General features: G+C 43.3%; 2 protein-coding genes across 2 annotated transcripts; both read left to right on the forward strand.

Annotated features, from left to right (window-relative positions):
- Nucleotides 1-4,435: 4,435 nt before the first annotated feature.
- Bcl2a1 (BCL2 related protein A1) lies at nt 4,436-13,396 on the forward strand. The gene is made up of 2 exons (XM_051140545.1): nt 4,436-5,040; nt 13,158-13,396. The coding sequence occupies exons 1-2, from the start codon at nt 4,492-4,494 to the stop codon at nt 13,263-13,265; spliced, it is 657 nt and encodes a 218-aa protein (XP_050996502.1). The 5' UTR covers nt 4,436-4,491; the 3' UTR covers nt 13,266-13,396.
- A 3,573-nt stretch (nt 13,397-16,969) lies between these two features.
- Mthfs (methenyltetrahydrofolate synthetase) lies at nt 16,970-45,399 on the forward strand. Its single transcript, XM_051140273.1, has 3 exons — nt 16,970-17,128; nt 22,644-22,905; nt 44,926-45,399. Exons 1-3 carry the CDS (start codon nt 17,012-17,014, stop codon nt 45,156-45,158), a joined length of 612 nt encoding a protein of 203 aa, XP_050996230.1. The 5' UTR covers nt 16,970-17,011; the 3' UTR covers nt 45,159-45,399.
- Nucleotides 45,400-71,729: the final 26,330 nt, after the last annotated feature.

The following is a 71,729-nucleotide window of genomic DNA, read 5'->3' on the forward strand; positions in this document are numbered from 1 at the left end:
AAAAAGAATCAGGGACAAATACTTCTTAGCATTCCAAAGAGCATGCTGGCCTCCAGGCTCTCTCAATATTGCAACTGTGTGTTAATAGAATCCATGGCTCCTCTCCATTCGTCTCACCCCACCCCTTACCCTAAATTCCTCCAGTACATGGGCTTCCATTTCCCCAGCATCTCACTTTTCCATACCTGCCATTTCAGCCATGTACCCTCTTTTTTGCTCTCTCGATTCTTGGTCCCCTCTCTTGGCCTTCTCTTCTCTTTGTTCTCTCTTCTCTTCCTCTCTTACTCTTCTCACGCCCCTTCCCCTGCACAGTTCAGTTCTGTCTACCAGTCCTGTTTAGTCTACTACTTTCTCTCCCTGCTCTGGACTCTTCCAGGTACCTCTGACTGTACTCTCTCTTATATCTACACTAAAAACAAAAAACAAAACAAACAAACAAACAAACAAAAAACTTCTCAACCATGCCTTGGAGTGGCCATGTTCTCATTTTATATTAAGTAAATACCATTCTCAGCAGAGAATTTGCCTTGGTCAAGACTTCAGAATAGGGAAGTAGTTATGCTAAAATCAGAAGGGCGAAAGAGCCAAGCAGAGTGAGAACACCCCTATGACACTCAGAGGAAGCAGCAAAAAGCCCAGCAAAATTTCAGGTTCCTCCTTTGGGGAAAAGAGAAGTTGACCTCGGTAGTTTCTCCTGAAAGTTACTTACCTTGTCCTGCAGCTTGCAGCATTCTGGACACGCATCATCGGGGATGGAGCTCTGCCTTGGAGTTCTTTTCTCTTGAATCTTATCCCATCCATTGCTTCTTCTTGGTCAAAATACAAATGAGCGCCAGATGTTTGGAGTCCTTTCAGCCAAATCCTAGATACAAAGGAACAAATAGCAGTTAGCCCTACTGAGTCCTGTCAAATGTCAGGGTCATGAGAAACACACACACACACACACACACACACACACACACACACACACACACACACACACACCCAACTATGTGATTACTATTTTAAATCTTGAGTGTTGAGAGGGTGGCTTATTTTAAGTACAGATAGCTGGACATGGAAGTACTTTTGCAAGGGCAATGAAAATGCATAAGGACGTATACACTAATAATCAAAATATTGGCAGCAGTTTTGTATGAAAGGATGAAGTGGTTAACTCAGCATCAAGACGACACACACTCTTCTTGCTGTTTACATGGCAATTTCTTCAGTCTTGCCTGGGCTATCGTGCCTCTGCAATAGAAGGCTCTGGATAAAATAAATACATAGAAAGGCTTGGTCAGGCCACAGTTGCTTTTCTTTTCTATTTGTCTTGCTGGGGACTGAACCCAGACAAGCATGCTGGCCAGCTGCCTGATTGCTATGATAAATACCAGACCCTAGGCCAAAGGACTTTTTAAATATGGAAACATTGGCAAACAATTTTCCATTGCCGCTATGTCCCGAATCAGACTGCCCCACTTAACTCACCAAGATATAGTTCGGAGCTTCAGAACGGTTGCATGGCCTCAGAGTAGGACCACCTTGTTTGTAATTCAGGAAATCTCTCTCTATTTGAATGCAATAGAGTGACCTCTTCTAATTATTCCATTCAGTAGATCCTTTGGCTATGTATAATATACTATAGTTTGTTTTTTATGGACTGAAAACTGTTTGTAGGTTGAATTTTTTTAATGTGGGAGTGGTTTTTGTGGGTTTGTGTGTGTGTGTGTGTGTGTGTGTGTGTGTGTGTGTGTGTGTGTGTGTGTTTTATTTTAATATGCAGTATACAACACTGTCCTGGTACATTTTTTTCAGTTACATTTATGGAGTGATAGAATAAATATTTGGTTTTCAGTTTCTACCTATTATGGTTGACCTGCTCAGAGTGTATTAGTATAGATTCTATTTAATTCAAAATTCTACATATAGGCCTAGGAGGGAATGAGGACCCATGGCCACAGACTGCAGTGGTAGTGCATGGCATTTTCCTTGTCTTCAGGTGTGCTTCTGGGTCAGCTCCTTTCCTCTTACCCACAATTCCTCCTGGGTGCTACTCTGCCCTGCCCTAGACCTTTTGTACTGTATCGATAAATAAACTTCCTTTTCTCCCTTCTTTCCTTCCTTTCTTTTCTTTCTTTCTTTCTTCTGTTTTTTTGTGGTGGTGGTGGTGAGGAGTTTTCATTTTCTCTTTCACCTAGGCTTAAAATGTAGTTGTTTAGAAATGCTCCAAAATAAATTAACTGAAGCCATAAAAATTTTAAAAAGTTTTAAGTGCATCTCCTTTTTGGACAAATATTTTAGAAATATAAAATCTAAATATAAATGGACCTAGCTTTGAAGGAAGTATATTTCAGTTACTCAACAGAGATCAACCATGATTGAGGAAATAGATGGATTGAGAAGAAGATATAGGAAAGGTACCCTTGACCATGGAAGACTATTGATTTGTTTTGTTTTGTTTGATATAGGGTTTCTCTGTGTAGCTTTGGCTGCTCTGGACTCACTTTGTCGACCAGGCTAGCCTCGAACTCACAGAGATCTGCCTGTCTCTGCCTCCCTGGGTACTGGGATGTGTGCTGCCACATTCTTCGATTATTTTGTCTGAAATTCTGATCATCATCGGATTGTGAGAGAGGAGAAAACAATCCTCCTATCATTTTGGTGGTCTTTAGGATGCTCAAATCTGATTAGAGGCCAGAAAGGAGTTTTCCCATAGCCTTGTGGTTCTGTGAGCTAACAGAAATAGTCATAGAGGACTTTTGCATGGAAAATTTTAGAGAACAGTTGTGGCCCTATATGTGTGAACTGTCTTCTCTAAATGGATACTCAAAACAGAAGATTCTCTGTTAAGTAGATGTGAGGAGATTAGCTGAGAGAGGTGCTGTGAGAGGAGATGGGGAGGGAGCCAGAAGAAACCGGCAAGCTGCAAGAGAGTAAGTGAGGACCGACCCTTGTGAAGAAGAAAGAAAAGCATGAGATGTAGGGTTGGACAGCTCTCCGGAAGTAGGTTAATACACTCTGCATGTTGTGGAAAGTTGTATAACCAGTTTCCTGCCTAAGTACACTGGCTTTCTAGGAGTGTGGCTTCACAGTCCTGCCTGGCTGTCACTGGATAGAAACAACATGTTGAACCTGTGGATCTGGTTTTAAACCTACCACCAACTTTGCACTAGAGATCAGCTGGGGGTTTGAATCAATGACCCTTGTGTGTTTTCATGACTACTGCAAGCCTGTACTTCCTAGCACTCTATGCAGCCTCCCTGCCTTCTTTCTCAGCTCTATAGTAGTGAATCATAAATACAAGTCACAATGACTGTCTCTTCTGTGTTTGTAGTTGCTCTTAAGATGCTGATTCAAGAATCAAAATTTCTGCATGTATGAAGGAGGGGAAACACGTACTTGATGTTTCCAAGGATATGAATTGTTCTATTTCTCCACCACTGGCTCTTCAGTGTGAAGGCGTCCCCATCTCCATGCATTCAACAGCCACCTTCACTGTTATATACTCAGGTGAGGAGATTTAAGCTCCAAGCCAAAGTCTGCAATGTGGCCTTAGCCACTAATTTCACCATCTCTACCAAGTTTCTCTCAGAGCTGCTATCAAAGCTCAACAAAATGATAGGTTTGCTCTTAACTCCTGAAGTTCTGCACCCGCTAGAGCAGGGGCTGACGTAGAAACCAAAGCATCACTTGTCCATTTATGAAAATGAAGAGGGGTATCACAAAGCACCTACATCTCACCAGATGCGGAGACAGGCACAGTATTTAGGTCATCACTTTTAGCTCCACCTCAGCCCTCTAAAGTCAGTCTAGATGGCTTCCTTTTACAGCTCAGGCCACAGCCACAGTAAACAGGAAGAAGGATTTGTCTAAAACTGAGACCCAGCATTGTGACTCTAAGGTCAGTACTCCTAATTACTCCCCTCATTTCTGACCCAGATACAGGATAATGTATGTGATTTAAGGGTATGTATTAAGGACTGGAGAGGTGGCTCAGAAGTTAAGAGCACTTGCTGCTGTAGCTGCAGGGGATCCCCGGTTCAGGTCCCAGCACCCACACCAGGCTGGCTGTCACTCACATTCTTAGGGATCCAATACCCACTTCTGGCTTCATGCATGTGGTATATACACATAAACTCCAGCACAGACATAAAAATAAATAAATACTTAAAGAAGAATATGTACTAAGTTGGGCTTAAAGCCAAATTGTTTTCTATCAGAAATTGTAAATATGAAAGGAGCTAATTTTTTCTCCTTTCAGCTTAGTGTATCTGTATCTCAAGTGTAGTATTGCTGGAGGGACTTTGAAGGACCTCCAGTTCCAAGCAACTGAAGAAGACCTTATTTCTCCACATCTTCTCATTTTTTTTTTTTTTTTACTTTTAAACTGAATTATAAGAGGAAGAGGAAGTGGTGTTGCTATGAAATATTTTCCTCCTTCACGGTTTGAACTTTGGCTTTCACACGCAGCCCACACACAGAAGTGACGAGAAGGAAGGACACTGTGACATGATGCAAACAGAAATTCCAGCAGCCTCCAGATATGATTATGGGTCCCTCCCCTGCCGAGCCCCGTCTTTGTATCATTTGCCTGCTCAGCCTCCAGGTGGAGAGCTCCAGTCAGCTATGCCAGAGAAGATGACTGACTGTGAGTTCACGTATATCCATGCTTTGGCGGAGGACTATCTGCAGTATATCCTGCAGCTACCCACCTTGGAACCAGCTCCAAGCAGAACATCCAGAGTGCTACAAAGAGTTGCTCTCTCAGTTCAAAAAGAAGTCGAAACGAATCTGAAGCCATACTTGGATGGTTTTCATGTGGGGTCCATAGATGCCGCCAGAGCAATATTCAATCAAGTGATGGAAAAAGAATTTGAAGATGGCATCATTAACTGGGGAAGGATTGTAACTATATTTGCCTTTGGGGGTGTTCTCCTCAAAAAACTTCCACAAGAGCAGATTGGCCTGGATGTGAATGCCTACAAGCAAGTTTCCAGTTTTGTGGCTGAATTCATAATGAATAACACAGGAGAATGGATACGTCAGAACGGAGGCTGGGTACGTGTGATGGCATTCTTTCTGTGTTTCTCTACTGCAAAACAGGAATGGAGAGTAATTAGTAATAATTAAAACAAACAAGAATATACCAGCTAAAGGGCTTCAGTTTATTTGTAGATCTTATTTTTAGATGCTTTTATTTAAAAGTAAATAAAGCAACCCCCCCCACCCCTACTGGGTCATTCCAGTAGACCCTACAAGTTTATAGTTGGCGAGCATTTGCTTCTCCAGCTTTTACTCCAGCTGTGTGAATTACAGTTGCAGTCTGGGTCCAAGAGCAGCAACTTTTTTTTTTAACTGCATCTTCAGAATCAGTCTCAAGTGCCTGCCTTTTGCTATGATTCTCAGGGCAATGGAGAACTAGCACAGAAAGATCTGGAATTAGATGTTGTGATATGTACCTCATTGTGCTGTAATAGCCAACAGTCAGCTGCATAGTTTTGTGCAACCATTACTTACACATTGACTCTTCCCACTTTCTAATACTGTTCAAATTTCAGGATAAAAATAAACAATATACTGCATCATGGAAAGGAACCATTTTAAAGCGTATTCAAATATAAAAATTCACTTTTTAATCAGTATCTCAAAACACCTGGACTGCACAGAGAACTGTCGGAGCTTGGAAGCCCTCCCCAGCTTGATTTAAATGCTTCACTTTGTGTCCAAATGTGCTTAATACTAAGTTAAAAACCATTTATATCTTCAGGTAGTCTCTCTCCGGTTTCCATCCCCAGATTTTATCTCTCCCAAGCAATGCCCACTGTTATCATTTTATAGAGAGAGCATGTCTGTTGAACATCCCCAAAGAAAATACTTGTAGCATCCCGGCCCCCATTTGGATATGAGACTCATTATTTTGCCCTGGCTAGACTCCAATTCCCAGAGTATAATGGTTTTAGCATCCTGAGCCTTCCACATATCTGGGGCTCTGGATACACACTATCACGTGTTGTTAACTAGACTCCCCAGCAACCCTCTGTCAGCAGGGATCAAACGTAGCGGCTAATGCATCTGAGCACATCTTCTACCACTGTACTATACCCTCAGCCTCATGATAGTCTTTTTGAAAAATATTTTACAAATTAGTATCTGGGCTAGACATGGAAGTGCACATTTATAATTGTAGAACTGAGGAAACAAAGTTAAGAGGACCAAAATTTAAGGAGGTCATCTTCAAGTATATAGCAAATCAGTAGAAGGCCAGCACTGGTCACATGAAGGCTTGTTTCATCCCCTCACCCGACATAGTACATAGACTTATTCTGTAACTGTTTTTCCAACCCAGAATACTTAAGGTAACATTTTAAAGAATTCTTCATGGCTTGCAGAAGTAGATCAATTGTGGCGCCTGTGCTGTATGAACAAGACCCCAATTCAATCCCTAGCACCATAAATAAATAAAAACTAAAAGAGTTCATAGTATGTTTTGCTGTGTATACATGCTGCTGCAGAGTGGATCTCTCCCAGCTGGTGTATAGTTATTGGTTTATTTCCAGAGCTCTCTGTCACAAGCAATGAGTCATTGAGTGCATTGTGTAGGTATGTTTTCTCCTGCGTGTAATAGCTACATTTTCTAGGGTCGATATTTGCTTGTAGAGTTATTTGCTCATGGTATATATCCCATTTGAAACATTATATAATCCTGCCAGATGCGTGTTAGAGTACCCAGGACTCTCTTGGTACAAGTAGACTAACATGTACTAACTAGTACTCTATTACAGTCTCTCCACTTACTTCATCTTTCCCTTGGTTACTAGTACCAATTGAGTCCTCCTCATACAGAGCACATGCTCATGTTTACTGACTAATTCTTACTAGAAGAATTGCCTGCTTTTATTTTTTGCCCAGTTTTCAACTGTTTTACTAGTTTGCAGAAATTCTTTGACGAATCTGAATATGAAGTATGTTTGAAGGTGGCAGATTTCTTTTAGTTGGCTTATCATCTTCTAAGACTCCAGATGCCCTTACCAATTACAAGTGTTTAAAGGCTTGACGCCATCTTGAACACTGACTTCGTTCCATTTCTGTTTTGTTGAAAGTCTACTTGTTTAGTGTTGTCTTGCTGTAAGACAGTTCCCCCCTTTTCAACTGCTTTCAGCTACCTGTCGCTCTTCTTTCTTCCTTGGCCTGGTTTGGGTCTAGGTGAAGCATGTAAGATGTTAGTTATGTTTCTTGTGGTTGGCTGTGGAAAGGACTCAGGAAAATCTCTGCTGTACTGTCTACACTTTAAGTGAAGGCAAGACTCTTCTAGCATAGAGGCCACAAATTAGTCTGTAGAGAATAGCCTTACACACTCTATCTACAGGGTTACACTACATTCCCATGTCTAGCACAGCATGAGGAAAACACAGAATATATATTACTAAAGAATCTAACTCCTTCACAACACATTCTGTGAAATTTTGAATTCCATGAATGAAGGGTGTGGAATGGTTTCTTAGAATTTCTAGAAATATGTTTACCATCTGGGAGTCATAGAGATATTAGCATGTATACAGTAGGAAAAATCAGCCTTAATCAACATTTCATCTCTTTGTCTCTGTCTCTCTGTGTCTCGTCTCTCTCTCTCTCTCTCTCTCTCTCTCTCTCTCTCTCTCTCTCTCTCTCTCACACACACACACACACACACACACACACACGCGCGCGCGCGCGCACGCACACACATACACACACCCTTCATAAAGCTCTTATGTAGGTTTTCAGCTCTTTTACACCTGGGAGCCTGTGTTATGGGCATTATAGAAGCACTCTTTAAGATTTTTTTAAAACAATCTCAATACTGTATTCCAGCTAACAGAAACTACTAATGGCAAATAATGCTATAGTGAGCCAGTACACACAGGCATAGCAAACTGATAGCTTTTCTTCCCACAGTGCCTTTGACAAATCTGTTCCTATGAATGAATTTACTTTGAATGGTTCATTTTGTAGAAAACAAACAGGCCACATGTCTGTGTGGTCAGGTGGCTCAGTAAGAAGGGGAAATGAGTCTTTTACAACTTTTGCCTTTTTACTTTTCTGAAAGGGAAGCCTCTAAAATGAGCATAAAACATGCAATCCATGGTCTTGTTATACTTGAAATATGCCTGGACACTCTACAAGGACATTGAGATCAAGATGTGAACAGAGCACAGCTTAGATTTGAGGAGCACCAACTCCAACTCAAACAAGGCTGGGTTTATTCCAGGGCTCCGTGTTTACCATCCGTGTGAGTGGAACAACTTACACAACTTCTGTACTTTGTTTCCTCATCTGTGAAAATAGGCCTTATCGCAACCTGTCTGCTGGGGCTGGCATGAGGGTCACATGAGTTACTTACACACAAAGCATCCAGAGCGATTCCTACAAATAAGCAGTCAGTACAAAATCAAGACTATTGTTATTTCTATTAAATAATATCAGGAATACTGCCTAGCTTCCACTTAGTAAATATATTTCAACTCCAAGAGTTGTATGGTCCACTTCAGTTAAGATTTTAGTCATCATGGACCTCAGGTGAGCTAAATGGAAAACCATGAGATTGGTGCATAAATAATAGGATGCATAATCTCATTCCTTCTTCTTTTTCAAAATCAGTTTGAACCCTTCCTCCTTCCCTCCCCATCCCTCTCCTCCTTATTCTTCCATTCCTTCCCTTTCCTCCCTCTCCTCTTTCCTCTATTCTCTCCTTCTTTTCCATACCCCCTTTAGTATTAAACCTGTCATCTCTGGGTTTTTTTTTTTCATCTTCTACATCTACTATTATTTTCTCCAGTCTCCTCTACCAGTTTGAAGGGCCTGGTTGGACTCAAACTGTATGGAGGAGATTTAATGTGATTTTGAAGGGGGTTATCAGCAGCATTTGGGAAGAAAACATAGTCCATAAGGCCACTAGAGTACACTTTAGTTGCAAAGGCTAGAGGAGCAATGCTTGAGCACAGGAGAATTTCAAGGCCAAGTGTGGATAATATAATAAGCCCCATCTCTAAAACAAAGACTGTGCTAAAGATGAAACTCAATGCCTCATCCCCTTGGGCACTATGCTTTAGTTTGATTCAAGTGACTTTCCTACTTTCCTACTCTTTAAGGAAGCACTTTCCTGTGTCCAAGTTTGTGGAATAAAGAAGAATTCTTGGTGATTAGCTATATCTACTATACACATCATTGCATTTTTCATGCTTAGTATAGGGCCTATTGCACGTACATGACATGTAGATATTGCTCTCAGGAATTACATTGAAATATGAGGTTTGAATTCTGAATTTTCCTGCTTATTTGAGACATGACATAGGAGTTACCCCAAGATTCAGATTTTCTATGTAATATGTATAACAGCATAATATAGCATAATGTAATAATATAGAATACACATAATAAAATGAAGACAGTAATACCTATACTCAGAGAACTAGAAAGCTTTCTCATAAAAGTACTTTGTAAACATGTAAATGGAATTATGTAAAAATGGGGATTACATGGGAAGTTCCAAAATGTTTAAATATATAGTTTTAAGAACTACTCTTAATATAAAAAAAAGAAATTCCCTTTAGAAGTAAAGATACATCAATTTGGTCCCTTCCAAGTAACCAGAACAGGAAAAGCTGTAAGAGTTAAGCAAAGAGGTTCTTTCTTCTTGTTTTTCTTCCTTCCCACCTTCTACCTCTAAATAATGGTATGGCTAGTTGGATGACAAAGTGCATGGGCAAAGTGGATACACAGAGATGTACAGATGACGGATTGACCATCCATCTCAGTAAAGGCGTTGCTAAAGGTATAAATAGCCAGGGCATGTGAATGCTAAGCAAAGGATCCACCACTGAACTATAGCCCCAGACTACAAAAACCAACTCTTGAATGAATAATTGAACAAATAATCTCTAAGGAGGTGTCTGTGTATCTGCTTATATCTTTTTAAAAAATTCAGAGGTTTTAATTTTGTTTGGATTAGTGTCACAGTAGGTGTCAGTCTGCTTTGTAAGGCTATAATAGCAAATCACACTGTAAATTATAAGAAGAAGTAAGCTGCTTAGGGAGTGTGTGAAAGCCACCAGTATCCAAGGGTACCAGCACTGAAGGGCTGCATCCGGTAAGAGCCTTCTTGCTGAAATATGGTAGAAGGACCCAGGAAGTGAGGTAGGAAGGCATAGCTAGAGGAAAGAAAGTGCTTTATTTGCTGTTAATTTAAAGTGTTTCCTCATATACTTATCAGTGATTTTTTTTTTATTTCTCTCTTTTTGAAGATTTACTCATTTAGTATTTGTACCATGTTCTGTCTACATGTGTGCCTACATGCCAGAAGAGGGCACCAGATCTCATTATAGATGGTTGTGAGCCTCCATGTGGATACTGGGAATTGAACTCAGGACCTTTGGAAGAACAGCCAGTGCTCTTAACCGCTGAGCCATCTCTCCAGCCCACTTACTAGTGGTTTCAATGAACTTCTCTTTTCAAGTATTAAGGACTGATTTTATATGTGTGTGTGTGTGTGTGTGTGTGTGTGTGTGTGTGTATCAACTATTTTTATCTTCATTTAGCTTTTTCTTTTACTTTATTTTAGAAGTTGGACATATATAGAATCTTAGCATGTTAACTGCCCAGACAATGAGCAGCTCTCCTGGTAACAAAAGATCGTTTTAGAGGCTCTCACTGTATATATCTGGTAGAAGATTATAACTGTTCTTCAAAGGGGAACAAGAAATGTCTACATAGTCTGGGACTGTGGGAAATCCATGAGAATGTAAGGCTAGGAGAAGAGGAAGCAGGGCAGTTAGCAATGCCTTCTCTGTGCCAGGACATAATGTCACCTGCCTCACAGCTGGCCCTGCACACAGCTCGCAGACACATTCTTGGTCAATTATTCACATGGGAAATTCCCCTGAGTGGTGGCTGCCTGGTTTGCTGATTTCACAGTTAATTCATTTCAAGACCTGCTGAGATTTCCAGGGTCCTCTGACTCTCAAGGAGCTACACCTGATACACTTTTTCTGTATTAGTACCATTATGGATTATGGTCTAAACATTTGGAGACACTGTAACCCTGGAACTTGGCAAAAAGCAGAGCAAATGTTTGCTAGCCAAACATAAAAAACATCAGCGGTGATGATGCTGAGAACGTGCAAGCACAGTCCAGGGATACAGCTCAGTGGTAGAGTCCTTGCTTAGCATGCTTTGGGTCTTGGGGTCTATCCTTAGCACTGCCTGAACCAGGCATGATGAGACATGGCTGTAATCCCAGGGCCAGGAGGTAGAGACGAAGACCCAAGGGTTCAAGGTCAGCTCTGGCTACTTGGTGAGTGCTAGGCTGGCTGGCCTGGGCTACATTTGTTTCTGTCTCAAAACAACAAAAGTAAATAAAATAAATGTTTTAAACAATTTTATAGTCTTTTTTGTGTTTGTTTTAAAATATATGGAATGAAGAGGAGTGTAATGTTTCATCCCAATCCAGGTCCAGGCAAAGAATTATGTTATCTTTTATTAATTTTTGGCAGAGTGTCTTGCTGTGTAGCCCAGATTGGCTTGGAACTCACTGTAGGTCAGTCAAAGATTGCTTACCGTAATTCCCCTGTATCTAACTAACAAGTGCCAAGAACACAGTGTGTGCCACCACATACAGTGAGTTCTGATGTCTTAGCTAACTTTGCCCCTCTTGAGCCTCAGTGTACTCATTAGATAAAATAAAGAGAGCATGAGGGTGAAAGTAATTTCCAATGGAGATGTAATATAATATAGATTTCAAGTTTTAAGAAATATTGTTACAGTGTCTTACAGTTCACTGGATTGTGTGTATGTGTGTGCGTGCACACATGCACGTGTGTTCTAAGTCTTGAAGCCAAGAATTAATATACATGAGACAAGCACTTCTACCAGCATTGGTTTTTCTAATTAAAAGGAAAGGCTCAAAAGGCTAGTCTCAAAACGTGGAAAAAATAGTAGAAATAATCAATATTTTCTTGGGCTCAAGTTCATTGGTTTAATTTGGATTTACAATGAGTCCTTATAATTCTCAGTACAATACAGTTTATAAGTATAACTATAAATGCATTTTCAATGCTAGTCAATTGAAAGATAAAGAGAAAAAAGAGAGAGAACCATTTTCCTAGAGCTTATAGCCAATGAGCAAGTCTAGTTTGAGGGAAGATTTTGAATATCTGATAAGCAAAATAGAATACACTATCTCAATAATGATTTCATACTGTCTACACACTGAAAGACTATATACTAAATATACATAGACTTATATATGTTTTCAAGTTATTTTATATTTTTTAAACTTCTTGTGGTGGTTTGAATAAGAATGGCCCCAAAGGCACATGTATTTGAATGCTTAGTCACCAGGAAGTGGCCCAATTCTAAAGGATTAAAAGGAATAGGAGGTGTGGCCTTTTTGGAGGAAGTTATCAGTGGTGGTGGGCTTTGAGGTTTCAAAAGCCCATGCCAAAGGGCTGGAGAGATGGCTCAGTGATTGAGCACTGTCTGCTCTTCCAGAGGTCCTGAGTTCAATTCCCAGCAACCACATGGTGTCTCACAACTATCTATAATGTGATATGATACCCTCCTCTGGCCTGCAGGTGTACATGCAGGCAGAGCACTGTATACATAATAATAAGTAAATCTTTAAAAACAAAAGCCCACGCCAAGACCAGAGAGTGTCTGTCTCTGTCTCTCTGTCTCTGTCTCTGTCTCTCTTTCTGTGTGTGTGTGTGTGTATGTGTGTGTGTGTGTCTGTGTCTTTGTCTCTGTCTCTGTCTCTCCCAGACCAGTATGCAGCTCTTAGCAACTACTGCTGCAGCACAGCACCTGCCACATTCTGCCATGTTCACTGCCATGATGATAATGGACTAATAAGCTTCTGAAACTGTAAGCAAGCTTCCAATTAAGTGCTTCCTTTTATAAGAGCTGCCTTGGTCTTGGTGTCTCTTCACAGGAATAGAAGATTGACTAAGACACTTCTTAATGTGCTGCTGGAAAAAAAACTAAGACTAAAATATGTAGCTCAAACTATATTTCTATTGGACAGTGTTTGCCAAGAAGTTTAGCCTTGGAGTGGAGAGCAATGCTGAGACAGTAATGACTACAAACAGTAACAGGAGAGGGAAGATGCTCACTGACTTTTAAATGTTCAATTTTTCTCACAGGAGGATGGCTTCATAAAGAAGTTTGAACCAAAGTCTGGCTGGCTGACTTTTCTGGAAATGACAGGGCAGATCTGGGAAATGCTCTTTCTCCTCAAGCAACACTACTGACCAGAGAGAAGCCTGGCTCCTGTCAGCACAGTCACCAGCACTTAGCGCTTCCATTTACAAGCAAATAACTTGAATGACGGAACTGCACTGTCCAGAGTTGCTCATATTTTGTTCCCACATTAATGAATAAATTACTGTTTCTGTATGTCTTTCTTGTTTTAAGCTTTTGAGTCTGCCTGGAATCTCAACATCACTCAATGCAGGGGACAGAGACTGAAATAAGGACTGATGATGACCTGGAGGGGCAGTGTCTTTTCTACTTCTATCAGGAGTTAGAGACTCTTTCATAAAGGTGTCCCAGTTATCTGCTAGCCTGTGTCACCAGGCCGAACCATATGGGGGCTAAAATCTACCTCCTACCCTTTTCCTAGGTCCATCCTTTTTAATATGTCAACAGAGCCCCTGGCTGCTCACAGTCACTCACTGATACCCTCTCTTCAGCCTTTACTCTCTGACCTCTCAGTTGGGGCTCATGGATAGGACAGTCGGATGTGCAGTGTTGGGGCTCAGAAACGATACCCTACAAGGAAATCTTCAAATGATTTTTCTCTCAGTCCTTCTCTTGCCTTCTTTTCTCTCACGTCCCATTTCCCCCCAAGGCAATACACAAAAAGTGGAATTCCCTTTCCCCAAGTCAAGTCATAGTCAACAGATCATATATGATCAGCCTGCCTTTCTAATAGTCAGGAAGGGATCACTTCTCCTTCTGCTCCTACAGCAGGAAGCTGGAATGGTTTGAACACAAGCAGCTAAATGAATATCAAGCCACTACTAAACTTGTGTGTGTGTGTGTGTGTGTGTGTGTGTGTGTGTGTGTGTGAGAGAGAGAGAGAGAGAGAGAGAGAGAGAGAGAGAGAGAGAGAGAGAGAGAGAGAACTGTCTTTTGTTAGACCAAGTTTTAGATCAAGTTTGATGGCAATATGGAAAATCCTCTCTTTTGGTCTAGATCACTTGTGTTACATGTCCCTTGAGGTTATTGGTAGATCCAATAAAGACAGAGCCCCTCTTTCTAAGGCTAGGGACAGCTCTACAAGGGATCTCAGTTATTAACAGTACCTCTGAGGTGTGATTTCTGAGGGAATGAAGACACTAGGGCATGTCAGTAAGGACCTTAACTTCTGCTCCTTCTGTCTCCAGAGCCCAAGGGCTAGGATTACAGATGCTATCACCACATTTCATTTGTGTGGTGCTAGAGGTCAAGCTCCCAAGGCTTTGTGCATGCAAAGCAAGCTCTCTAGCAATGGAGCCTCGTCCTAAACAGCATGGTCTTTCATTCTATTACCACCTTTAAACTGGAGAAGGGGAAAGAAGGAAGCAAGACAACCACGTAGGAAGTTACTTAACATCCTATTGAGGTGAGTCAGAACCAGATGTCACCTTTGACTTCTGCTGCCCATAGTGATCCACTTGCTGGAAACGTTCCACAGCACCCCGACATAGTGCCACCAGATAGGGGACTAAGTGTTCAGACACATTGAGACTGTGGGTGGGGGAAATTTCATATTCAAACCTTGACACTGTGTTTGTTTTAAGACACACCGTCCCTCCCTGTGTAGCTTAGGATTATCCTGGCACCATGGTCCTCCTGCCTCAGTCTTCTGGAGAGTGACATTAGAGGTGTGTGCCACCCTTCTCAAGATATTTTATGTGAGGTTTCTTTGGTTTTGTTTTTGAATCAATCTTGCTATATACCTATGTAGCTTAGAAAGGCCTTCAAGGTTCAGATATCAGCCTGTAAGACCTTCAGCAACCTTCTATACGAGCACTTGCTCTCTTCTTCCTTTGCTTCAGCTACTTTTCAGTGTCACGTACAACATCTTCCCCTAGCACCGGAAACCTTTAGGCTATCTAGTTTTCTTATGATTTTGATTCCTGCTGGAAATCGTGGCTCCAAAATGATTGAAAACTGTAGGGGAAAATAGCGACTATCAGTGATCCTGTCATGGGGCCTTATCTGTGAGAGAACACACAGAGTCCTTTCAAGATCCACAACCCCAAAGGGCTTCACCCCTCAGGCCACATGCATTTACAGATACAAAGATAGCCTTGATGAAAATGTGTGCATATGGAATCCAAGTATTTTCTTGTCAGGGACTAGGTGTGAGTGAAGAGAAGGCTTGCCCTCATCCCTAACTGGACAAAGCTATCTTTTTTTTTTTTTTTTTTTTTTTTTTTTTTTTTTTTTTCCCAACACTGGTGATCAAACCAAGGGCCTTGTACATGCTGGGTGGGCACTTCCGCCCCTTTATTGTGTTTGTCAGACTTCCTACTTACTGTTGAAGGGATGTGCCTATGAGATGGTGCCATGCAGAACAGCCATGGGTATCCAGAAGAGGCCCACCTTCGGAACTCAACAGCAGCAGTTTATCGGTACTAACATGTACAGTTACATGCGTGTGTGTGTGTGTGTGTGTGTGTGTGGTGTGCTGGTAATAAAAATTCAAGACTGCATGCATGCTAAGTTCTCTTTCTTTCTATGCTGCAAACGTTGATTTATGGTAGTGGTTCTCAAACATTACCGTGTTTAGAAATCACCTGAGGACCATATTAGAACAACCATTTGGACTCTTTTGGTGGGAGGCTGACTCAGGATTCTCTCTGTCTAACATGCCTTCAGGGGACACTGGTTCATAGACCACACTCATGCCCAAGTACTGGTAAATGCATATCACACTGGCACACTGACATGAACTGCTAGATCTGTAAGCCTAAAGAAGAGATGACAGATGTAAGTGAATTTAGTGTTTGGTTTACTGTCCATGATATGAACTCTATTCACCTTTGCTCTCCCTCTTCCGCACTGCTTGGTCTCCAGGCCCTTCGACCTTACAGGATTGAACTATATATATCCTTTTACAAGGGTGCCTCGGATCCTAAGTCAACTCCTTATGCTTGTGTGTCAAGCATTGTACTAACTAGCTCTGAAAAATTCTCAAAAAGCAGCCCTAAGCTACTGAGTAGTAACATGGGGGTGGGGGGGAGGGTGGTATTAATCTGAATCAGTGCTCCTCCCATCTACTTACTTTATTCTCTGCTCCTCATCAATCAAACGTCCTGTTAGAGAGTGGCATTCTGTGTCTCTGAACAGCAGGTTCCAAAAGCGGCAACAGCGGTTAGACTCTTCCATAACAATAAACAGGGTGACTGACTGAGTCCACCCGCGTTCTCCAGAGAGGGGACATCCATCTCTAGAAAGGGCCTGCCATTTATTGTTAACAGCGGCCCCCAAATCTATCAGTAATGAGCCAGCTGACTGGGAAAAAAAAAAAAAAAAACGGAGAGGAAGGCACTTTGTGGCAATGCAGAATGTTTTTTCCTTTTACCGGAGGTGCCAAGTGTCCACCGGCATGATATACGCTTATCTGATGCCTGTTCAGTCGTGTACTGCACAGCACAAGGTAATTAGGCGAGTACTGAGTCCGTAAGTGTAGTTGACAGCCTTTGTTAGACCCTCTGCAGAAACACTGCCACCTCTGTGGGCTGTGAAAGAGAGTGAGTGTCCTGAGCTAAGTGCACAATCCTCAGCTATCCTCCGGGAACCGCTAAGGACGCCACAGCAGGCTACCATTCGGTGCCAAAAGATGGGGGACGGCTCAGAAACCAAAGCGGCCTGCGCACCTCGGCTGGTCTACAGAGGCAGGGGAGTGGTCAGCGATCCGAAACCCAGCCCAGCGGAGAGCTTGGACCTCCTCCTCCCGCGGGAGGCCGAGGGTGATGGGCGTGGCCAGGGCGGTGCTTGCCAGGAGATGGCGGCGGTTGCGGTGAGCAGCGCCAAGCGGAGCCTGCGGGCGGAGCTGAAGCAGCGTTTGCGGGCCTTGAGCGCGGAGGAACGGCTGCGCCAGTCTCACATCCTCACACAGAAGGTGCGAGAAGGCTGCGGGGAGTTAAAAGCCGGGAAGCCTGGGCTCGCGTGTCTGCGCAGGCGCACGTCTCCCCGTCGCGTGCGCGTTCTCTCGGGCGGGCGCCCGCAGCTCCAGTCCCGCCTCCTTACGACTGTGGCAAGCTCTGTGCTTAGTTGGGGAGCTTCTGAGGGAAGTTGGACCCCGGGCAGGTTTGTTGATTCAAACCGGTTTTTTGTTTTTGTTTTTGTTTTTTGTTTTTGTTATTGCCAGGAAAAGCATTGCAGCAAGCTTTAGGAGATGTAGAGAACCACACCCACACCTCCCGGTTTAAATGTAATTCATTCACATGTGCTTAACACCTAGTAATGAACCATTTTACTATGGACTGGGCTATAGAGATGAAAAACGTGATTATTGCCCCTAGTGGATCGGAGGATCTAGCAGAGAAAGCAGGAGAATGAAACGTAGGGATATGGCTCAGTGTTCATTGTCCTTCTTTTGCCTTCTTCTTACATATTTTTCCTTCTCAACTTCCCTAGAGTTTGTCTTCAATTGTGAATTATTTTAAGGAAGATACCTATGTGATTAGCACCCTTTATTTTTAGTTCATATGTATGAGTGTTTTGACTGCACAAATGTAAGTGCATTGCCTGTGTGCCTGGTGCCTTTGGAGATCAGATCCTTTGAAGCTGGAGGTAAGGATGGTTGTAAAGCCCCCAGTGGGTGCTAGAAATTGAATCCAGGTGGTCGGCAGGAGCACTGCTCTTAAACTACTGAGCCATCTCATAGACCCGACTTTTAAATGGACCATGTTAAAAATATTTTCAACTCCCATTTGACTGATCAATTGATTTCAAAATTTTAATTATCTTTTTTCCTCATTCTGCTCAATAACTATGTGGCTTCCAGTCTAGAGACTGATGCTTTTATTTATGCATTGTATCTTGTAGCTTAATTACTGTTCTATTGCTTTGAAGAGACACTATAATCCAAGCATCTTATGAAGGGAAGCATTTAATTTGGGGCTTGTGTACAGTTTCAGAGGGCTAGTCTGTGATCATCATGATGGAAGCATAGAGGCAGGCAGGCATGGTGCTGGAGGAGGAGCTAAGCGCTTATGTACAAGGTGGAGGTAGAGAGAGACCTGGAGCTGCCTTGGGCTGTGGGCTTTTGAAATCTCAAAGTCCACTCACTGTGAGGGCCTCTTTGACCATAGAGGTTAGAAGAGTGTCAGCAGCGTGAAGCAAGACGGAAGTCTGGTTCAGCATGACTCAGTAGCTGGTGTTGGTTCAAACTTCTAGAGCCTGACACTTGGGCAGTTTATTTTAGGAATATTCAAGCACTGCACAGTTTTGGGGAAAAGTTTCCTTGTGATAATTAAGTCAATCCAGTGGGTGTACAACAAAACTTATGATTACACTGAAACTTTTTACGAGGTACATGTGTCCTCTCCCATACAGATGGATTTTGTATTGGCTACATGTGACATGTTAAGGGTCTTGGGGAGGATCTTGTGTGGCCTCGGTCATACAGATAGTGCAAAAGTCACCAAAGGTGATTAACCACCTCTGCTCCCATTTGTAAAGTACATGTGACACCTCCCATAAAGATGAGTTCGATTGTCGGAGAAACAATGCTCAAGATAAAGGTCTAGGGATGGTAATGCCTGGCTGAGGCCCTAAAGAGGATGATGCCCTTCCAGTTCGCTTTATCTTTTGGGTGGCCAGAGCTGATGGCTCAGGCAACTGATCAGGACTGAAAGAGAAAGGAGGGAAGGGAGTCCAGGGTTTCTTTTCTAGGGACTGGCTGTAGGAACGTTTAAATTGTCCACAATTTTCCTATGGCTGAGGCTTAAAAGCAGTTTTAGCCAAAAACTGCATTGGGGGGGAGGGTTGGGGGAGGGGGTCATAAAAGGAGGCTCTTTGTGGATAGGCCTCCTTGTGGAGATCTCCAGTAAGCCAGTGTAAACTTAGGCTTGCTAGCCTTAGAAGGCTGATGGCCCTGAGTCTCCTAACTTATTTGTGAGTCTACAGGGAAATAAATGAGAGAGAGAGAGAGAGAGAGAGAGAGAGAGAGAGAGAGAGAGAGAGAGAGAGAGAGAGAGAGAGAAACACACACACACACATTCAAGAGAAAAGGTGGATGAAGTCAGGCATCTTAACTTCAGCTGAAGCTAAGCTTCCCAATTTCAATGCCATTTTTTTGTTGGTCACCATACTTACACTTCTGAGAAAGGGGAATTACCTGATAGTCATAAAAGGGCCATTAGTCATGAGAACAGATGAATTCTAACATACAACAGGTTATATGTTTTAAAGCTAAACATTTCTTATCTAGATATCCATTGAATAAGTTCACAGTGAGTTCAGAGTGACGAAGGTAATGTATGACTTTTCAGTTAGGACTGATTTAACTATACATTATCCAGTTATCTCTTAGTTCATACTTAATTTAGACATCTCTAGTAGCCCCATTCCATCTTAGGTTCATGGGAAGTTTTAACGAACTTGCCTGTATTTATGGTGAAATGCCAGGATTCCTGGTGCCATCTGGAGTGGAGGCTTATCTGAAGCCACAAATCTGCTACAAGGTTATCCCTAGTGAGTCATCTGGAAGGCTACAAAGATATTTATTGCAGCCATAAACTCTCTAAAGTTGTTTTAGAAGATCTAAAACAATTTTACTTTAAAAACTATTTGAATCAAATCAGGAATCCTGGTCAATACCCAGAAAGTGACAGTTCACATCAATGCCAGATGCTTTTTCTTTTGTTTTGTTTTTGTTTTTGTTTTTTGAGACAGGGTTTCTCTGTGCAACCTTGGCTATCCTGGGCTCACTTTGTAGAACAGGCTGGCCTTGAATGTAGTCTTGGCTGTGCTGGACTCACTTTGTAGACCAAACTGGCCTTAGACTCACAGTGATCCACCTCCCTCTGCCTCCCTGGGTGCTGGGATTAAAGGCAGGCGCCACCATACCTGACTCTAATACCAGATTTTAAAGAGATGCAGCAATGTATAATTGACAGGGTAGTCAGAGGTTGGAAGCAATTCTGGGTGCATCATGGTACAGACTTTGCAAAATATCGGATCCCTTCCAGAGGTCTCTCATGTCTACTGAACTTCCCCAAATCAATGGCTCCTGGCAGCATGTCAGAGGCTGGAAGCAATTTTGGGGGTGCATTACGGTACAAGACCTTGCAAATACCGGATCACCTCCTTGACAGCCCACATGCCTGGTGAGCTCCCTTAATAGGGTGGCTCTTGGCATAGGGAGGATGACCGAGATAAGCGTAAGAGGCTGGGAGAGCCACATGTGACCTGGCCATACAGAAGTTCAGAAGAGGCACCAGGCTATTAACTAAATCCATTCCCAGCCTTCTGGGTGGAAATCAAGTGTTCTATCTCTCCCTTCGAAGAGACAGGCCTCTGTGTTTAACATTCCTGGTTTCTGCAGGGTTTATTTGTGAGCACAAGGACTTCATGCCTTCTACAGCTACCTCTAGTGGATACCCTTTCTGCAACAGGGTACACACCTCCTAGTCCTTCTAAATAGTCCACCAACCAGGAACACAGCATTCACACGCATGAGCCTGTGGTACCCATTGCCGTTCGAACCACCACATCTTGATTACTCCTTTTCCTTTTGTATTTTTCAGGAATTATTTTTAGTTAGATAATAAAAGGTCTACATTGATCTTGTGTGCTTCTTAACGTTATTTTTCTTAATTTGTCTCCCCCTCCCCCCAACAGGACTTCCGCCTACCTTGTTTTCATTTTGTTACTCACAGTTTTAATTTCCAGTGGTTGGTTCTTATGTCTCTCACTGATTCCTTTCCTTAACAGTCTCTAATGCTTTATAGATTCAGTTGTTGTTTTCTGTTTGTCTGTGAAAGTAATTAGAATTTAAAAATCGTTCCCATTCTTTGAATTACCTGTTTTGCACTAACTCATTTTTTTCCCTTCGATTTTTTTTTTTTTTTTAAAATCCTTTTATTTTGTATTTTGGCTTTTCAAAATGGCAGAGAGTCATTTATTGGCTATATATTTTCATGTCTTTTGGGGGTATTGCGCCTCAGCTGAGGGTCTTGTACATGGCAGTGAAGCTTCTACCACTGGCCCTTGCCTGTACTTATTTACGAATGAACGTGTGTTAGCTACTGTATCTCCTCTGTTTTGTAGACCCTGGAATTCTAAGGAAAGAATGGATTCTGCCTGCCTTCTGTGTCCATGTTTTACTGCCACTTTGTCTATAAATACTGTCTCATTCTCCCTCTGTCTTAGAGGAGCTAGTCAAATTTCTGCTTTATTGTTTTCATCATTTCCTTTCATCCTTCCTTTCTAACAGATAGAACATAAATAGGCTTGAAGGAAGGAAGGCAAATGCATACGCGGAGTCTCATAGTCTCACACTGAATTTTAGCCCTGTGTCTTACTGCTTATTCACCTCTGGGTTTTCTACACTCTGCTTTCAGGAGGCTAAGAAAAACACTTTCTCATATAGTAAGTGGTGTCAAAAGCCTCAGGCCTGCTCCAAACCGGAGTTTCACCTTTCCATTTGCTTTGCTTCTGCCATACGTCCTAACAGCTTTACAAGGCTGACCTCCTTCCTTGGCCGCTGTTTGGTATGCTTTGCTTAACTTTACTCTCTTCCCTTTGTGTTAAATGTAACTTGGCTTTCTTTGCCCCTCTATTCCTGCTAGTCCTATTTGTAAGCTGCCTTTATGCTATTCTTCTCTTCTTACCATGAAGGACAGGGGAGAACAGAAAAAGAATGGACAAAAAAGGGAGTAAAGGCCACCTTCTGAGTCTGGTAAGTTCCTAGGATGTTATGAGCAAATCGTAGCTCCCTGCCTGATGAGCGGTTCTACCAAATGTGGCTTCTTGCACCAGGAGCCCCTTGCCCCCATTGTAATGAACTTTGTGAACACTCAGTTGAATGGAATAGTATTGGTAGAGCTAAGCGACTGTTCTCAGCACGCTCTCCGGGAGCTTGTGGACTGTTTCAGAGTCCTTCATTTAGGACATATGAGTGGTGATTGACTCACGGCTCACCTCTTGTGGACTAAAGCATTAAGGGGTAGTAAAGGTTCTGCAGAGGTCAAGAAGGTTAGCTCTTGGTTGACCTTAAATGGATAAAATTGGTGGGAGAAATGCCAACGATGCAAGGACTGAAAACTGTGTGACCCAGATTTCAAAGAGAAAAGAACCCCCAGATCCTCGAGAAAGTCTCTGACGTGTAGTGGCATCTGCGGTCACATCTGGGACTCTGAAGCCAGATGGCTTTTTCATCCCATGTCTCTTTAGTGAGTGAGTTTCCATACAGACAAGAACAGGTGTACCAGAGAGGTAAAGGGCTCAACCATGCAAACCTGAGGCTTGAAATAAAAGCCAGGGATCAGCATGTAGCAGTAAACTCACTGCATCTTGTTACTTGGAGGAGGCCGTGACCAGAGGGAGGCACTGGTTAGAGGAGCTACTGAGTTTCGATACTGAAAAACACAGTCTGGAAAATTAATTGCTGTCTTTTTCCCACTTAGGTGATTGCCCACAGTCAGTATCAAAACTCCAAAAGAATTTCCATCTTTCTGAGCATGCAAGATGAAATCGAGACGGAAGAGATCATCAAGGACATTTTCAAACAAGGCAAAATCTGCTTCATCCCTCGGTACCAATTCCAGAGCAATCACATGGACATGGTGAGATTAGCATCGCCTGAAGAGATCCCTTTCCTTCCCAAGACATCCTGGAATATTCACCAGCCTGACGAGGGAGATGCTCGGGAGGAGGCCCTGTCCACTGGTAAGGTATCATTCCTCATATCAAAACCTTAGCTAGGTGCAGCCTAGTTCACCTCATCTGGGAAGGTAAGCATGGCAGGCTTGCCTAGTTTGGGAGAATTGATGTCTTTCTATGTTCTCATAATTTCATTAGTTTTTTTTTTTTTCTTCTTCTTCTGTTAAAAATCTTTTCTTCTTTCATTTATGTGTGCCTGTGATGCAGGGTCTCATTACGTAGCTGAGACTGGCTTCCCACTCTCAGACACTTGCCTCCCCAGTGCTGAGCTCGTAGGCATGCGTACACTATCTCTCTGGCTTCTACCCGATATTTTCATCTAGTTTGTGTCAGATCTATTGTATGTCTAGGAACATAAGGCCTCATGCCCAAAAGGACCCACACTGTGGCTGGGAAGATAGGGATTTTATATCAATAAAGTATCTCAAAAATATCTCAACTTGTCCCATACATCAGATACAAGTGTCAAATAGGATACTGACTATTGAAAATATTGACGTTCATGGGTTGGCCTTGAAAATGTGCGTTCCCTAGTGCTGGTTTATGCATGTTCACCCTCTGCTCTTTATCCAGGCCACGCTTGTGGCAGAGGTGGCCTTTGTTCCCACTGTACCTGTAACCTGAGTTACAGTGCGAGAGAAAGCATGGTACTTTAGCTCCTCTTAGCTGTGGTGTGAGGCGGAGGCCCCTACTGCTGTTTGTCTGAGCAGGCAGGCTTGCTGCTTGTCATCTCTTAACATCGCCCTTTCGGTGTGCGCTTTTGCTTGCATCAGCAGTTTGGAATCCGGTGAGTTCAGCGCTCAAGCAGAAACCCAGCTTCGCGGGGGTTTGAGGTGAGATGACTGGAGCTCAGAGTGTCTTTGCTGCAGCCTTTGTGGTCTGCTCATCTCCCTAGTTTGCTTATGTTATCTCGGTTTAGAAGAGGGCGAACCTGTGTATCCTCAGTGGCAGTTGCAATTCTCAAGCAAAAACTTCCCGTGAGGCACTCTTGTCTTAGGTTTACAACATAATAAGGCAGCCGGTATGTGAATAGAGGGGCTGTCTCATCACTGAATTTATCCTTAAAGTGAGGCCTGTTTAGACAATTTGGTTAGCTAGCACTCTTCCCATTGAGAATTTATAATCTGACTCAGCCTTAGTCAACTTGGCTCACGTGGGATAACATTGGTATGGAAACTGCAGACTACACAGAAGAACCAGCTTTGAATGTCTCTGGATTAGTGTCCTTCAGAGTCACTCTGTCTTGTTATGACTCTCTCTGTTGGTGTTGGCTTTGTGTTCACTGGCCCATGGCAGCTTGGACATCACGTTTGTAGCTAGAATTTCCAGCAGGAAAGAGCAAGCCTGTTTTTCTAACAGTCTCAATAAAATTCTGGTCCTTATCGCCCCAAGTGGTCATTCTTGAATTAGTGAATTCCTGAATTCCTGTGGCTGGAATTGGTTTCCTGGCTCTGGCCTGGATTGTACTTGACCATTCCTGGCTGGTTTTCTATGACTCCGGAAAAGGACCTATAGTCACATCTTCAGTTCTCCCCAACTACTGAGCTGGATGGTGGGGGTAAGCTGAGAGTGACCTGTACTGTACTAGAACAAAAGAGAATGGGTATGACCCTGTCAAAAGTCAAGCTACTCTAGCCTATTAACCATTTCTGAGGCCCTTGTATATAACTTTTAGTGATGGTTTTATTGTCTACTTTTTTTTTTTCCTTTTTTTTTTTTTTGGGACTTTTTAAGAATCCATGTCTGTGTGAGAATACCCAAGACACAACTTAAATAGGTAACTGTAATGGTTTTGTACTGTCCCACTATAACATTTTATAGTACTTAAAGGAGCATTGTCAAGGGCAGGGTTTGTGAACATATCCCTCTAGGTTGATCAGATCAGTACTTCTGCAGAGGCTGGGATTCGTTCACTGAGATTAGTTCACATTCAGTTGTCCTATTTCATTCTTCACTGGGACTGTGTGATGCCTGAAAAATTATGGTGAAAAAGTCTTTGGTTTTTTTAATGAAAACTTCATTATAAAAAACTTACAAATAAAAAACATCACAGGGTGATATACTTGAGAGTAGGCCAAAGAAATTTGAATTGCATCACAAAGGATTTGAAAATGTTTCTTTTCTTTTCTTTTTTTTTTTTTTTTTTTTTTGATATGGGAACTCGCTATGTAGCCCAGAATTCATAATCCACATGCCTCATCCTCCAAGGACTATAGGCCTGCGTAGCCATTTGACTGGTATTGCTTAAGTATATAGTCAGATGCTTCTCAATCTCCCTGATGCTGTGACCCTTTAATACAGTTCCTCATGTTGTGGTGACCCCCCCCCCCACCATAAAATTATTTTTGTTGCTACATCATAGCTGTAATTTTGCTACTTTTAGGAGTTGCAGTGTACAGAACTAATGTGCAGGTTATCTGATGTGCAACCCATGTAAAAGGGTCATGCAACCCCCAAAGGAGTCACGACGCATAGGTTGAGAACCACTCAGTGTCTATGAGAGGCATGATGGAGACCTTGTTTCCACAGACGTGGAATTAACTAACTTGTTGCTCTCCCAGAGGCGGGTTTCTGCCAGCATGTCACAGGTCTTCTTCTCTGAGCTGTCCTTTTTAGCTTTGTGTTAAACATCAAGGCGTTTCACCCTTCCCTAATTCCACATTTGCAGATTTATTCGTTTTATTTTATTTCTGTGTGTAGCCAGTGCGTGCCAAAAAGTTATCCTAGTCTCTCTTTGGTAGTCATCCAAAAAATTATCACGTTTTACTGGATTTTTCTTTGCAATATGGTTTTGTGTGCGCTGCATGTGTGTGGTTTGTGTATTGTGTGCGCAGGTGTGTGTACCCATGTGTGGGAGTAGCAGCCAAGGGAAGGTGTTGGGCGTCCTGCTCTGTCACTTTCTACCTTACTGCTTTGAAACAGGCTCACTCACTGAGCCTGGAGTTAGGTGGTGGCCACCAAGTACCAATGCTTCTTCTTGTTTCTTCCACTTAGTAATGCTGGACCACAGGCACAGCCACAGCAGGCTTTTTACGTGGCTGCTAGGGATTTGCAACCCGGTCCTTGGGCTTAGGCAGCAAGCATTCTTAGCTACTCAGACACTTCCCCCGTGGCACTTTGTAAAATTTTGACAAACTGCATCTAACCCCAGCAATCCTTTGTCAGTTTTTTGTCTCTTTACATCTCTTCCCCTCGAATGCATTTCAGACTGGTTCCTGATCATATTAATTTCCCTCAAATGCATTTTTAATGCAGCTCACACATCTGTTAGTTCCTGCTAACTGAAATGATGGCTGTTTCTGGCTGGCAGTACTTCCTGCTGATTTGTTGTGGCCAAAAACCAGGCCTTTGGATACCTCCTTGCAAAGTTTCAGGCCTCTGCTTCTCCCCCACTCTCTCCCCATCCCTATGTGGTTCCTCTTCTTCTCCCACAGTGCTCTGCTGGAGGGCAGCATTTTACAACAGTTGACAATGAGGAGATTCAGGCTAACCACCCCTACACCCCCCTCCCCCACCCGCTGCCACCTTTGCTCCATTAAAGAGACAAGCAATAGTAAAAGCAGAAAAAAAGATTCCTCCTCCAATTGGCACCAGGCTTATGCCTCCCACCCCCACCCCCACCCCGGCAGCATGATATTACTAGGGAAATTCCAATTCCTGAGGCGTGAGTGTCTCACTAGTCTGACAGCCACAGGATGTCTCTCTTAAGAATATCTTCACTCCTGCCTGATGGCTAGAGCTTGTTTGAGTCAAGGTGACTTAAGGCAACATGGGTCTTTCTGTGTCCTAGGGTACATTGAGGTAGTTGCTAAGCCTCAGATCAGATGAAGACAGTATACTGGCTGTCTCTCTTCTTTTGCAGGACAAACAAATGTGTTAATTATTAGAGTGAAAGCCTGGGATGGCTCCTAGGCCCTAGGGCCAGGCCCGACTGTCACAGCTACAGCCCTCTCAGCCAGCTTGTGGGAACTCAGGGGCACTGTCGCTCAGATGACTGTCATATGTCAGGAGAAGTTTTGGTTTTGGTATAGTTTTTACTGGGCAAACAAGTAGGTTGCTAAAGATCTCACATGGTTTGGTGTTTCAGTGTGATTTGTGCCGGCTCTTTTCTTACAGGAAGTGTGTTTCAAACCTCTAACCACATCTCCTTTGCGAAACAGAAACGTCACTCATTGGTTTTTACCTGAGCCTTTGAAATTGATTGTCTTAGCTAAAAGTAAATCAAATCAGTTGTCATTTTCACGTATGTTTTAGCACATTTCTCTGTTGTGATGGGTGTTGGGGTGGCTTCCTTCTCTGGACCAAAGAGAAAATTTCCTTTAGATTTGGGTATTTTAGAAAGCAGAACAGATCCTGACTTTCCTTGGGCAGTCTCCCCCAAATTACAATGACTTAGCTGACCCCAGAGAGGTTAAGTGACTTTTTAGAGGACACACACAGGTAGTTAATGAGAATAGGGAGGCCATTCAGTTCCCTAGTTTTCTACTCTAGTGCCATCCCAATTAGGCAATGAGGTCTCATGTAGCCCAGGCTGGCCTAGAGCTCACTATGTAGCTGAGAATGACTTCAAATTTACTCTCCTCCTGCCTCTGCCATCCAGATCTTTGGATTACAGGCATCTGCCAGCACACCCAGTTTATGCAGGGCTGGACTTCAAACTGGGCGTCTTGCGTACTAGGTAAGCACTTGCTAACAGTTATATCCCCACACCGCGCCCAGCGCCCCTCAGTGCCCCTTGAACTACTGTTGTTCACTGAGATTGCTAGGCTGCCTGCATTTTCCTTGTCTCTGATGCTGTTCCATTAGCACCATCATTCATGGGACAAGCACCCCTGGTGATCATATTTAATGGGTCAGTGGGACATGCCCTCCTCCCCCGGAACAGCTTGTACAGAGTTCCATGTATCTAAATCCACACTGCTCACGAATTAAGCTGTTTCTGTAGTCATTTTGTTCCCAACTATGCGCAGGGAAGCCAGCTTTGGCTTTTAATTTGAGTGGTGAGTGCACTCATGATAGGTTTCCCTGGGTCTGTTCCAGAATGTTCTGTTTTATCTTTTGTAGCAGCGACTGTGGAATACATCCTGATTCTCCCAAGTGATAATTTGCTTCTAGTTAACTCCCAGTGCAGTGAGATTAAAAGGTCTTTCCTTTAGGGATTGTGGTCAGCACTTGCCAAGCTGGGTTAGCCTGTGGAATGTATGCAGGCTCCGTGACTTACTGAACGTGCTATTGAACACTTGCTTGTTAAAGAACTAATCCAGGTGACTTAAAACTCTCTCTGTAGATCCTGAAGCTCTTAGAATGATTTCCCTATTCCTTTCTTATTAGCTGTAACTGGGACATTAAAATACCTATTAAATTTAGGTTTCTGTATTCATACCATTCATAGAAGCCCCTGCTTATTTTTTAAGTTTAAATTAAAAGCAAATCAGTTATAATGTATTATAGTATTTTTTTCCAGGAGTTAGAAATTTTTCTTTATTGAAAAGTCAGGGTAAAGGGAGATTTTTTTTTTTTTTTTTTTTTTTTAATGTAAACCTTGTCAGTAAGTGAAAGTCTGCCTTCACCTCTGATGCTCTTAACAAACACTGCATTCCTTTGCTGCAGGGCACTGAAGCCCACTCTCTAGCTACCTTCCTTCAAATGTTCCTGTGACCTTTCCTCAAACACGTAACATTACCACGCCAAAGTTGTTTTCACGGCCTAGAGAGTAAGTCCACAGTCTGTGGCAAGGAAGACAAGAGGTGTTGAATATTTTTTCCCCTTCTGTTTGGGGAGGATCTCTGTCAGCATTCATCTGCTGACCTTCACTGGATGCCACCTTCTTTCCCTGCCTGCCAGAGCCTTTCATCTGTCTTTTGGGGGAGTGTGATGGCTTTGAGCTTCTTGTCCTGCTTCCGCCCCTCCGGTGCTGGGGTCATAGGTGCGTGGCACCATACCCAGTTGCTTAATGCTGAAGATCAACTCCGTGCTTTCTCTCTTCGTATCCTTATCACCCATCTCTTACCTACTCTGTTTTATAATCATGCAACCAATCAATACTGTTACCATTTGTTTGCCTTGCTCTTAGCTTGTATTTCTTGATTCCGCATTCATTTATTTTCATCCCTCCCTGTATATTAATCTAAATGTAGTAATAGTTAATATTTTCATATGAAATGGTTTTAGTCTCATTGTTATCTATTTTATCTTAATAGTATTAATTGCTTCACTGGCCCAAGCAATATTTAAAGTCATTAAATGTTATTAAATGCCCCACCATTTTCTTATCTGTTACCCTAGAGCAGCAGTTCTCAACCTGTGAGTTGTGACCCCTTTGGGGGTCAAATGACCCTTTCACGGGGATTAACTAAGACCATCAAAAAAACCCACCCATGGATATTTATATCACAATTCATAAAAAAAAAATAGCACCATTACATTATGAACTAGCAGCGAAATAATTTTATGCCTGGTGGTCTCCACACCATGAGGAACTATGTTAAAGGACAGCAGCATTAGGAAAGTTGAGGACCGCTGCCCTAGAGTAAGAGAATACTGGCACAAATACTTTAGAACTTTTGGAATTTACTAAAACTTCCTTTGTAGGTTAATATGCTTGAGTATTGCAGTTTTGTTAGTAATGACATTGAATTATAAGGAACAGAAATCAAATGAAATCCAGTTTTAAAGGAGGAAGAGGCTTATTTATTCCTTGTTTCTAAGAAATGAAAATCGAATCGCATGGTGTGTGAATGCTTTTATGTTTTATGGTTTATGGTTTAGTGGCGTGCCTTTCTGTTTAAGGATGATGACTGTGGGCTGCCATTTTCTTGGCATTTCTGCAGATGCAGCCATCACATCTGTAGTGAGCAGGGAGGAAACCATAGCTGGTGGCAGTGGTTGAACGTTAGCCATTCCTACTGCAACAAACTTTTCTGGAATCCATTATATCCATTGGCTTTAACTACAACAAAACCTACACATAAGGGAAATGAGAACTTTATTTATTTCTCTTATGCTGATTATAATTTGGTATTGATCAGTAGATAACAGTTCCTGCCAGCTAGAGTTCTGTAGACTTGCACAATACTCTGTGGTTTTTCTGTCTGCGGGACAAAGTAAGCTCGATAGCTGTTTATTCAGGTGAATTTCATCACTTGGCTTGGAAATGACATCACCTAAACTGGCAGCAGCCAGAGGAGGAGGAAGACAGCCCAGTTCTGGCTCAGCCTGGGTCTTCCTTCTCAGTGATTTCCATTCCACTAAAGCCAGTATTCTTGACTTTACCACAGAAAAGAGTCGTAAGACAGTTTACAACAGAGTTGGGGCTTATTAAGAAAAGGTTCTAATATACATTTCAGCACAGGTATTGAAAGAGTGGGATGAAGAGGGAGACAGGGACAAACATACTCACTTAGGACAAAGACAGCATATACCCAGGTGTATACATGGGCGTTCTGGTGAAGAGTTGCCCTTAAGTGTCTTAGGATAGCTATGTAAACATCCTGTCGACTTTTAAAGGTACACTGTTCTGTGCTAGAGAGATGGTTTGGCAGTTAAGAGTAGGCATTACTCTTGTAGAAGAGCTGAGTTCACTTTCTGGTACCCACATCAGATAGCTCAAGCTCCAGAAGATCCGGCTCTCCCTTCAGGCCTACACAGGCATCTGTAGTCACATGTGTGCATACCCACACATAACGAAGAGTAAGAAAAATAAATATTTAAAATTAAATTTCAATTTTCAAAGAGTCTAAAGAGTAACTAAAGATGCTTTGGTATATTTGTTCTCCTGTCAGAAACTTTTTTTTTTTTTTTGGTTCATCAGGATTACTAGCTGATGAGATAAAAACAAAGGGTCAAGAGAATTTTCAGCATAGTGTCCTCCCTGTGTCCATGTGCCTACAACCTTGCTTCTGCTCATTTCCTTTAGTGTATTGTTAAGTGCATTTAAGGCAGTTTGTACTTGTTGTTATTGTGTATGGATTTTTTTTTCCTTTTTATTAAATGGATATAGGTACCGAATTTTTCGGACTATGAGGCTCATCTGACCATAAGACATACCCAGTTTTTAGAGCAGTAAAACAAGAAAAACAGTAAAAATAGCAATCATTCATAAGGTGCACCTTAATTTGGGGGGAGTTGGGGGGAAGTATGTCTTATGGTCTGAAAAATACTGTATGTCCAGAGTGAGTGAATGAGTGGGGGTGGGGGGTGGGGGGGCAGGGCCTGGAACTCATCACTCTTTTTATCCCAGCCTCTCAGGGCTGCAGTTACACGCATGCCACCACAGCTACTTACTTAAATATATTTTCAAACGGTTCTGTTGTGTAGAAAAGCCCAACAGCATAGACTCAAATTTTCAAAGAGGATCAGGAGTCTCTGAAAGAATTTCAAAATTATTGTAATCTTAAATTATTTCTTCAACTTGGTGAAAACAAACATTGAAGCTTTGACTTTGTGAAAAGCGTTTATCTTGATGAACGATTTCAAAGTGCGGTGTGCAAACTGGACTTTGCAAGGCCGTTCCTTAGATGAATTGCTCACTTTTCTCCGAGTCCAGCAGAGGACAGTGTCCCACGGATGTATTATTCTACACCAATGCCTTCATCCACAGTCTCCACATTTATATGTCCCTTGGTCATTTAATAGCCCTGTCGGGGCTATTGAGGTGGGGGAGGGGTCCAAGTAAACCTTTCACCTGTCGGTCAGAGAATGGGCCTCTGTGGGAAACGATTCATCGAAGTCACACGGAGAACAGTGAAGCCAAGCCAAGTGTTTTTGGTTCTGAGACTTCCCATTTTCAGAGACTGACTAAAAACAGGTACCAAAATCCTGGAGAGCAAAAATGTAAACTCCAGAGCAGATGCCCCACTTTGGAGGAAAAAAAAGAGGCAAATACTATAACATCCATTTGGGTATACAGATGGCAGTTCAGTCATGATGAGTAAGATGCAAGATTCGTCAACTGTGTATGATCAGGTGGAACTGTCTGAAAACAGCTGGTTAAATGTGGAATTACTGGAGGTGCAAGTGACCTTTGAAAACCATTCTGTGCTTCATCTGACCACAGGGCTCATGTGACACCACCAGGTACTTGTCTGAAACCAGTAGAGTAACTCCCACATTCTCCCTGCTCAGGGCCTTACCGTGGCATCGGAGCAAAATAATACAAACTATTTAGGTCTCCCTGTGTTGAAAAATACTATCCAAGGACTCTATTATCTTTCTAAATAACTGCATGGAGTAATATAATAAGCAAACTATGTTCTTTTTCTTCTATATTATGGCCAGAGACAAACCAGGGAAAAGAAAGGGTCACTTAGAAACAGTCAGAGAGCATAATATCTACTTTAAGGGAACAGCTTATCTTTAACCAGCCCACTTCATCTTTTCAAATATGTAAAGGAATGAAAGACATGTGATTGCTGGGCTCCAGAACATTCTCCATCAGCATGTGAAGAGCTCCTGCTGTACCCCTGTTGACACCCACGTTCCTTGCAGGGGAACTCCTGTAAGCTTCTGTTTCTAAAGTCTTGAAAGACCTTTAAGGGAGTCAGTTGTCAGTTGTCTGGTTGGGTACAAGTTACTGGGTTCTGTTTACAAACCAGTAGTTAGCCAGTGGCTACCTTCTCTTGAGCCTTTCTTCATAGTGATCTAGGGCTGTGTAGTTTAACACTACATTTTCATAAGGAATGAGGTTGCTTATGTGGCAATATGTTAATGTAGTGTTTTTACATGCCAGGAAAGATTTTAGACCGTTTTTCTCTAGTCTCAAAGATGCCTCTCACGGCCTTCTCCATCTTGCAGTGGAGTTTATTTTTCTTGAAGATTCATTTTGGCTGTTAGCCAGGGATGTTCCCATGACTTTCCTATCAGGATGCCTACGGGCTTCACTGGTTCTATCTATGGAATTTAGTCGGTTACTCTCCTAGCCACTGGAAGCTTCTCGGCATGGTCCATGTGTATGCCTCTGCTACCTTGTTTTCCAGAGGCAGCTGTCTCTGTCCCCAAACACATCCCAGGCTCCCCAAATCTTATTGCTCATTTCATTTGGATGTCACAAGCCATTCCTGCCCCTCTCCCAGATCTTTGGAAATTCTATTCTTCCAGCAGCCACTTCCTTGCTGTCATTTTCCCGGATTTAACCCCTTTGCCAGTGGGGTACAATTACCTCTTTTCTGCTTATTGCTTTGGCACTTACTTCGCTCCATCTCTGTTACAGTTTAGGCGTCTCCTTACCCTCAACTTCTTGGGTGTGTTTTTAGCTTAGTACATTGTTAGTCCTTGTGGGTTCATACCTGTCTGATGCTCTTTGCAGGTCCTTGGGTGGGGCTAATGTTATATTTATCAAGTTATTCATAATAGCTCTTTATTGACCAGATTGCATTGACTTTCTGCTAGAGTGTAAAGCTCTGGAAACCCCTCCTCCTTTTTTTCCCGCTGTTTACTCTTTCTTGTCACACTGATTTTATGGTGAATTAAAAGTTTCAAGATGAGTTTTTTTTTTTTTTTTTTTTTAACCCACCAGAAAAAGACATATTGAAGCAGATTACAAGGCGTGCTGGAGTGAAAAGAGGCATGGGAAAGACGTTATATGGAGCTAGGTGATACTACGTCACACCTCTGGCTTACTTTATCTTAGGTTTTGCAGCAGTACAAGTTGTTCCTGTGGCCCGCGGCTCATGGCAGGTGAGCTCTGAGGCCTTCTGTACACGTGAGAGGAGAGTAAGCAGAGGAAGTACACTGTGAGTTTAGTTACATTTGCTGAACCACACAGACTCCCAGGCTTTCAAGTGTCTGTTAAACATTTGGATAAAGCACATGATGGAAGCCAGCGAGCAATTTCCATTTTGCCAAACGGTTGAGGCTGAGGAAATGGGCAGCGCTGCAACTGGTTAGGATTGTTTGTAGACGGACGAGGTCATCATGGACAAAGTAAGATGGATAACGAGAGCTCCAGAGGCACCAGTACCTGCACCTCAGAAAGATGCTCTTCATTACTCTGAGTGGTGGTCCTCACCCTTCCTAATACAGCTGTGATCCTCATGTTGTGGGGACCCCAGCCATACAATTATCTTCCTGCTACTTCAGGACCGTAATTTTGTTACTTTTATGAATTATAATGCAAATATCTGTATTTTCTAATGGTTTTAGGTGACCCCTGTACAAAGATCTTTGATTCCCGCCCCCCAACAGCCCCTGAAAGGGGTGGTGGCCCACAGTTTGAGAATCACTGCTCTTAGAGTAAGCCACATTTTGATTAATTCATTAATGATGCTGGTGGCTTTGCAGATGCCAAGGAACCCCTCTCCCAGCCAGACCCTCAGCCCTTGTCTTCTTTCTTGTGCTACCTCTCCTATCATATTGGTTCCTCTTGACTATTGTAAAGAAGGATCCAGTATAAAGCCACATCACTGCCCTCCTGCGACACTCAGTCAGCCTTGTTAAGCCCTTCTGACATTGAGCAACAAGTGCCTCAAGATTTCCAGCGGGGGACCTGAAACCGCCCACTGAAGGATGATGCCTCCACCCCCGGTGGTGAGGCAACCATGGCTTTTCTTTGTTTTTGTGAGTGTGACTGCTTTAGAATTGCACCCGTGAGGTTGTACAGTATTTGTCTTTCTGTGGTTCTCTAATTTATTTCTTAATTGTGTTACACAGAAAAAGTTGTTCCTAAAGTTCTCAGAATCATTAGCTTAGATTCTAAGTACATCTCAGAAATTGAAGTTTCTACATTCCAGGGTTCCCCCTCCCACCCACCCCCCGCCCCCTGCCTGGCTTGGCTTGATTTTTTTAGAAAATAACATAGCCAAAGGTTACTCAGGTTAGAGAAAAAGCATAGGAAAATCTTTCATTTCTTCCCACTTTGATTGACCTGTTTGGGGTCATCTGAATATGAATGGCAAGAAATCTTTCCCAAATTCAGTGCCAAAATAATATGTAGAAATGCCATTTGGATTGAGGTAATACTGTTTCTGTATATTTTTTCACTGAAAACAATTTAATCTCCCCCTTCCATAATATTTATTTTAGTCAGTATCCTCTAAGATAGGACGGACTGAAGTATAGATTTTCTCTGCCCTTAAAGCAGGGGCCGACAGCCTTTTCTGTGAAAGAGCAGAAAGTGAACATTTGGGGTTCAGTGGCTGGTACTGCATTCATTTCAGGGGCTGACTCTTTTACTTGAGTAGCAAAGTAAAGCATGACTGGGTTCCAGTGAAACTTATAGCCATATTTGGCTGTTAGGCTGTGGGTTGCAAACTCATGTAGTTAAAGAATTGGGGGCTGGGGAGATGGCTCAGTGGGTAAGAGTATTTGCTGCACAAATATAGGGACTGACGTTCAAACTCCCAGCATCCAAGCAAAAAGCCAGGCCTGTTATCCCTGTGCTGTGAGATGTGGGGACCATAGGATCCCTGATGCTTGATCCTTCCTCAAGAGACTAAAGCAGAGCGTGATCGAGCATTAGATGTCCTTCTCTGGCCTCCATGTGGCTGTATTAATTCATATCTACACACACACACACACACACACACACACACACACACACACACACACGACTATTGATACACATCTACACATGCATAGATACGTGCACATACACACACACACACCACATACATGTAACTCACCCACATGGAATTGGTCCATCTTGTCCCATGTTGGTTCTTGGCACCTAATTTGGTATTTTTCATATATAGTTACAATGGTTGTTCATAGGGATAGCAGTGATAGTCATTGTGTCTAATACAATAGTGTCAGATTACTGTTACCTGTTACCTTTGAGGCATATATTCTGGATAAAGTGTTGGCCAAGATATAATTAAAAAATTTAAGGGCTTAAGAAAATAGCTAACATTTTTAAGTATGTCTCCATTTGAAGACTAGTAATATTTTAGAGCATATATACATACAATCATGCATTCATTTACTAAAAGAAAATAGCAGTGCTCTGTTTTTATGTTAACGTTTCTTGGGAAAGTGTAGAAAAAGCATCTATTTACCCCAGATGCACTAACAACACCCAAAGGGAGGATCCCATGCTAGTCCAACCTGGTGAACCAGTGAATTTGTTTATTGGGCATGTTTATAGGGATATGGGTGCATCACTGCACAGTCCCACTCTCTCATGGAGTCCCACTTTCAGTTAACAGTCTTCTTTGTATATCCTGTAGGATCGCCTAAGAGCACTTGCAGCTGTTTGTGGGAAGGAGTGATGGCTGGAGTCCCGGATGAGGACCCTCTGTGGTCCTCCTTCGCCTCCTTCTACTGGGGGTGTCCAGAGCTCTGTTACTATTTCTGTAGAGCTAGTTTTCACTGTATTTTTGTTCTTACTTTGTTACTATGACTAAGGGCCAAAGTCATCTCTACTTGCTACTCCATTAAAGCGCTGGGACAGTCATTTCATGTCCAGATAAAACAAACAAATCCAGCAGTGTTTGATCATAAAGATGAGATAAAGTAAAAACTAAAAATAACCCAAGTCTCCATGCTCAGAAGTAGCCACTGACAACCATGTTTAAATATTGCTGGGTCTGTTTATTCACTTCCACTAGACTCACAGCCCTTTTCACTTTTCACTTGCTAAAAGCCCTCCAAGGGTGACTTTGTGGACATAGGAGAGACTGAGGGATGATACAAAGTCAGCTGGAAGGCTAACTCTCTGCACCCTAGAGCAGCACCCAAACCTGCCCAGCAGCCCTTCTAGCTGCCTTTCTGCTGGAACCTTAGGCATGCTCTCCCTCTTTCCACCCCCCACCCCCCACCCCCCCGCAAGTCTGTGCCTGGCCAGTGCTCCCTACTGCAAGTTCTTTAACTGGTCCCTTCACTGAATTTTTTCCCCTTTTCTTAGCTTGTGTGCCATCTGTCCATACCGTGGCCCAAGCTTGACTAGTACGGAGGCAGCATTCAGTGCTCCTGAGCCAGCTTCTGTGGCAGATTTACTAGAATATTCTTTATCCACCTTACCCTCCAGCAAGAAGCTCCCACGTTCCTCTGTGCTGGAGTCTCAGCATCACTGGCTATAAGAACTCATCAAATTGCATCATCTCTTTGAGTCTTGATTTTCCTCTTTGGAAAAAGCAGATGATAATGTGTCTTGTGGGGTTTCTGGTCAGGTGACTTGAGGATGTGTCTGTGAAGTAGACAGCATAGCTGAAAGCAGGCATCAAGTATTGATGCCATTATTCCTGCTTTCCTTATAAATGGACACATCACAGAGGGTCCTTTGTAAAAGGGAAAGAGGTTTGTAGTCAGAATGCTTTCCCATCACACCTGTATAGAGCCACCATTTTAAAGACCCTGCAAGGCTCATGCTCTGCTCCTGGCTGGGGCATCTCTTGTGGATGCCTCCTGGCTGCACATTTATAGCTGACAGCAGGTGGCAGTAGAGAGCTACGTTTGCTCTTGGAAAGAGATTGTGCAGATGAAAAGAAAAAAAATCTAAATAACTTTTAAGAGAAAACACTCAGAGCTGGCAGAGAGTGGGCATTTTCCTATCCATAAGAGAAGCCTTCATTTACTGAACATCTTGCCAGGTTTTTACAGGCTTCCTTTATGTATTCACTTAGCCATTCTGTAAAGTTGGTAGTGTGTGTCTCATCTTAAGAAAAAGCTGGCTGCCGGGCACAGTGGCACATGCTTGTAATCCCAGCACTGGGGGAGTCAGAGGCAGGTAGATCTCTATGAGTTCGAGGCCAGTCTGGTCTACAGAGCAAGTCCAGGACAGTCAAGCCTGGTCTTGAAAACTCAGAAGCGGCAGCAGCAGCAGCAGCAGCAGGTGGAGGCTTTTAAGGAAAGCCTCGGTTACTTAGAAGCTTCTTAGCCTCCTGTGGTTGTGGGATATAAACCCAGCGGTCCATCTGGAAGCCAGGAGACTTGGCTGATTGCTTAGCCTTCTTCTGGTCTCTTGCTTTCACACAGAAGGTTGACATTTAAGAGACTTAATACATTTCTGGTTCTGCGCAGCATGTGATAAAAATTAACAATAGTATGAAAGTGTAGGATCTCCTTCTCACCCAGGCCCTTGTGTCCCCCAATTCTTCATCTCAGAGGCTGCCACTTTTCTGTGGATCCTTCCTGAGACAGACTCATAGGAATGCGCAGATGCCATAGAAAGAAGGGTGACTGTCTTCCCAGGCCATCTGAAGTATTCCGAGGCTCCTGGGCTAGGCTGGAGGCCACTGTGGGGAAATGCGCAGCAGTCAGTACTATATGCACTGCAACGTTCTTCTGTGTTTCAGCTTTGCCCAGAAGAATCTCAGTTCCCATCTCCACACTGATTATAGAAGAGGGTGAGGGCACAGAAGGACATCAAGGTTTACATGAGAGAGGTGATTTGTCAGAGACATAGAAATTCTTCACATCAAGCCTACATGTAAGGGACAAATGACAAAACCGGAAGAAGGCAGGCATCACGTAAATGACCCATAAGGGGTAATGACTCTAATGGCCCAAGGATTTTGAGCTGGGGAGCCGTCCCAACCCTCACGTCTGCTTCTGCACCCAGGAGTCTTTTCTTGCTTAAGAAATAGCCTCCATTTCTACCACCATCCACATGTCCCTGGTCTAATTCTTTGTTCAGGATGCAAACCCCTGAAAATCTGAGTTGGCACCTTCTGGATTCCAATCCAGTGTGTCTGTAACTACTTCTCCATTTAAACAGTGTTCATGGCATTAAATAAAGCCTCACACTCATAATATACTTAGTTCTGAATGTAAGGCGCAGAAGGACTGTCTCATGCTGTGATATCCATGGTGTCAGCAGAGCGCCCCCTGGGACCCAGGACTGCATGTTACCTGCTGTTGTGTGCTTGGCCTGTCCTGACGAATGTTGAGTCTGCATTTTGATGCAAACATTGGTGTCTGTGTCAAAGCAAGATTTTTATATTAACTGTGCCGAAATGAGCAGTTAGGGGTTATCCTGTGTTTACATGTGTAATCTATACTGAGATTCTCAGTGGTCAATACATGTTAAGACAGAATGAAAATGCATTTATGATGTAATTTTTTAATTACCTGCCTCCATTAGGTGATTTAGTTGATTAATTATTTGTGGGTTTACATGTTTCTCTTTCTTAAATTTTATTACATTTGTGTGTGTGTGTGTGTGTGTGTGTGTGTGTGTGTGTGTGTGTGTGTGTGTGTGAGGGGGGGGAGTGTTGCATGTTTGTGGAGTCAGAGGACAATTTGGGGGGAGTCAGTTCTCTCCTTCTACCACGTGACTTGATGGCCAGCACCTTTAATCACAAAACCATCTTGCTGGTCCAGAAAAAAAATGTATTTTCTCAAGACCATTTATACACATAATCAGAAGTTGACTATGTCTTGTGGTAACACATGAGTGGCTTTGCTTATCACCTCGGGTGCTTTGCATTCTTTTACTGTGAGGAGCAAGCATTGTATGTCAGCCTGCTCTGACAGCCATGATGCGTTCAAGGTATTGATTTCTGAGTCTGTCACAAGAGTTGTCCTGAGTTCCCAGCCCTGTGTTTTCTTTTGGCATTTCAGATCTTCCGTGCCATGGAAGCTTGTTTGATGGACATGTCTGAGTCTCTGCAGTCACTTGTGTGACCTGAGGATTAGCGTGCAGCCGTGAAGTTGACATTCAGTATTAATACTGACACTTACATCAGGGACACTTTACATCATAATGTGCTTATTCGTTCAAGGTTTCAGGTGAAGGTGGCTTTGATTGATGTTTTGTGGTTAATACATGGTAGTGCTGAGATTCCAACCTGGCAGCCTGTCTAGAAGCCTGCACAGTCCATCTCTCAGTAAAATGGTGTGAACTGAAGTCCTTCCTCCAAAAAAAGCCTGACTTGTATTAAGAATTCTACAAAGCTGAGAATGTATCTGGTTTTGGAAAGTTGGAATGCTGCTGTTCTATGACAAAATTATTCTGCGTTATCTTCATTCACTGCCCAGCTCTGTGTTATACTCAGCATCCTTGTGATTGCCTGGTGAACTCCTTTGTAATGTACTGACAAACCACTAGCCTGCACCAATGCAAAGGCTGAGAGTGTCACCAGATGCCACTGGAAGCTATAGCCGTGGTCCCCTGCTTTTCTGTCACTGGTCTCTGTGATGCTCCCACCAATTATTTCAAGAATATGCCTTGATTTGACTTTCTTTTGTTCTGTAACTATAAAAAGATCACGAAACTGTTACTCCCCTGAAACACAGTATTTGAAATAACATGAATCCATGTTCCTGGGTCATGATCCCTAATATTTGGCTTTAGAATAATTTATTCCTTATTTCCTTTGAGGTGAGAGCTGGGTTTTTGCACTGACTGTAGCCTCTAAAGTAGTTGCCTGGTAGCTGTGTTTCTTCTTTCCTTTGCTCAGCCATACTTGTACCTGCTAACAGTGGGGACAGCGGAGATTTTGAATCTTGACCCTTCAAGGTCTCATGTAACCCAGGATGACTTTGAGCTCTATATATCCAAGGACGACTGAATTCCTGGTCCTCCTGCCGGAATTACAGGCTGGGATCACTTGCATGGTTCTCCGTGCCTGTTTTCAGGCAGTGTTGAAGATCAAACAGGGCTTTGCACAGTGGGTAAACTTTCTGCAACCAAGTGGCATTCTCAGATGCATGCTTTTAAACAAGGGAGAGCCAAGGGGGAAACCTGTATTTAGGAAGTGGGATAATCAGCTGGACTTCCCGGAGGAACGGTACATTCAGAAGCGCAAGATGAGGATTCTGGCCCTAGTGCAGAGGGGCGACTGCACCGAGTCACAGTCATGAAGTTTCTGAAGAAGAGTGTATGGAAAGTGTGACTGAGAAATGCAAGACTGAGATAGAAAGAATTAAAGGGAGGAGTGCACTAAGAACTGAGCCTGTCGAGGTCAGAGCAGAGGGCTGTGTGTGTCTCTTGGGCTCCACCACTTATTTTCAGCATCAGGGCAGAGACAGTCCAGTGGCTGAATTGGCTCCATCCTAAAGACTCTGTCCCAGGGTTCTGAGTTCAGGATGTCATCAGAGACATCTATTGCCATCTTACTGAAAATGATGTTCCCAAGGGTGAGCTAAGTCTTCAGAACCAGGGCGAGTAGAAGCATGTGTAAAATCCCCTTTTATTTTCTCCCGAAGCCCATTTCCCAGGGTTCCTTTGCCTAACTTGACTCCTCGCTGCTTGTAAGAGATAGGGTTCTGATTCTTGCCCCCTCTGACTCCATCTTGTTCTTGTTTTGGAAGCTCTTTCTGTATTTCATGACTCTGTAGCAACTGCACCCTACGGGTCAATTAAGTAAGCACAGCCAGCTATCCATGTATGTGCTTTCACAGTACAAAACTTATGTACCCTTTCACCCTTTACAGAACACAAAAGTCACCACACATAACTCCGGTTCTTCCCCTGCACTTTCCTAGTTTTCTTGCTTCCTCTTCAACTGAGCCCTGGGGAGGGAAGAATGGAGGAGTCAATTCTCGGGGAAGACTGGAGTACGGAGGTCTGCTCCATGTCAGTGGGCGCTCCAGAGGAACTTTACCCCTTTCACCCCCAGCTCAGTGGTGCCTCATATTTCTTAATTCAGAGGAGACAGTCTCATAATCAATGCGATCACCATAGACGGTACTTAACCGTAGAGTTCATAAGCACTATCTAATGTAATGTTCATGACAGCAGGTGACCAAGCCGATTTGCAGGTGGTAATGTTGAAGCACAGACCGCCCTGCCAGAACAATACCCAATAAAGGGGAAAAGAAAGACTGAGAACAAACACAGAGTATAAGGCTGGGGCACTTTTCCAAAGGTTAGCCTTACAGGTTTGGATGCAAGAAAGCTACGAAACTACCCCTCGCCTGCACCAAGAACAAACATAATAAACTATGACTGTGCAGAAGAACTGAGTGACCCCAGGGACCTCGGCTTGAAGTTCCTATTGCAATCCTGATGAGTGGAGCTCTCTGGCTGTCCTAGCTACAGTCTACTCCATCCAGGCCTGTGAGGCAGGAGGATACGGGGTTAGATGAAATGAGGACTGTGGTGGACACTGTGCTAACGGCACCATCCTCTGTTAATGAGCCGTTGGTGACTGCACATGGGGCCATGTGGGAAGAAGGAGGGCTCTTTTGTTTCTCCTACTGTGAGGTACGTTAGGATGTGGCCAGGGTCAAACGCTAGGGTGTAGCCGGGGTCAAACGCTAGTGTGTGTGGCGTGGGAAGCTTGGTAAGCCCAGGCCCGAGTTACTTGTCCCACTGATTTCTTCACCTAAATTTAGGTGTAGGAAAAGGAGGCATCCAGAAGTAGTGTTAATGGAAGTGTGAAGATTCCCAGAGAGGTGTGTGTGTGTGTGTGTGTGTGTGTGTGTGTGTGTGTGTGTATCTCAAGTGGGGGAAGAAGAAAGAAGAGAAGAAAGGATGGTGGCAAGGCACAGCAGGAATTTCAGGGGTAACAACAGATGGATGAAGTCAGAAAAACACTCAGATTCACCAAATGGCAGAAGTGGGAGCATGCTAGAAAGGACTTTCTAAGTAACTGCAGGAACCGGCACCATAGTCAAGTCCACAAATAGTAGATGGGAGGTGGGTGGAGGTGATCCTGTGGGCAGGGACTCTAAAGCCAGCACCCCACGTAAAATGCCAGGACACTTGAACGGCAGTTTCAGATCCCAGAGTGACCCAACAGTCCAAAGGCCATTCTCACTTCTGCTGTTAAGTGTCACATCTAACTAGTGGCCATGTGAGGATAGACTTACTCATTTTGTCTCATAATGTTATTTACTTCTTTAATCCAAATCAATGTGCCTTAGAGTTGTAAAGTGGCGGGGCGGGGGTGTCATGCCAGGATTGATCCATCTGAAGATAATGTGCTCACCTTTCAGGGTTTTTGTGCTCTAGAAGTCTATTAAAATTCAAGCATGAAGGATGACTTGGAAAAAATTATGGCCTGCAAGGAAACTTGCTGTCCAGCCAAGTCGACAGAGACATATGCACTCAGCTCTACTTGATGGACTCCCGGGAGAACAGCCGACTGAGCACAGTGAGGGGCAGGAGCAGTGGCAGCGCACTTGCTTCCAGCTTGGGGGCTAAGAATGGCTTTTCTCGCCTGTTTTCTTCTTTTGTCCCTCCACCAGCCGATATGTGGTCTTTCCAAAATGCTGCCTTCTCTCTTGAGAAGTTGGCACTGATGGATCTTCCAGCTATTCTGGGGCCATCACTTTTTGTGGCTTTGCCTTTATATTTTATTTTTCATTGTGTTAACTAGTATGCCAATGAAATGCAACCCTTTTAAATTTGGGGGTGTAGAGTACATTTGCTTGGGCTATAAACACAGGGTCATATAACGGACGTCCAGACCATTTCCATCCTGCATGGCTGAGGTGCTGTACTTATCAAACAGTGTCTTCCTCTGGCCCCTGGCAAATGGCATTCTATTTTCTCTTTATAAAAGTTTTGCCATTCTAGATACCTATATAAGTGGAATCATATAGTGCCTGAGGTTATATGATTTCTTTTTTCATTTAGCGTAGTGTCCTCATGGTTCGTCCCTGTCCAGTATTTTCTTCTATTTTGTGGCATGTTAATAGTTTACCATATGTATGTACTGTGGTTTTTGTTTTGTGTTTGTTTTGACCAGTTGCTACTCTGGTGGATGTCTAGGCCAGTCAGCCTCTTGGCTATGGTATACAATTCTACAGTGAAAATGAAAGTGAAAAGATCTGCTGAGATCCCAACTTTCATTCTTTTGGATGAGTACCTAGGAGAAGGGTTATTAGTTGTTATGGTAGTTCTACTTTTAATTTTCTGAGAAACCTGCGTTGCCATTGTCCTCCCATTTTGTACGTCCTCTGCTAGTGCTGGAGAGAACTTACTACGTGCCTGTCTGTTGTTGTGCCTTTACCCGAATCTTCCTTCCCCAACAACTGCAACTGCTCTTGCCCCGTGCTCAGGGCACCGCTCCTGCTAGTCTTCTTTCGGTTTCTAGGATATAAATGGACTCCTGACATGTTCTTAAAAAGCCATATCAAGTCCAAATACCCCACGACTCATGTGTGGACAAATTTTATTTTAACTGAACTGCCATCTCCTGAAGGTGGGGACACCTTTTCATACCGTGGAGAGGCAGCAATCATAGAAAATGGATATGTGTCACAGGTTTAAAAGACAGTTGCTCTAGAAACATAAAAAGGACACTAGGAGAGCAGGGTCCAAGTATACAGGACACTCTCCATTCCTATAGAGATAAATGAATGTGACAGAAATAGAGAGGAAAAGTCAATGACACCACCTCTTTCCCCTCCTACCTGCTCCCCGCCCCACAAGAAGGACTTGGGAAAGACAGGCAAGCGTAGACAACTGGATCTGACTACAGCTAAGCTCTTCAGTGTGGCATGTTGGCAGATGGGGTGAGCAGACGCATGTCAGGAACAGGAAGTGTGTTCATTTCATAGGAAGTCAGCCACTTCTTGAAATAGGGGCCAATCTAGCTGGCTTTCTGAACAACTCTCCCTCTGGCACCTTGTGCTGGAGAGTCCTTTGTTTTCAGCTGTGGTCTGCCTTGCCAGCAGTGCTGTCTGAGTGGTTAGCCCACACCTAAGCCGGAAGTCAGAGCCTACCCTTGTCTGTCCACGGGAGGGAAAGGAAGAGGTATGGGTCTTATGGACTGCATGATGCTCTTAGTAGCTGTGAAAATAACTGCATCCTTTCTGTCTTTCCTTCCCCTCTCCTGCCCTTCCATCTGCCATGAACCCAGGTACTGGCTCCCACACTGGACAGGAGTGTCTAATCTGCTGCATGCTAGACTTAAAGGAAGTTCTCAGGCTCTGCCCACAGAGCGTCCTCTAAGTGGTGTGGATGAGGCCAGGAATCCGCCATTCCTATAGGGGCACACCAAGGAACTGCTCAAGGATGGGCGCAGAACTAACAGTGTTGCTGACGAATGATCTCTCCCTTTGTCCAACTCGATGATTTTTTTTTCACAATTTCTTTTAAAAAATGAGGAAAAGGATTAATGTTATTAAAACTAAACCTCGCACACTATCCTGAAGTGATAGTAACCATTGGTACTCCAAATACATTTCTGTTTCTCACAGGCGGACTCGACCTCATCTTCCTTCCGGGCCTCGGGTTTGACAAAGACGGCAACCGGCTGGGGCGGGGCAAGGGCTATTACGACACCTACCTGAAGCGCTGCGTGCAGCATCAGGAAGTGAAGCCCTACACGTTGGCTTTGGCCTTCAAAGAGCAGATCTGCCCCCGGGTCCCCATGGATGAGCACGACATGCGGGTAGATGAAGTTCTCTATGAAGATGCCCCCGCGTCCTAAGTCACACAGTGACCTGAGAGCCACCCTCACTGCTTTGTGCCAGCGTGAAGAAAAGATGTGCATTTTCCTCTTGTCAAAAAACGAGTCCCAGTGGCCCATTAAAGTGAATATGGATTGTGTGTCTTAGTTAAGTATAAAATATCTAACATAAAATCATCTTTAGAAATCAATAGGAGTGTGAAGACTAGGGTATTGGCTCAAATGGAGGCAGAAGCCGTATGGTCTTCAGCTTAGCTTCCTGCTGTTAAGATGGTAAAGCTGATCTTTCTGCTTTGCAGGTTAAGATAAGTATGTGTGAGTATTAGAGAGACATAGAAATTGGGGGATGAGAGAAGGCTCTGTTTCTTAATGTCCGGTCATAGGCCTGATTGCTGTGGCATATGGAGAGTCAGCTGTTATTAATTGATTCATATTTTATCTGTACCAAGTGCTGCCAAGAATATTATTATACCACCTAATCATGGCTTCACTTACTCACCTTGAAGTCTTGTGTGTGACACTTTATAGCTTTGCATGGTGAATAGATGGGAACCTTCTGTGGTTACATACTTTGATTCAGTCGATTGGTCTCTGGCCCTTAGGACTTTCAGATCTAATAGAAGGAATCATTTCTGGAAGCTGCCATGTGCTGGATGGGCATTGCCAGATGGCCTCACAGCCAGGGAGGGATACTTTTGTTGTAGGGAGGAAGATTTGGTTATCACAAGACACTCGGGGGTCTTCCTGGACATGACTGCTTGCTTGGTTCCACCCGCAGCCTGTCACCAGCCCCTGCTGGCATCGCCTCCGGGATGCCTTCTGCATCTGTTCGCTCCTTCCTGCCACCTTGCCGCTATTTTCTTCAAGCCTCAGCATCTCTCAGCTGAAGTAGGCGGGCTTTGTGCTCAGCTTCTTTTGCCTCCAGTTTATTTCAGGCATGATCTGATAAGACCCGAATCTAATGTGGACACTCCTGATGTGATTGCAGTATTTTGGAGACTTGGTAACAGCTAGACGCCTTCCACTGTGGAAGAAATATCTTCTTGTAAGGGGCCCCCTACCCTTCTTCGGACATCTTCCTGCTCTCCTCCTGTATTGTCTTCCTGTGTATGCTGTGAGCATCACAGGTCCTCTGCCCTGTGGAAACATGCTTTCCTCTGTCTTGGTGCTATCTTCTTCGTCCTGGGAACTGCTGTGCTTCTCCAGGCTGTGCTCCTGCTTTGCTTCCTCTAAGAGGTCTTCCATGGCTCCCCACTGCCACTTCCAGTTCCGCTTTCCTTGCTGTGGCTGTCACCCTATTTATCACATTGTCCAACAGAGCAGTTACGAGTGTCCATGTCTGTCCCCTTCCTGAGGCTAAAAGTTCCAAAGAGCTTCTTGTATTCAGTAGGTAACTGGTGCAAAGTTCTTGGTGGTATGTTTTAAAAGTAAACAGAAAGTATGTGCAAGTATTTCAATTAAAAATACATCTTCTTTTACATAATATGTACTTTGATAGTTTGTGCACAAAATTTAAAAAATACTTTAAAAATACCAATTTGACTAACAGTGGATCTGCATAAGTTAGGATATACAATGAGAAATGAGAGGGAAATATAATTCCTACAAGTTGTGATGGCATTATTATACCTATTACTCTTGTACAGTGTTATTTCAGCAGCAAGGTTAAGGTAAATGTTACTGTAGCTGACATGACTGCTGGTGTGAAATAGTTAAATCATAAAATAACTGAACTGCTGCAGGCCTAGAAAGCTTTGCTTTCTTGACCTATGGTTTATCACCATCATCATCATCATCATCATTTGGTTTTTTGAGACAAGGTTTCTTTATATGGCCTTGGCTGTCCTGGACTCGCTTTGTAGACCAGGCTTGCCTCGAGCTCACAGAGCTCTGCCTGTCTCTGCCTCCCTGAGTGCTGGGCCTATGTTATTCTTGTAACAAAGGGGAACATGTAAGAGCCAGGTGTACTTGGAAAAATAACTGGCCAGAAATTCCTGGGTACCCAAGATTCAGAAAAGCCAAAAGCTACTGGATCTTTCCCTGTAGTGATTAGTCTTGTAAACCTGGCAAGATGTAGAATTACCATGGAAACACATCCCTGGGTGTGTTTATGAGGGTGTTTTCAGAAAGGTTAAACTAAACAGCAAAGACTCACCCAGAATGCGTGGTAATTCCATCTCATGGGGTGGTGTCACCGACTGAGTGAGAAGGGGAAAATGAATTGAACACTAACACGCATTGCTCTCTGCTTCTGGTTGTGGGTGCCTTGTGCTCGTAATGCCTTAGTGGACTGCTTATTGCCAAAGTAAATACTTCCTTAAGTTGCTTCTCATCAAATATTTTGATAACAACAAGCATAGTAACTAAGACACACCCCCTAAAAGAACAGGCATTCCTGTGTGGCCAACCGTGCACTGCGGTATTCCTGCTGAAGTTATTGGAAAGAAGAACACCCCCCCACCCCACCCCACCCCCCCGATGATGTAGAATATGACAATACTGTGGGTGTGATTAGGGCATCTATGATGCAGGGCGTGAGCACCACAGTGTAGGACGTCATGTATTATGGTTTGAGTCCGAAATGCCCCAACAGCTTCATGTTTTGACCAGTTGTCCCCAGCGATGGCATCATTTCTGCCTTAGGAGGTAGAGCCTAGCTGGCAGAGGTAGGTCATGAGCGCGGGGGGTGGGGGGCAGGGGGCGTTAGATCTGCCCTGGCTCCTCTCTGACTTCCTGCTTCCTTGTCTGCTGTGATGAAGCCCCCACTGCTGTGAGTGACACTTGGGTGGCGTGCCTTCATGAACTGAAGTCCTCTGAAACTGTGAGCCCGGACAAATCAGTCCTTTCTTGGTTTGCTTTTGACTTATATTCTGTCACAGCAATGCAAAAGTACTGAGTACATACTCTAAGAATGAAGAAGGTCTCAGGAGAAGGGGCAATCTAGCTACGGAAGGACTACATACTGACCGAACTACTAAGGAGAGGAAGTGGAGGCAGAACCACGCCCAGTAGCCTACTTCTGCACTAGGCTCCACTTCCAAAGGTTCCACTCCGTCCTGAAGAGCTGAAAACACCAGAAGCACAAATAGGTGTAATGACCTATGTTTTCCAGAACTGTGTTTAATCTAACTGAGACTAAACTATATGAAATATTAGTCTATAACAGTGGTTAAGAATAAATTCACATTTAATCCCAGTGTCTCCCCACCTAAAAGGACTGTATGGAGACGTGGGTGACTTCATGCAGAAATTTAGTTCCTGGCCCTAGATTTTGAAATATTGTTTGTATATGGGAGTGGAGATGGCATGACGGGGAGTATATATATGTTTCTTATAGGGATTTCTCAAGTTCAGTTGCCCACACTGTGTTTGCCTAGGTGTGTGTTCAATGCCTCCACTAGCCTATAGCTTCTCTCTGAGAAATTCATAGTCATGTCAAGGCCCACTAGAGACCCCAGCCCAAAATAAACAGTGATCAATTCTTGATGAGGGAGTGGACCCCATCAATGGTGTGCAGCCTCTTGTTTCACGTGCTGGGTTTTATGGTGGTTGCTATTCACTGTTGCGATTTTGCTCACTCAGCATCGCCACAGGCTTGGATTGTCCCAGCACGAGTGTTCTGTTACTTCATGGCCAGGGTCCATGTCTGTGAGTTGAGTTGGCTGTGTTCTTCTTCCTTGTTTTTAATTTCCGTTTTTTGTTTTTTTGGTTTTTTTTTGCATAGTTTTTCAGTCATCTTCCTATGCCTGGGAGGTTTTAGACCTTCCACCCTTTAAGAGTGCTCATCAATCCCATGATAATCTATCCTACATAAGTGTTTCTTTCTATGTTGAAAAGCAAATGTTCCTCTAAATAATAAAACACATTTTATAATACCTGCATACCAAAAGAGTATGGCAATACTGAAAGAGAGTGTATAAAGTTTGTACGTTTTAGAAAGAGATAGAATGAATTCACATATGCAGCTGCCCTGTTGTGCTAGAAAACACTGTTTTCTTGAAGTCACTCACCACCTCTGGTTCTTGCAATTCTCTGTCCCTTCTTCCACAAAGAGTCCTCAGCCTTAGGGATAGGGGTATTATAAACATTTAAGTCTGAGCACTTAGCAGTCTCTTATTCTTTGTACGTTGGCCAGTTGTGGGTCTCTGTTAATTTCCATCTACTGCAAGAAGAAGCTTCTCTGATGAGAGCTGACTATGGTCTGTGACTATAGCCGTAAATCATTAGGAGTTATTTTAATACGATGTCCACTGAGTGCACTAATAGCATAGGTTCTCCGCTAGGCCTGCACTCTATCTAGCCACAGGTTCTTGGCCCTGAGAATGAATAATAACGTCAGCACGGGTTCCAGCTCACTCAGTGGGTCTTGAATCTTACTCTAAGGGATATTTTGTTTGTTTGTTTGTTTTGCTTTTCCACACAGGGTTTCTGTGTAGCTCTGGCTGTCCTGGAACTCACTCTGTAGACCAGGCTGGCCTCGAACTCGTAGAGATCCACCTGCCTCTGCCTCCCATGTGCTGGGATTAAAGGCATGCACTGCTACTGCTTGGCTACTCTAAGAGATTTTGTTTGGGTTTTGTTTTGTTTTAGTTTTGTTGTTGTTGTTGTTTTGGTGCTTTTGAGAATTTCATAAAACATATTTTTATCAAAATCAGCCCAACTTCTCCTCCTGACTCCTTCCAGATCTACTCTTAGCTTCCTATCCACCCCCAATTCATGTCCTCTTATGCATTCATTTTAAAATATCCTATGAGTACAGTTTGTGTTGTTTGTCCATATACTCCCAGGTGTGGAATTAGCCATTGGAGTGTAACTGACCTGCCAGAAGCTACACCCCTGAAAACATACATACAAGTAACATTATACAGACTCAACAGGTTATATTTAGAAAAAAAATATATGTATACATATGTATATATATGTATATACATATTTTATATAAAACATGCACTTAATAACAATGAAAAAAGAGCCCATGAGCTTGAAGGCAGGAAGGGTTATATGGGAAGGTTTAGAGAGAGGAAAGGGAAAGGGGAAATGTGATGAAATTACAATATCAAAAATAAAAACAACACAAAAAGAATCCTGACTCTTCTTTCCCTAGAAGCCACTAACTGTAGCTCCTCAGTCAGGGGTGGAAACTCATGGGTCCTCTTCCCTCTCCAGGTTGACTGGCTTGATCATGTGCCCATGGCTGCTGTGAGTGTGAGTGCAGCTGTCCTGTCACCTCCAGAAGACACTGTCGCTCTGATCCTCTCTGACTTCTGGCTCTTAAATCTTGCTCTCTTCTGCAATGGTCCTTGGGATTTGGGGAGAAGTTGTGTTATAGAAACAGATGGCTGAGCACTCGACTGACACTCATTCTCCACACGCTTCGACCAGTTGTGAATTATGTCATCTATTGCACCAACTTCTCTCATGAGGTCGTGTGTGTGTGTGTGTGTGTGTGTGTGTGTGTGTGTGTGTGTGTGTGTGTGTGTTTACCATGTGCCTCCGGAGTCCAGAAGAGCGCTTCAGATCCCTTGGAGTTGACTTTGCAGGTGGCTGTTGAGCTGCTTGATTTAAGTTAGTGGGCACTGAAGTTGGATCCTCTGAGAGAGCAGGAATGGCACTTAAATTGCTGAGCCATCTCTCTGGTTTTGAATTTTTAAGATAGATTAAATACTATTGGACTGGAATGTTCCAGAATAGACCTGATGGCCACAGATTTCTTGTAGTCTTCCTGCCTTTGCTTCCAAGAATTGAGATTACAGATGTGTGCCACAGCAGTCTAATTAAATTATAGGAGTTGTGTAACTGAGTTTAGGGAACACACACATACACACACACACACACACACACACACACACACACCACTTTGGCAAAGGTAAAAGTTTTTGAATATGCAAGGACCAGAAATTAATTTAAAATCAAACATATTTTGGACTCTAGCCTTTTTTAGCAGTGCCCACCCATGTTGTATCACAGGACTTTGTCACAGCCTTGGTTCTGAACACAAAAGGTGCACTTCACACTGTATACCATCACACTAGTCAGTGCCAGTGAATGTTGTGTGCCAAAACCTCAGCTTGGAGAGCAATGTATGTTATGAATTCTAGTGTTTTTACTATTATTATACATACAAAGTTTTCTACTCTCATAGAAACATAGTAGTAGTTAAGGAAAACAAAGGATTTAATACTTTCCTACCATCAGTCCTAAGCATCTAAGCATTAAACTAGTATATTATTGGGTGGGATTTTGTTAATATATTTGATTTTAAAAGTTGTTGTACGAGTTGCTGACTTAACTCTCATTTAAAAAAAATACTTAATTGAATTTTGGCTTGGGATTAGGACAGAATTTCCAGCAATTTCTAAAATGCCCTAAATATTTCTACCATGTTGCACTACATATTCATGTGAAATGGAAGTGTGGGTATTGACAATCATAAAGTCAAAATACTGATCAACTTTGTCAAGTGTTGAAGACACTCCATGTCTGCACTATCAAATAGTCAGCAAAGACTCAGTTCCTCATGTAAAGTAAATGACTGCATCTCTCGTTCAGCTTAAATAGTTGTTATAGTTGCAGAGGGACAAGAAGTAGAGCCAGGCGGAAGTAGTGCCTCAACACTAACATGGCCAGTTCTAGTTGCCACGTTTGTGATTATGTTTTTTACTGACTTCTAAATAGCCGGTATCCATTTCCTTATGTGGATCTGCCATTCTTACATCAATCAGATGTCGCCCTTCTTTTTTTTTCTTCTTCCTTCCTCCCTTCCTTCTTCTCCTCCTCCTTCCCCTCCCCCCTTCTTTTCTTCTTTCTCACTATGGATCCCTGGCTACCCTAGACCTCACTATGTAAACCAGGCTGGTCTTGAACTCACAGATCTACCTGCTTCTGTCTGCTGGAATTAAAGGTGACTCATTTACATTGTTAATAAAAAAGTTCTCAGCTTATTGAAAAACATTTAAAAAGGTGTTAAGCTACGTTTGGATAATATGCTTGCACTTGTGTAAATATGAAAGGGTATCGGTACTATGTGGATTTTGCAGTTCGATTACACAATAAAGTCATGGCAAATAATCATCTTCAGCGTACCCTGTTGCTGCCCCTCCCTCCCTCCCTCTTTTTCTTCCTCTTTCTTCCTATGACTTTGCATCACCCCTCCCCTCCCTTCTCCTTCTTCTACCTGCTATGGGTCAGGCTCGGGGCCTCCTATATGCTAGGCAGATGTTCTGCCTGGGAGCCACGTCCTCAATCACAAATCCTCTTCACAAAGTAGTCTTCATCTCTGTCTTCAATGAAACATAGCCATTTACACAGAAGATTCAAAATCAATATAATTATATTTTGAAAATATTTGCTTCCATAGCAATTTTCCAGTTACCATTATAGTCTATAAAGGTCAGAATTTTTCAACATGCCACAAAGAGTTGTAACTATTTTACTTATTTTAAAATGTGATTTTATAAAATCCACATCAGTGAAGCTTGCCTCGTGTGGAGCATTTCTTACCTGTAAGTTATGTGTTAGTTCCTTTGTAAAAGGAACATTATTCACCTGTTCAATTGTTGTCTCAGAGGGTTACTGGCTCTCTGTTAACCTAGGCCTAGTCCAGAAAGCTTCTAGCCTCTGTACAATTTAACCTAGGCCTAGAATATTTTCCGATTCTACAACTTACTGCTTAATAACTCTTTCTTGTTCTTTGTGAGCTCTTAGCTGGCTGGTTCAATTCAGCTGTTCTGGCTCAAACTCCTCTCGCAGCTGACTTAGTCAAACTGGCTTTTCTCTCAGTCTGAATTGCTCTGCTTAGCCTCAGACTAACTCCAGCAATCTGCTCTAATCTCCTGGCTCCATCTCATTTTCTGGCTCATTGGTCTTCACCTGAGTTCTCTCTCTTCAACCCATCTCTCTATTACTCTCCCGATAAAACTGCCTCTCCTCTCTCTCTGCATTGCCCCTTAAGTAGCTTCCCTTTCCTCTCTCTTCTTCTGAGAGTTGGGCGTATCCTATTCTGTCAAATCTTTCTCTGATTCATCACTCTTTCTGCCACTCAATTAAACATCACTTTCAAACATGGCTGCTTCCCTCTACAAACTAACTTTACTTTCATTGTTTGGGATTAAAGTTGTGTACCACCATGCCTAGACCTAAGCTTTTCTTTACCTGAAGCTTGCTCTATACCAGGCTGGCCTTAAACTCAGATCTGCTTACCTCTGTGTCTTCCATTAAAGGTGTGTTTGTATTCCAGCCAGATCACACAGACGTAGACGGTCTTTGGATGTGGTCTCTTGCCAGACCAGCCATGTTCTGAATTAAAATTCCTCTACAGTTCTTCATGTGAATACCACTATCTGAGTTCAGTCAAAGAAGCTGTTCCATCAAGGATTGGAAATTTTTAAAGTATTTTGACAAATACCTGTTTTATCTCTGTGTATGTGTGTTTTGTTCATATGGGTACACTTGCTTATCTATGTACATATATGTAGAGGCCAGAGGTCAACTTCAGATTTTTGTTCTTCCTCAGGAACAAGCCACCTTTTTAAAATTATTATTATTATTATTATTATTATTATTATTATTATTATTATTATTATTATTATTATTATTATTCAGATAGTGTCTCTCATGGAAGGCTAGGCTGGATAACCAGCAAGCCTCAGATGTGTGCCTGTCTCCACCTCCTGGTATTGGGATTCAAGGAAGTTCCTCTTGTTCAGCGAGCACTCTATAGACTGAGCTGTCCTCCAGCTCTGTCTTACCTCTGCTGTAACATCTTCATTATACTGCAAGAGGAAGCTTCTGCAACCTTATGCTTGCATTGAGGTCTTCAGTGTGTGAGAAGTTTTTTCTGTGTGTCACCCTCCTGACAAAAGGATGCGGCTGGCTCTTTCCCTCATCGCTTCATCGCTATTTCAGTCATAGTTCTTTGACATAAAGAATCTGTAGTTTTTAAATGGCATGCTACCTTATGTGTTTTCTATTAAGTGAGAACCCTTTTAAAATGTATAAGTATTTGCCACTCTTAGTGAGGTCGGCACCTCAGGATTCCAGGTGAGTTTGCCTTCATCATCCTCCTTTGCTGCTTCGCCAGTCACAATGACTTCACAGTTGTCACTGTAGGTGTGAGATGTGAAAGTCCCCTTGAACCACTGGGGCAAAAATCCTCACTTGGGAAATATCTTTGTAATCATTTAAAATTATTCAGCTAATGTCTTGGCAAAGCACAAGTTTTTTTTTTTTTTTTTTTTTTTTTTTTTTTTTTTTTTTTGTTGTTGTTGTTATTTGGTTTTTTTGCTTTGTTTTTTTCCTTCTGAGCAGCTTGTTCTAGAAACAGAAGCATCAGCAGTCATTGCTCATCTATGTCTGTGTGATTGATGACATATCCTTGGTCCGCTGTTTAAATCCTTTAAAGAGACTTGTCTATCTGGGGTAGGTCGATCTATTAAGGACTACACAGTAAAGTGGGTAAGTCCTTGTTTTGGAGATCCATGTAGAAACTCTTATGTCTCAATGGGCTGCAAGTGACATCTGTATCCCTCAAGATACAGACCCTACATAGGACCAGACATGGACTCTTCAAAAAGGCAGAGTGAGTGGCTGATGTCAATCTTAATTTAGCTTCTAGGAAAACTTATTTTCATCTCTGTGGCTTCTATTCAAGAGACAAAGTGCTTTAAAAATTGTGTTCCTTAGGAAACAACAGATCCTGTTTTTGTGGAAACTGGTCTTTCCCCTTCCTGGATGGCAGAGACTTCCTCTCTGAAGTCCACCAATGGATTCGCAGGACTAGAGCAATAAAAACTGGAATTTCTCTGACATTCCCCACTTTCCCCGCCATGCCCTCCTCTCCTTCTTACTACCAATCACAACTTCATTTCGGTTTATTATGGCAACAGACTGCCTCAATACAAATGAACAGAATGTGTTTGCGTGTCAGCAATATGCATTTTAAAAAACACAATATGCTTAAAAAGCACACTTTCAAAGCAAACGATGCTTCAACGCCGAATGAAAATGCAGGGACTGTACAATAAATGACGACTGCTTGGTTGATCACAGAAAAATAATTTCTTTAGAATTACAATACAGGGATGTGTTCTTCCACCCCGCCCCCGCCCAAGCCTAGCGATAAAGACTACTGTATTGTTCTGAAGGTCTGGGTTGATATACCCATGGATGTTGACTGTGTAGAGTAGATGCACTGCTGTAGTTACTAAATATTTGCTATCCTTTAAATCTAGGATAAGATGAGATAAACCCCGTTTCCTGTAGATACACACAATGTAAGCGCCAGTGGACAGTGGAGATGACTGATGAGTGTGACCAGCTCCTCTAGGCTCTCTTCCGTGCTTGCAAGCATACATCCATAAAGCACCCCCTACCTGCTTAGCTGCCATTATTGCTGCTCAGTTGCCTGCAGAGTAAGACCCAAACCCCGCCTCTCATACACAAAGGGAGTTTTCCCACCCTCAATTCTAGACCGGTAATGTCAGATACATTCACATCTATTGTGCTTCGTGGGAACTGTAAGAACTCGTTTTCCTAGAATAGAATAGGAGTAGAATGGAGAAATTCAAAGAGGCACCACGGTGTCTCAGAAAGCGAACAGTGGCTTTATTGGTTTGAGGTTCATTCGGGAATGAGGTTAAAGTGTGAATATTGGTCTAGTTGCCTCACAGTGTGACCTGAAATTCGGCATTTCTCACAAGATCGCAGAAGCTGCTGCACGTTTACCCTGTGGCTGAGTAGCTGGATGCCAAGCCACACTCACCAGTATGGTTGTGCCAATCGCAAGGGCTGGTTAAGTAAATTTAAACTTAAGAAAATTTCAGTTTAAAACCACCTTCCTTGGTCCCATTATCTGCACACTAGCTGTGACTGTGGCCCATTCTTGAATAGCCCGGGGATGGAACATCTCATCACAGAAGAAAGTTCTGGGCAGCATGTTTTCTAGACCATGATTTTTCCAGCAGCTTTCTGTAGACTGCACATTAGGTCAGACTCTGTAGGGGTAAGGTACTAGAAATACCCATTTTCAACTATCCCCTGGGCATTCCTATACAAGTTAACGTTGGAAGAACATTTCTACAAAGATCCAAACCTGATCTCTAGATGTTAAACGAATACAGAATTAGGTGAATATCAGAGGTGGACAGCGAGTGGTCCAGCTTAAAATCTCTTCCGCTAACCATGAAAATCAAAGCCAGCCGTTTACAGGCTCAGAGGGTTTTGTTGGTGGAGCTGGCCTGTGATGGAGTTATGTGGGATGGAAGGGGTCTAAGCCAGCAGCCAGCAGCATTCAGCAGGTGTGCAGCTGATCCAGGCATATTCTCTGGTCCAACTGCCTCTGGTCCTCAGGTGCTGGTATGAGGGTCAGGGTTTGCTTCCAGTTTCAGTGATACACCTCATTCCTAGAAGGAACAACTAAGAACTCCCTTCTTCTTGAAACCTTTGGGAACCTCTTTTCTTTCCCGGGAACATATTTTGGGGTGAACCTACCTGTGCTGGTTTAAATAAAAATGACCCCCATAGGGAGTGACACTATTAGGAGCTTGGCCTTGTTGGAGCAGGTATGACCTTTTTGGAGGAAGTGTGTCATGGGGGTAAGGGGGTGGTGGTAGGAGGCTTTGAGGTTCAGATGCTCAAGCCAGGCCCAATGTGGCTCTCTCTTCCTGCAGCCCACTGATTCAGATGTAGAACTCTCAGCTTTTCTCCAGCACCATGTCTGCCTGCATGCTACCATGCTTCCTGCCATGATGATGGTAAACTCTGAGCTGTGAGCCAGCCCCAGTTAAATGTTTTCCTTTATAAGAGTTGCTGTGGTCACAGTGTCTCTTTACAGCAATAGAAACCCTAAGCCTAAGACACTACCTCTTTGATTATCACCTTTCAGATCTTAAAAAACAAAACAAAACAAAACACCTTTCATTTTCTTGAAAAAGAATATTTAAAACTGAAGCTCCATTTTTGATCCGAATTTCATCATCTATCTAGATTTTTGTTTGTTTCTGTACCCCTCTCCATAGCAACACAGCAGTGGGAGTGGTTTTCTAGTGTAGTATGTGGCTTTTCTCCTGGCTCTCAGGTTTCTAGTAGGAAAGGGGTGATGCTAGTCTAAATCATTGCTGCTGTCACGTGGCCATTGGAGCCTTCTGCATACCACACCCAGCTGCTCTTCATAGAGCTGTTGTGTGAGTTTAATGGTAAGCTCTGCAAAGACGGCATGCTGTACTATTCTCGCTGAGGTTTTATAGCCTTGATTAGTGTCCACTCTGTAAACAGTCCCCTCCCAAGTCCCTCATTCAATCTGGCCGCCCTCTTGGTCAAGCTCCCATAATGATGGCTTGAGTTTAGTCTCCACGTGAGGTGACCATGTAGCTAAGTAGATTACTAGCTGCATATTTGTCCCACCAAGCTGTAGCTGTCCCTTGCTTTTTGATTACCTGTGCTTGATCTGCTCTGATGGCCTTTTCCAGACAGGGGACAACTTTCAGAAATCTGCCATCTTCACAAATGCTTGTAATCATGTTTTCCAGGAACTCTCGCATCCAGGCCCTGTGATAACTACCAGGACATGTGATTCTCCTAGGAGACAAGGCACTCTTTTGTTAAAAACTTCCAGTTGAAAGGAACATTTCCTTGGTTTGGAGTATGGCAGGGAGTCATGGGGAGGGAAAGGACCATTACCCAGCACTTTCTACATCATCACACTCCTTTCCTACAAAGAATCTGATCATGGCTTGCTTTTACATTTATCCTGAAGTTGAGTTAGTGGTGCAGACTGGCCAAAAAAATGTTGGCTAACTGTTGGCAAATCTGTGTGCATGTGTGTCATGGCCCCCTCTTGTGTTATACCTACATTCGCTCAAGGGATTTGCCTTATTCTGTGATTGATATAGAACTTTTCACCTGCTCTGCTTTCTACTCTGGGTTGTCAGAATTAAGTAAGACCCCTGCAAGAGCCATCTAAACACTATATTAGACCTCAAAGTAAGAAGGAGTCAATTCCTCAAGGAACAGTGCTTAAGGGACAGTAGGACAGAAGGCAGCTAAAAAATCTGCTTTCATCTCATCTTAACATGAGTCCCAGGCATTGAACCTTTGTGCCCATGGTGGTGATCAGCAAGTCAATTCCCTCTCAGGTTGGCCTTGGCTCTACTGTTTCCCATTTCACAATTCCCAACTCTTACTTGTTGATATGGAGTTGCAGGATTCCTTCTCCAGGGTGCCTGTTTTTCTGAGGATGCAGGCCAAAGTATGTCCATCACTTTAAAAGGTCTTGATATGTGTTGTCTATTGTTTTCACTTTGGAGACTACAAGAGGGAAAGTGTCAATAACATCCATCTACACTTTATTGTTGTAAACAGAAAGCTAACCATCATAGTGTCTGTCAAGCAGAAGCTCCAACTAGGTAGCCGCAGGAATATGGTCTTAGTCATAAGGGCTCATGTTCTTGTGGTGGTTTGGGGATGGTAGTGACGTGAGGTAGACAGATAAACTTTGATTTAGATATTACTAAGAAATGTTCTCTACAAGCAGGGGGTAGATTGGAGCCCAGGGTCTGACATATCTTTGTGTCTGTATATGTCAGCTATTGTTCTGTGCTTCAAGCAGGGGCTGAATTTAAATAAGGAGAGAGAGAGAGAGAGAGAGAGAGAGAAATACTAGGCAGAGCCATAGCCAGTATGAGGTGGTTCCCAATTCTTTCTAGACACAGGGCTGCGCTCTCCTCAGTGGCCAAGATGTTGGCTGCTAACAGCTCAGAGCTGAGGTCCTACCCACCAATTGCTCTTGGATAGAGAGGCGTCTTGACCAAGGTTTCAGCCCTTTCTTGATGGTGAGGCCTGAACAGTGTAGTGGTACAAAGGCCGTGCCCTGTGGTCTCAAGGAAGGGTTCCTGTGAATGACACCCCAGTTCCAGCCTGAGGGCCTGTGTACAATATACAGTAGCATGTTAGTCCCCAGTCTCCCTCTGCCCAGTCCTGTTTCCTTCCCTTCCTGTGGGTGTTGTTCCTGTGAGTTCTCTCTCATCAGACTGTGAACATAGGAGTCCATCTTGCCAAAGTGAACAAAACAAGCACTAGGCAGGACAAAAAGCAGGGAAGCCCCCATAGGCCTGAAGTTTGAAAAACACTGTTTTGGGTGCTATCAGGTTATTTCATATTCCAACATCCAAATTCTAGGGAGGGAGGGTATGGGTGTCTCCATTTGTGTTGAAGTCAGTCTCTGTGGACAGAGTACTCGAGAAGAGTGATGGGAAAGAGGAGTACTAGTGTGCTCCGCACCCCCACTGCAGTCCTACCCTTCATGGCTTCAGTTACCTGTGTCCCACTATAGTCTGAATATATGGAACATTCTGGAAGCAACCATTTCACTCATCTTAAGCTACATATATTACACACTGTTCTGAACAATGTGATGGAGGCTTCTGTTACCCCAGTTCATGCCCCGCTGATGTGAAGTATCCATGTGCCCCGCATACCTGCCAAGTAGTCCTTCAGCTGTCCTTACATGTTAACCTAATGCCATATCTGTCTCTACATCATTCCAGTTGCTTCATCTCATCACATGGGCAGTCCCATCATCCCAGGGAGAACGGTGAGTTAAACACTGAAAGATAATTTGGAAAGTGAGACCCATTCACTTGACTTTTATTATAGTACTGTAGTTGCTATATATGATTAGTTGTTAATCTATTACTATGCCTAATTTATAAATTGAGCTACACTGTAGGTAACTATATGGGGTGGGAGTATCACACTGTATGTGTTGGATTCAGTACTATTCAGTGTTCAGGTAACCCCCAGGCATCTTAGAAAGTACTGCTCACATAAGAGAAAGGCTAATGTATCTGAAGTTTTCTTGAAGGAAGAAGTTAGGTATCCTATATGACAATGGATGCTGTCAGCAGAGGGTGTATTTAGAAGATATTTTGAAAGTAATTAGGATGTTGCCATGACCTTGAAGGGCAAGTTGTAAATAGACATTTCCCCCAATGGTACAAACGTGAAATGGGGCACTAGGGCTCCCTAGCTGATCTTGCTGTTTGAGATTGATTTAGGGGCTAAGTGTCCCTTCAAAAGGAAATGATACCAGACTTGGTAGAGGTCCCTGTCTCAGGAGAAAATGTGTGTAACAGGGTAGGTAAATGGGTGTTTTGTTCCTGTGCCTCAGGAGCTACTAGTTCTCACCCTCTAAAGTCAGAACCAGCCAGGAGATAGTTACAGGAACCAGGAGCAGAAAGCTGAATCCGTCTGGCAGGTAGCTGAGATGTTGCTAGTCTCCTGGATCAGACCCAGCCACCTGAAGCTAGGTATAGTGGCGCCTGTGATTTATGTTCTTAGAAGGTGGAGGCTGGAGGATCAGGAGTTCAGAGCCATCCTCAGCTTCTTAGGGAGCTCAGCAGCAGACTGGGAAACATGAGGCATGGTCTTCAAAAACAAAAACAAAAACAATACAAAACAAAAAGTCCACCATTGGCCCTACACTGGCTGCTTCTCCCATTGAGAGAATATGCCAGCACATGGTACGGAGCATTCTTCCTGCAGGGAGTCAGAGTAAAGGAAAGAAAAAGGCTGAATCTGTAAAACGCGCCCTTTGGAGTGGAGAGAGAACAGAGATGTTACTCTGGCTGAAGTCTTTGCATATGTGTTCCTGGAGCCAGGGAAGCGAACATGCATGGCAGTGGCTTTCTATGCATCGGTGGGTGTGTTCATCACATTATACAGCTGTGTGAGGTATCACTTGCTCAATTTTATAAGAAGCTGAGATGAGTCCATTTTTATAAATTAGGGCCAGTTTAGGAATTAAATCAAGTGTCTGCCTTTAAAGCCATAGTCTTTGCACATATTCCTCCTGCCCCTTGCTCCTTACTTGGAGTGCTGGGAAAGTGAGACCTCAGGGCCTCTTCTTGGGCCCTCACATAAGGTGTCTTGGATTCTGATGGCTCAATTTCTCTCAGGGACCTGAGTGGGTGTGTGGCAGATTTGAAGACAAAGCCATTAAGCTCAAGACAGGAAGGCTGGGAGAGGACCATTATTTCACATTCTAGGCTTGTGCCTGTTCAACATGTCACTCTGCCCTTGTGGGACCCACTCCCAAAGGTAGTCCTGGGCTAGTGACAGTGGCTTTTTTTAAGCTTAGCCTTCAGAGATCAGCCTTTTCCAATAAGGCCGGGGGGTGGCATGTTATCCCTTTAACTCTTTCTAATTATGAATCTATGGACTTTTGAGTTCTTGTGCCACTACACAATAACTGTTGACCCATAGCTGGGCTTCCCCCTTATATCTTTGCAGTTTTTCCAGGCATCTATCAAGTGATTATATTTCTTGGTTTTCAGCCTCTGAATATGGTCCATCCACTCCACATCCCTAGTTCCTCTCTTCTGCTCTCATGTCTCCATTTACCCTGTCCATTCTTCTTGCCCTTTTTTATACCTCCCCATATATTGCTTTTCTATCTGTGTTTCTTCCCTTCCCTTTCCATCTCTCCTCACATCTCCCTTCACCTTGAACCTGAGAGGGATAGGCCTTTCTGGGGGTTTTTGTCACATGATTTAAAACTGCTCAAATGTTATCCAGTTATCTCTTGACAGATTTGCCCAGACTTGGTATTGCTTATATTATTGGTCACCTAGAGAAGCATTCCCAGCCCCTCCCTCATGCCCCCCCCCCCCGTCAACCTAGCAGTCTTTCATTAAAGCTTAGAGAAAAGTTAAAACTATCCCACCAACATCAACCATCAAAAGGAACATTTCAGATGATGTTCAGATCATGAGATGATCAGATTTCCTAGCTTATTGAAAAGCTATAGATAAGTGTGGGATTGTTCCTGATATCTCATATAATAAGTACAGCTATCTGAGCTTTTTAATAATTTTGGGGCTTCTGGCTGTGCTGACGGAAATGAACACTGGACATACCATGGCCAGTCACACAGAGTAACCTTATAGGCTGAAAGACAAAGGGTCTTAGAAGCTGTCCGTAGGGTCTACAAAGCAATCATTACCATAGAGGCTATAGTGCTTAGGCCATTCCAAGTACGGTGGCATTCAAACATTCTACCCTGGCAGCCGTATGCAGGACGTCCAAAGCATTTATTTCTCATTCCAATCCAAAGATGGGTGTTGTTGTCCCTGTTTTCCAAATGAAGAAATGAATGGCTACAGAAAGGAAGAGACCAGATAAAATAACAATGTAAGTGGCTCTGCCAGGAGGCAACAGGTACTGTTGCTCTATAAGGTACCCTGCCTTCTACCAGACAGATGCTACAGAAGGCACCAGTTTGTTCATGGGATGACAGAACTACTGAGGATCTGACATGGGTGTTAGGGGAAATACAATTTAGAAGCTATGTATATATTCTAAAGTTGGGATTTACAGTTTCAGAATCCTATCTGCTAGTTACAGTCTCTGTGACTGTGTAAATAATTTCCTTTTCTCTTTGCTTCTATAAAGTGAGAAATAGTCATAATAGCTACCTCATAGATTTGTAGTAAAGGATGAAAAAGAAAATGGATAAAGAACAAAATATAATAGCTGATCTGTAATAAATTGGATAAACTTAGGCCCAGTTTTATTATCAAATGAAGTTAGTCAAAGTGTCTGTTATATGGCATTTTCCTCCAAATTGCAACATTTACTTTAAATGCAATATTTCTGTGAGGGAGGAATGTAGGCTTCACTTTTTCCAAACCTACTTTATTTGAGGTTCTTTAATGTTTATACCACCTACCCTAGATAGGAAAGGAAGGAGGTTTATGGGAACAGGGGAAGTAGACCTTGTTGGATTCAGTTCTTGGGAGCAATTCCCCTGGCATAGTCGGCAGGATTTCAGCAGACCAGCAAATCCACCAAAGTTGCTGCTGGAACCTGGAGCAATTGGAACCCGGAGCCTCAGCTGGATCCCAAAGCCTCAACACCTTCACTGGAGTGATTCTCTCTTGGAGCATCTCAAAGCACAGCAATGAGCAACCAAACAATAACAAGACCCAAAACACCCTGCTTCCTGTTTTGGATGGATATGTGTGTGTGTGCACACACACACACACATGCACGCACGCACGCACGCACGCACGCACACTCTCAGAGTCTGTAGTAGGATGTGTTTTTCAGCTGGCAAAAACCAAGCCCCTCCATGAAGTGGTTTGACTTCACCTGCTCTCTCACAAGTCTGTTCCCCATCTCACACTTGGGATCAAAACAAAAACATGTTTATTTCCACATCAGAGGAAAGGGAAGCTCATGGATTTCAGAAGGTAAACAAAAGGTCACTTGTCTCTGCAAGCAGAAACTTGGAAGATGCTTGAGGACCCTATCCTTCCATATAAAAAGAAGTAAACAGTGGTTGCCGGTGGAAACTCCAACCAGTTTAGTTGCAATTTGGAGCTGAGTGCAGGCTATATGGAGAGCTTCTCAGGCTTGCGGGTTTATAGAGCCCCACAAGGTTGCAGTTTTCAGGAGTCGGTATGTTAAGGTGTTGCTGCTGCTTTCAAGTTATCTGGGATCTTTGTAAGTAACCCCTCATTCAGGCTCCCGTCAGTAACCCCAATCAAATCCTCATGGTTAGCCACGTTGGATGTTAGTGCATGTATTAATTTGGTCTGTCACAAGTTCCCTCTCTGAGGCAAGGAGACATGTGTTGTATTCCCAGGAAAAGTCTGTCACACACAGAGTCACACAGTATCTGCCCTACACAGCAATTTTGATAGAAGACCTCACGTTGTATAGTCTAGTGGGCCAAAGGAAGTGGTGCTTTCAGTGGCAGTGGTTGAAAAGATAGTTGAAGTATTCTTTTGAGTGGAACTGTTGAACCTTAAAAGAAGCAAAATTGTCAGGTAGGCTAAAAATTCAGGAACCAAATACAAGGAATCGGAGCAGCCAGGTTAGTCACAACCAGACATCTGCTTTAAAGCCCCAACAACTGGTCACGTTGATTTTTTTTTTTTTTTTTTGCTCGCCCAAATCACTGGTCCCTTTGGTATTTCAGAGTTTTTCTTTGTCTGGATTGGTTAATGTAAAAGCAATGGGGTCGATCTTGAGTGCTGGTCAGCAGGTGGAGGGATTAATGATTTTGAAGTGCAACTGCCCCAGGTGCGTTTCACTCTTTCTGTATTGTCGGAAGCTCTCGGACGGCTGCAGTTACTTGGCTTGTGAGTTCTGAGGATAGTCTGTGAGCAGTAAAGGTGGAGTTCCTGTACCTATGAGAGTGAGGGCAAGAGCCTCACAATCACACTAGTGCTCTCCTTTAGTTTAGGTCAGAGAGGAAATTATGATGGGGCATTCAGTCCTGATTCGATTTGGTTTGGGTGGGATAGATGCCAATGCACCTGTTCCTGTCCAGGTGGCTATAAGGAAGAGATAGGCTCTGGCGAATATGATCCTCAGGGTTAAGAACCTGAACTGTGGGATGTTCCCAGTAGTGCCCAGAAAGCTGAAGTCCGTGGGTGCAACTACATTAGAGTGAAGATACCCTGTAGAAGAGGGGGCGTTATCTTAGGGTTTCTGCTGCTGGATAGAACACCATGAACAAAAGAAACCTCCGGGGTGGGGTAGGGGGGAAGGGTTGATTTCACCCTACACTTTGTAGTGCAGCATCCAGAGAGGTCAGGGAAGGAATTCAAGGCAGGAACCTGGAGGCAGGAAGTGATGCAGAGGCTGTGGCGGAGTGCTGCTTTCCTGCTTGCTTCTCATGGCTTGCTCACCCTGCTTTCTTACAGCACCCAGGGCCACCAGCCCGAGGATGGCCCAGCCCAAAGGGAGCTAAGTCCTCCCACATCGATCTCTAATTAAGAAAATGAACCCCAGGCTTATCCGTAAGCTAATCTTTTGGAGGGCATTTTCTCATTTGAGGTTCCCTCTTGCCTAGCTTGTGTCAACTTGACAAAACACTAAGCATCACAGAAGTGTAGAAGGCATTTGAGCTCAGGTAAGCAGGTTTTGAGTGGGGTCCCAGCCTAGCTTCCCAACTGAATACATACTCTGTATAGATTTTTAGCCCAAAAGTTAGATTCGAGGCCATGAACTCTAGTGGACAGATTGAGCTGCCAGTGAGACATTTGAGGTGTGATGGGCCTGTGTGGCGTCCAGGTTCAAGGAGTCTGACTTGGCCAGCTCTTATGCCCGTGATGAAGACCTTGGGTTTAGGTAGAAGAGAAATTTGGAATGAAGAGGAAGGTGTGGTTGTAATTATATCTAGAGAGACCTCCTTTCTCCAAGTTTTGTTGGATTGTGTACAAAAGGGAGATGTGACTATAAGTAGATTCCGCCAAAAACTGATCCCAAGATGCAATGGAGGTAGTTGGGAGCAGAAGGTGAGGGAGGCTGACAGTGCCATGTAGTCCCTGGTTAGCATCACATTGATGCAGGTACACCAACTGGTATGTAATGTACTGGGTACGATAACGTCTTTCAGGGTCTAGTAAAAGATCCGTCTGGGGGCTGAAGAGACAGCTTAGCAGTCAACAGCATATACTGTTCTTGCAAAGGCTTAGTTCTGTTTCCAGCATCCTGTTCAGAGGTTAACAAGTGCCTGCAACTCCTGCTCCAGAGGAGCTGATGTTTTTCGTCCCCAGAGCACCTGCACTCACATACACATACCCACATACACATAATTTAAAACTCTGAAAAAAATAAAGATTTGTTTGACAGAATGGCCTTCCATGTAGGATTTCAGATTATCTAAGATGTTACAGTTTAGATGGGACCTTAGGAGCACCTCTGGGAGCAGTGTTGGCAAGGATGGATGAGTTTCCTCATTAATCAGTAAGGAGCCTCTTTAATGCCTGTTTGGCTCTCTCTGTCTTTCCTGATGATTTCAGGTGCTGGGCAGCATGTGGCCAACACTCTATTTGTACAGGTTCACCAAATGCTTGAGTTATGAGTAAGGTAAAAGTTGGTCATCGCCTTGACCTGAATGGCTTTGGACTTGACCTGGGGACTTGACCGTGCATGGCTGGTGCTGTGAGACTGGAGAGATGACTGAGATAAATAATGGAAAGCTGGTATTGGGTGACCCATGAACTGGATTGGAGATGCCACAACAGCAGCCCGAAAGCTCAGCACGTTTATTGATACAGCATGAATGAGGCGGCAGGGTAGCTAATGGCTTTTTCGGAGTCTATATAGGGGAGCACTGTCAGGCTGCAGTCATCCACATGAAGAAACTGTGGTTGGAACTTCCCGGGACTTTGTGCATGTGCTCGTTTTAGTCAAAGGGAAGTCATTTGTTAACATCCAACCTTGGGCCTGGAGATGACCTTTCTATGCCCATGGGACTGAGAGTCACATTTCCACTCTCTTTTTTTGTTTATAATACAGGTACTGGCCCGATATCCATCCTTTGACCGTCCTGACTAAGATGACCTTGCTGGCCACTGTTGTAGCAGCTCTATGAGAGTCCCCAAAGAACTGGGAGAGGGCGTTATTAAACTTCAGCTCCTCTCCCCAACACACACATGTGACAGAGGTGCTGTGCCCAGCATAGACATTAAGCTGCCTATGGCACCTCTTGTGTATTAGGCCTGTAGCCTATCATGTTTCTATTATTTTCTTTTATTCTCATTCTTTGGGGCTTCCTCCAGTTTGCTGAATACCTTGTAGGCCACATATAGTAGAGTAGGGAAAGGGCTTGGCGTCACTCATTTTCTGTTTGGGAGACACTTTACATTGGGAATCCATTCCCTGCCTGGGTTTTCTCAGATGTGCCCCTCTCGCCATAGAGCACCTTTACTGAGCACTGTTTGGAACTTCATAAGAAGGAGGAGAAAGACCAGAAAGTACATGCATGCACTCCTTCCAAATGTATATGTGCCCCATGTCTCTTTCTGTGTGATTCTTTGAGTTACCATAGGACTCTCCCAGCCAAGAAAGCCAGGTGTAGCCCTTGACACTGAACTAGAGCTGTGGGCCAAAATAAACCTCTATTCCTTATCATTTCCCCAGTCTGAAGTATTGCCTTGTTGGCAACATAAACAGATGAGTTCAGTGGTCCAGAAAGTGTTGGTAGACAGCACACTCCAGCTGCCCATGCTGTGCTCGGCTCTCAGAGAGTCTGGTGCAGCTAATCAGTAATGGGAAGAAATTAATCATAAATCAGCAAACTAAAATTTGAATGGCTTTTCAGTTTTGGTTTTAAATTTTCAAAGTTAAAAGAAGTAAGAATTCCTGAGTGCTTTACTACATGTGGTTAAAAAGGATTTTTCTTTGTATCTATAACACTTCTGGAAACTAGTTTGACATGCTTTGTCAGCTTGGAAAAATTCTATCATTCTGTAAAAATGACCATCTCCTGTTGTCCTTTCCTCTGTAGGAGCCCAGTCACATGTGTATTGGACTTCATCGTCATGTCCCATTGGGTCTCATGTGTTGCCCTGGTCCACGCCCTCCCCCTTACGTCCTGTGCATGTTTTTCTTTCCACTCATTCAGTTCAACTATTCTATTACAACTCTTTGAATTCAGTAATCCTTTCTCTAGCTGTGTCTACTTTACTATTAAGTTTAACACGTTCTTTGCTTTATTATATTTTCACATCAAGGTTGTTCATTTGGGTTTGCTTCTTCTCTAAACATTATTTATTTAGGCATATTAATTACATTTATCTTAGAGGTTCTTAGAAGTCCAGTATCAGGACCTCTTTGAATTTTTCTCCATGTTTATTTTATCTTCTTGAATTCTAGGCTTTCCCATCTTTAACTTGTTTCATTGGGTTTTGTAGCTTCTTTATTGGTGAGCAGATACTACATATGCAAATTTTGAGGAGAATCTGGGGCTCTGGGTGGTACCATTACTCCTGGGGATCCACTTTTGCCTCCAGAAATCGGAGTAGGGGCAAATTGGTACATCCAGTCAGGGACTGAGCAGATTTAAACCCACATTTAGTCTATTTCTGGTTGGTCCCACTTCTAGGATTCAGGAGTTCCTTCTAAAAATCTGTGCATTCCTGCGCCCTTCCTTTTTCGGGTGCCATGGACTCTACTTTTGCTCCTCAGAGGCAGACACTCCTATGACTCTGCTTCCACCATAGCCTCTTGGTTTTCAGTTTCTACTTCATTTCTCGTCTTAGCTTCTCTCTGATGAAGAGCGCAGCCTCTCAGCTCGTAGATTTAGCTTCCGCCTCAGCACATGCGTTGAGGCGCATGCTATGCCAACACCGAATCCATGTCTGTGCACTTTTTCTCATAGAGATCCTAATGCCTTAAGAGTTCACTGCATTTTAATAGCTCTCTGATGCTTCCAAACAATGGGTTCTTCCAAAATATTATTTTCTTATATTTTTCTCTACATAAGAAGAGCTGGCCTGGATGGCCTATCGCTGTCTTGATCCTTATAAATCCTCGCAGGTGATTCTAAAGTGAGACCTCCTGGACAAAATCAACTCCTTGCCACATCATGAAAACCAACCTAAGGCTCTTATTTACAAATATGGCTTTCCTGGTCCTATGGCAGAGGCACAACATTAGACTATCCAGGAAGAAAAGAATTGCAAGTCTACATTTACGCAAAGGAGGCAGCAATGGTGAAAGTGTGCTAGATAAACCAGCTGGAGACAATCTGGAAAAACAAACTGGCTAGATTAAAATCAAGCAGATTACTCCCTGTTCACTAACAAGTCAAAGCCTAAACTTTAAAACTAAAGACCTCATCTCAAAGCTTCGCAAATGACACCAGATCTTGCTGATGTGGCACATCTTCTCTATAATCACTTTCTTTACTCTAACAGGAAATAGAGATTCCCTTCCCAAAAGGTCATTGCTTTTTTTTTTTTAAGTAATTAACCATTTGTTTTATTACACCCCTCTCTCTGTACATACTGTGTGTGTGCGCCCGCGTGCGTAACACCCACAGTGCAGATGAGAGGACATCTCGCACATATTGGCTTCCTTCTTCCACCGTGTGAGTCCCAGGGACTGAACTCATGCTTTCAGGGTCTGCAGCAAGAGCTCTTATCCATTCATCCATTTTTCTTTCTTAAAGAACCATTACTTAATGTCTAGTCTCCTCCAAGCTGAACTTCTGTTTGGAACGAGGCTCAAAATGAATGGCAGATTGACTCTTCTATCACAACCCTTTTAATTACTGCATGTAACTAATTTTATTATCCAATTATCGGTAAGATTAAAGTTCATCAAGCCATTCATTTTATGTGAAAGCCCTTCATTTCCAAAAGATCAGTGGGACGTTGAAGAACAATGGAAGCATCCAGTAGGAGATTATGGGGTGGGGGTGGTTTATCACTGCTCATCCACAAACAGCAAGAATGGCCCTGTTACCCGAGCATAATCGGTCTGTGGATATAATGCACTGGATATGTTCTCATTTTAGCCTTGAGAAAGTAGCATGCTATATCCCAAGTGGGAGTCATAATTTCACCAGCTGTATATGGTGCGTAAGGCTCCAAAGCACCAAGCTGGTTTGTTACAGCCAATAAGAGCCCACAGCTTCATGGCATTACTTTTGCATATTTGCAGGATTGTAACCCAGTACCGCTCTGAAGTAAGCACTGCCAAGACAGAAAAAAGGTGGGAGGTTTATTACATGTAGCAATCTAAGTGAGCATGGTAGTCATTTCACAAGCCATGCCCTACTAGAACAAATGAAGCGCTGGATCCTGTTTATGCATATACACACTCATATAGGGGTTGGCCGATTCCTAAGCTTGCTCAGTTACGTAGTAAGCTCCTGAGCATGCTCAGTTTAAGGTCATATTTTTCAAAGTAAATATTTTGTTTGTTTGTTTTTGTTTTGTTTTGTTTTGTTCATGTGCTTAGCTCTAAGCCATGGGGCACACATGTAAAAGATTAGGGCATGCTCAGCTGGCAGCATAAGTTTTCAGAAGGAAGGAAAGACATGAGACTTTGAAGGTATATTAACACAGAAGTCTGCCCTAAAGGGGCCCGCCTTGCTTAGTAGTTAACAGAATGACCTTTTCCAACCTTATCCTACCAAAGCACATTAACTCCTTCCAGGTGAGGTGAGAAAGTGCCACACTTTTCTGTGTTCCTTCGAGGCCCAATAGAAATATCACACCCTTTTATATTGTTACCAGAGTCTTTAGGGCAAAAACTCTCATTCCCAGCAGGCTAGGTTTGGCTATCTGTCAAATACAGGGTCAAGTCATGGTGAAAATGAGAAAGAGACTTTTTCAGGGTGGTTGCTTTGGGGACAGGAACTGATAAAGGGCTGAAGTGAGCACAGATCAACTTCGGAACACTGACAGCAGCTGCAGGTTTAGTGAAGGAAGAACTGGGGCAGTGGGCACAAGGTTGATTATGCAGCCTTGGTTGAGGAGTGGTCTCGGTATCCTCGGCTCAGTTCTGGTTCTGCAAGGTGATCCAAAGATATCTTCAGCACTGTCGTCACTTGAGAGTATCGCCTGGGTCTTGGACAACGACAAGGTGTGGTTCCACCATCATGGGTCATTGCTCTCATCTGGGCAAGGAGCCGTCCTGTGAGACAATCCAAGGTGAGTCAAGAGGAAAGCGTAAAGGGTAAAGACAATGACATCTTTGCCCTTTCAGCTAAAGTAGAAGAGACAGACAGAACGAAGGGAAAAGATGTCAGGCTTTCATCTTGTGTTCAGTTACCTTGTGGGCCAAGCGAAAGGAAGTAAGATACCACCAGTGACACTGCCAAGGCCACACGCCTGGTAAGTGCTAGAGCCAAGATTATATTGGCTGTCCACAAAGCCTGACTCCTACCCCCAACCATAGCATAGTGTTTGTTTCCATCCATGTTTCCATTCTGGTTCAACAGTTTGAGTCTACTTTTCTTCCATTGTAGAGTGAGGCCCTAGGAGATTCCTTATGTCCATCCTGCATCTACCGTCACATCAAGTGTACAGAGAGAAGCAGAACCACAAAGGGATCCCACCCACCTGTACCTGGTCCTGTTAAATTCTTGGATGCTAGAGGTTGACATCCTCAGACAAGTCATTGTGAATGAAAGATGGATGTAAGACAGGAGAGGAATAGAGGATAGCTTGAATTTGTGATCTTGGCAATGTAGGAATCTTCATCTTGTTGTCTGCCCATACCCAGCCTAGGAATGAGGGAACAGGGAACATTTCAGGCTTAGCTGTGAGTCAGATCAGCCACAGAGTACAGGAGAAAGTGCCCAGTGCTTGTACTCTGCTTTTCAGCTCTGTCACACGATGATCCAGTACCTGAGCAGAACCCACAGAACAGGGAATTCTGGGAAATATAGCTCAGCTCGACCAAGTTACCACATCAGAAAATCGCTGTGTGCAGCTTCTGTCAACCTGGCACCTACTTGTGTTACCTTAAGCCATACTCACGTAAAAACAGTGACAAAGCCACACCTCTGTCTTAGGGACTATGTACAGTCAGACACAAAGTCTTTTCCCCCAAAGAGAGTACAAAAGTTTCTGGGTCTTGGTGTAAGTTTTACACTTTTCTTGGCTGTTTGTAGTTTCTCTTTATCTATCTATCTATCTATCTATCTATCTATCTATCTATCTAACTATCTAACTATCTAACTATCATTTATAGATATGTAGGAAATGTGTATGTGTATGTGTGTGTGTGTGTGTGTGTGTGTGTGTGTGTGTGACTTTTATTAACAGTTCCTATGTGAATGGCAAGGGG

Source organism: Acomys russatus, chromosome 32, assembly GCF_903995435.1.
Source record: "Acomys russatus chromosome 32, mAcoRus1.1, whole genome shotgun sequence".
Classification (NCBI taxonomy): Eukaryota; Metazoa; Chordata; class Mammalia; order Rodentia; family Muridae; genus Acomys; species Acomys russatus.

Bases quoted from the DNA above. Each gene is read 5' to 3' on its own strand.
- Bcl2a1 (XM_051140545.1), top strand. From the start codon at position 4,492: ATGATGCAAACAGAAATTCCAGCAGCCTCCAGATATGATTATGGGTCC. The intron at 5,041-13,157 runs GTACGTGTGATG...TTTTTCTCACAG, and splicing joins TACGTCAGAACGGAGGCTGG to GAGGATGGCTTCATAAAGAA.
- Mthfs (XM_051140273.1), top strand. From the start codon at position 17,012: ATGGCGGCGGTTGCGGTGAGCAGCGCCAAGCGGAGCCTGCGGGCGGAG. The intron at 17,129-22,643 runs GTGCGAGAAGGC...TTTCCCACTTAG, and splicing joins CTCACATCCTCACACAGAAG to GTGATTGCCCACAGTCAGTA. The intron at 22,906-44,925 runs GTAAGGTATCAT...TGTTTCTCACAG, and splicing joins GGAGGAGGCCCTGTCCACTG to GCGGACTCGACCTCATCTTC.